Genomic DNA, 71,081 nt, shown 5'->3' on the forward strand with positions numbered 1-71,081 from the left:
TCCCCATTGCAAACATTAACCCCACATTTGTCATCTTGGCTTAATTAAAAGGCTAAACTTGCATAACCTCCCTCTGTCTTTAATGTCTTTATCGCCATTCTCCTGAATAATTTCATCATTTCCTTGAAAGGTCAGGGCTGACTTGACCCCCTCAAAGGGCTCTCAGTTAATAAAGTTAAACCCTGGTTCAACACTAGGCCTTTAGAAGCCTGGGGTTAGATTAGGTGACCACACCGCTCTGAGTGGCTCGCCTGCAGAAGCCTGATTGGTGGCTGAGCAGGACACAGAGGAGCACAAGGATTATCTTTTGTGAAAGTGACAAGTTTTGAGGCTGAGTAGGGGGTCAGGAGTCATTTTGAGCTCACATGGGAAAGTGGCAAGTTAGCCAATCCTTTCTTTAGTTACTATGACAACAATGTCTCTGTCACACACACACACACACACACACACACACACACACACACACACACACACACACACACACACACACACACACACATGCAAGTGTAAACATGCATCATGTTATAATCCACTCAACCCTGCTATGATTTTACCTCTCTGCACTGCCACCACTCTTCCCCCAGAGTTTCACATGCTTTCATGCAATCACTTTTGATTGACCTGCTCATCACTCGAGACAAAAGCAGACCTTTAGGCTATGACAGCCTCGCTACAGGGACCCCCCCTCCCGACCTCACCTTCCTCTATCCCCCCTCGAGGCAGAAACAAATAACCTCCCCTGGGATTTCTCAGCAGGAGGCTTTGGCGGTGTGGAGCTGCTGATCACGTTCCCGTGTCCAGCAGCTGAAGCGATGAGGGCCTTTTGTTGTTTCTCTGCCCAAAGTGTGACTTTACCTTACAGTAAACACTATGAGAACATATGGACAACATGTGGAGCGCACCTCACAGGAAGCCTGCTTCCTTCAACTCATCGCATCGCTTTCCCGTCCGAATGTGGGATTGATTATATGCCAAGCCAAATATCGCTCTCATGTTGTGATTGCAGTGGAAACCGTGTAAGCTCTTCTCTTTGATCTCCACACATGTAACTAATAGCAACAGGGTACACAGCGTATGAGGCTTCACACAATGGAACAAAGCTGCTCAGGTGGATCTGGGTGGAGATCTCAGGTGAAGTTTAACTGTCAAGGATGGAAAGTGAAATTAAAGTCTTAGGAAAGTCAGGTGGAGACAGCACCTTTCTTGGTGTGTGGATGAATGGATGTAGGAGGAGGCTTATTTGGGGTTTGTTTTCTTGTAGCCATGCTGAATCAGCTCCCTTCGTTCTTGAGTCAGAGCTGCCGATGGCTGCCGGCCAGGACAGGCAACCCCTGTGACCGAACTTCCTTTACCTGCTAGACACACACTGACGCACGCGCACACTCAACTTCCACTAGACATGCATACACACACCAAAGTCTTGGGTTAGTTATTGCATGTGTGTGTGTGTGTGTGTGTGTGTGTGTGTGTGTGTGTGTGTGTGTGTGTGTGTGTGTGTGTGTGTGTGTGTGTGTGTGTGTGTGTGTGTATCAGTGTGAAGCTCTTTCATTTCCTCTGTAATCTCTTAATCATAGAGCCCTCCTGGGGGCTGCAGCCTCTGTTTGCACAGCAATCACTTTCCATGATGTCACTTCCCCTCTTAGAATCCCCTCACACACACACACACACACACACACACACACACACACACACACACACACACACACACACACACACACCTCATACTTACTTCTCAAAGATGAAACCATAAGTATATGTTCTTGGAAAGCTCCACTCAAACTTCTTCCTTCCAAATTCAAACTTTCTTGATGTTTGAATTCACCTCATTAATAACACTGAATTGAAATGTGTGTTTTGTCGATGTGACTGAAGTTCAAGCCCACAACACAACACTGCACACGTGATGGAGGAGAGCTGCCAAGAGTCTCATATAACATCTCACTATTTTTAAGTGTTTGTTGTTGTGGGCTTCAGCAGAGAGGAGAATGTTAAGAGAAAATGAAGGAAGTTCACTCCGGGCTTCCACAAACTGTGTTTGTCTCAGAGGGTTTGGATCATGGGCATAAGAACTGAAGAAATATGGAAGGCCTAAAGAGCCATGCAAATGTTTGAAACCAGTTCATTAATTGATATTTAATGGGAAGAAAGTGTTGAAGGATGTGTGATGGGTGATCACATGAATTTGTCGGCCATGTCTGTCTGTGTGCACGCTGATGAATCTTTCAACAATAAATCACAGTTCACATTATTCACACAAAGTGCTACATAAATAATAATTAAATGACAAATAAAAAGAAACTTCATGCATTTTTTTTCTATATTATTTAAGTCAACCAAAATGAGTGATAGACGTATCAGTAGGAAACAACGCGGCGGTATTTTAGCACAGATTAATCTCAGAAACCAAACTACCGAACAGAATCCTTCCATTCAACTCTCATGTTGTTAAAATTATCATAAACTATATTATCATTCACTCTGGGACACCTGTTTTACTTTATTGGATTACAATAAGCTCTCTCTTAGTGTCAACAAGTTGGATGCTTTTATGGAAACATTGCGTCATCAACAAAAAAACAGGGCTATTAATGAACACGTTGCACATGTAGGGAAGAAGTGATGAAATACGATAAATGAATGGTTTCACTGGAGGCCTGTAAACAAACCTGCGGAACCGGGGGAATGGAGCTTCACTGCGATAAATGCCCCCTTTGTGTGCATGTTTGTGTATGTGTGTGTGTGTGTGTGTGTGTGTGTGTGTGTGTGTGTGTGTGTGTGTGTGTGTGTGTGTGTGTGTGTGTGAAACGAAACACAAATCTATCAACACATATGGATTGTGAATGACGGCAGGTGTTTTGCAATAATAAGTATGTTTATAGGTATATACTTTGTGTGTGTAGTTGAAAGAGTACGTGCACACACACACACACACACACACACACACACACACACACACACACACACACACACACACACACACAGGGACAGTATTCTGAGGTTTCATCAGCTGCTGGAGGGCAGAAAGTTGACTCGCATACAAATACAACACTGAGCCTAGATATTCATGGGAAACTTATCACATTTTTGCAGGTAAAACTTTGGCAAAAACCTGCCCGATGCTGCTTGTTTGTCAGCGTAACATTAATGTTGTGCCAGTGTTCTTATTTTTACTATATGCCAAAGAAAACAAGGCTGATATTCACTCTGGTTGTGGCTGCAGTGGGTTCACCTACTCCCAAGAAAAATATCTGTGAGCTTCTGTGCTGAGAATAGTTTTATGTGCTTAAATCAACATGCTTGAGGTCTGCAAGAACTCACTCAACTGTATCGACCAGAAAGCCAAAGCGATGATCCTGAAGGGGCTGCAGGCAACATAAAGCTGTGAAGGGTTTCATTTTCACTGAGATACAAAAACCCTTTGACTGTATGAAATTCATATATTCATATTCTTAATTGAGCTTGAAATACAAGTATTTGACGTTTTATTATTAATAAGTCTTCGGTAATATGTACAGTCTGTTGCAGCTGTATATAATGAGCCTCTGTTTGGATTAGCACTGGAATGCAAACATACAGTACTTGAAAGTCACAGCATAAATATGCACGAGGCAGGACACCATCTCAACACGTTCCCAATCTCAGTCACATTAGCGGTCGAATAAGAGTGAAAAACCCACACACTGTCTTGCTTACTGCTGGTTTGTTTATTTGCACCTTTTTTTCAGACATTTCACAGCATTAAAACTGTGAATATATGCCACACTTAATAAGACATTAATAGTTTTTCATACTTGCACACGTGGATTTGAGTGTTTTTACGTGTGCAGGATATATAAACCTTACATTCGTGCCTGCGGCTTGATTTGTGTTTTTTAGAAATATTTTAGAGGCGGCCTCATATCATCTCAGTTCGCTGTCTGAAGCTGTTATTATCACAGATTTCTCCAGTGCAGCCCAGGTACTGCCAGCCAGCCGGGCTCGTTATCCTCCACTGGACGGAATCAAGGCCATCATTTCTAAAATACACAGCAATTTGCCAGTGAAATAACCAGCTTCCACCAGTCATTCAAATAAATCACTTTAAGCTCCTCTGACACGGCACTGGCTAGACAGTCCCTAATAAATGCCTCAAGTTAACGCACACTCAGCAAGGGATCTAGGTTGCCACACACATAAACAGACATCAGACACATTTATACACATAAGCACATGAACGGAGACAAGTACACACACAGTCTTCCCCCATCATCCTGTACGGCGTCTCTGTTGATCCCCTCAGCCTAAGCCAGTCTGCTCTGCCTCCCTCTCAACCCAAACAAGCTCACGTTTGGAGAAGAAATTGGCCCAATAAATCAACTGTAACCAACACCAGCACCACGCCTGCGTTCCTCTGACCTCAGGAGCCCCATTAACTGGCTGTAGTGGGGTCCAGGGAGGAAACGGGGCAGCCTGAACTCCTTCCTCGCTTCCCCGCCTGGTTCCGCACAGCACACGGTGCAGCACGTTTCCCACACATTGTCGGGGTTCACCTCTGACTTCTGACCCTACAGAAGGGGGTTGGATTGGGCTAGGAGCGGGGGACCACCCAGTCAGGCTCTTAGGGGGCCCCCTGGGGATGGGACGGCTGAGGGGTGTGGGGCTAAGACTTCAGGGGCAGCTTTATAAGGGGGCAGGGAAGGGAAAGAAGATCAGAGACATGTATTTAGTGAGGATGGGAAAAAACAATGAAGGAGAGGTTAAAGGGGCTTTAAACGTTGTGAATGGGAGTCGGGGTCACTAAGTGCTTCACTAAATGACCAGAGGACAGACAGAGAAAGCTTAAACACTCACATCTGGGAAAATGCTCGTCCTGGTGCTGGTCTCTCTCTTACCACACCTGAGGATGGGGTCTTGCCTCGATTTGTGTAATTTTTCCACTCTGTATCTCACCGCCTGAAGTCAATCACGGCTGGTGCTAGAGGGTGAAGTGATAACATTAGAGCAGGAGTGAGCAGGACTGATGGAGTGAAGATAGACTGACTCTGTTCTTGGGTTGTAAATCTCTCGTTATCACCTACCAAATAATAGTCCCAGGGCATTCACTCAGGCAGGAAGGCGGCCCAATAAAGCTGCCAGATTGTGCAGACACATCATCAGGCTGTGACGCCTCACTGCTGTTACTGAATGGTTACTGTAGCCACAGTCATTCACACGTCACATTTACTTTTCTGCATCAAGGTAACATTATTGTATGGTGGCATTGTGAGAAAGTCCCACTTTATTTGAGGGGTGTGCATAAGACTGGCGTGAAATGACGTATTTCTGAACATGTACGGCTGTTGTCATTAAGTGCCATTTGGTCAATTATGTCAGTTTTAAAGGGGGTTAGGGTTGATTAAGTGACTGGCACTTAATGACATTCATAGATTCCCTCATGTTCATGGCAGGTGTCAGTGTCATAACGCTGACACATGACATCCAAGAGTTGAGAGACAGCAACAAGTTCATGCAAGAAACGTCAATATTCACCTATTCTGTGTAGTAATATCATTTTTTTTCTCACTTTATCCACAGGATTTATTTTCCCTTTGTGAATATCGACAGGGAGGAAAAAACAGCAACTTTAACAAAAAATACTTTGAACTTTTTGTAATTTTCTTAGAAACTTTCATTCATGCTCTACTGAAATAAATAAATTATTAAATAAAAGCCAATGGCTGTTTGGGATGTAGAAAATCAACCTTTTAGCATGTATGCTTGGAAATGTATTAACATAAATGTAAAGCAACACTTTCTGTAGTCAGTGGGCTAAAAGCACTACCTGCTTCTGGCATGTACTGTTGCACGCAGCCTCAAGCCTACTGGTTGCTACTGCAGCTGTAAATCTTTGAAATGGGTCACAAATATATAGTTTCTTTTTTTTAAGGCTCAGTAACTTCACTGTAACAGCTGGACGCCGTCGCTCTCAGCATATGTTTCTCAAACAGGATTAAAAAGTGCATTTGTTGGGGACTATTTTCAGATGTGGATTAATACACATTTAGTCCTTTAGTGAGTATTTAGATGAAGCAGATGTATGTGGGATTGACTCCAGTGATCATATTTATAGTAGTGAAAGAACATGTCACCCAGAGCAACAGTGTGACACATTTAAGACACAAGGAACTCTATGGCACAGACCAGTGAGCTACTTCAGGCTGTTGCTACACAGATGACGCTTGTTAGTAAAATCAGTCCACTCTTTCGGTCTTTTTATGAAACTTGAAAATATGTATATAAATGAAGAACACTGCTGCTTAAAATTACATATTGATTATAGCTACACATGAAAGAAGAAAGATGAAATGTGTGAGTTATAGGCTCTATAGCCCCAGGAGGAGACTTCTTTTCTTATCTGGCTTATGATGCAGCACAGTGATCCTATTTGATCAGAGGCTGCATCATGCTGTCCTGACTGTGTGTCATGTTGTGTTTGGCACAGTTTGACGGGTCAGCAATGGACAGAGCATCACAGATAACACACACACACACACACACGAGACGAGCAGGCAAACAGAGTAGTAAAGAAAGAGTGACAGTGGAAACAGAACAACAAAGAGTGTGAACACAAAGAGATCTGACAGGGCCACAGCAGGAATGTGCCGGCAGGTAGTGCAGGGGCCCAGGAAGCAGAGAGACATGGGAAAACATGGAGGGGGGAACAATAGCAGCGGTGTGTATGTGTGTGTGTGGGTTAGGAGGTGGGGTGTAGCTGAGCCCAGGGGTAGATCGGTTTACCCACCACCACTTACCTGCTCAGCACAGCACTCTGCTGGGAGCAGGTCTCAAAGGGAAATGCATCAATGGCTGCTATTCATATCTGCACATGACCGTGTGTGTGTGTACGTGTACACGCGTGTGCATGTGTGCATCAGACATGAGCTGTTGATTAATTGATGGAAAGATAAGGCAGGGAGGAAATCTTTCAGACTTTAGTCAGTTGCGTTCTAAAATAAACACAGATGTTTGAGTTACCTGTGCGCTTTCTATGAACTCTGGGTAAAAGTCTAGAAAAAATGTGATTTCAGCTGTCCTGCTGCTCTCGCTGCTCTTTAATTATACCAGATCACAGAGTTGATTAACACATTTTCTGGCACTGAAACACAGAGGCGAGAGGCTGTGCTGTGGAGTTCTCATTTAGAAATGCAGGTAGTGATGATCGTATACGACGCTAAATGGCTGACGTGAATCCCCTTGAGCGAAACATTCGGTTTCAGCAAAAGAAGTCAGGGGTTGTTTTAGGGAATCAACACAATGGGGATTTCATAGATAAACAGGGGGGATTTTAGTCTTACAGCGCAGAGATATTGTGTTTCCAATATTTTTCTCTGGAGTTGATTTAGATTTTTAGATCGTGTTCGAGGACGGCTTGTGCTATGTATACACTTTGTAAAATCCCCCTAAAGAAATGTTTGGCCCTTTGTGCTCCAGCGACCAAAATAGACACACAGAGAGCGAAGATTCAATCCTCACTTCCACACTGGGAGAGTAGCAAGGTCAAATACTGTACTTGAGGACAGTAACGTCAGTGCAAAGCGTGGTTTTCTCAGTTTGGTGTGAAAGAACTTCACTGACCTGCACAGAGGCCTGACCTTAACCTCATTCAAGATATCTGGCACGAATTGCAAGCCGGGCTTTATCGCCCAACATCAGTGGGTGACCTCGCTAATGCTTTTGTGGCTGAATGGGAGCAAATCCCTGCAGCCAGGCTCCACAAACTTGTGGAAAGACTTCCCAGAAAAGCAGAAAAGCAGCATATTAATGATGATGATTTTGCAATGAGATGTTCAATAATCACCTGAAGGTACAATATTTGGGTCTGTATTCTTCTGGCCATGTTTTCTTGAATACTCATAATTTGGCAAGTTTTGAATTCAGAACTTTGACGTGTAACAGAAAATCTATACTGCTACACATTTTCTACCACTGACTGGGACAAACTGACACTGTGTGTGTGTGCATTTGTGTGTGCGTGAGGCAGAAAAAGGGCAAGATGTGCGTCAAGTGTGGCAGATGTTGGAGCGTAACCTGAGATGAGCTCTAGTTTTCTCCCAAGCGACAGAAGACGTTGGGTCAGAGTGACAAAATCAAGTGACCCACAGCAGCTGGGGGAACGTGGTATGTGTGTGTGGGTTGTTTCGTATGTGTGCATATGTTATGCATGTTGCGTACATGTGTGACACATGATAGTGCACAGGGCAGATGCTTGAAACAGAGATAGCCAGTTGTCAGGGGTTTCCCACGCTAATTCTGTGAGGACGGCAGAGTTTAAGACTTCACTTTCCTTAAATCAGGTGCAAACTTAATGATTTTCTCTTCTCATGAGCACCAACCAAGTGTATGAAAGATGTACAGAGTGAGAATCATCTTGCAGGACACTGATAGTGCCGTAGGTGGTCTCCAGGCACACAATGCTAATTCATGCTGTCCTGAGCACACCGCTTGACTACAAACACGAATTACACTCCGGCGTCTGTCTCTTCCTGTGTCCTTGTTTGTCCGTGCACCCGTCAACACGTGCCTGTGTGTTTGTGCGTTTCCACGAATGCAAAGTCCCGGAAGAGGAGGTCACGTTGCAACCAGGAAAGTGCTGACGAAATCTCTCTTTTCCAAACAGTGTGCTGACTCAGCAAATAATTTGCCTGCTGAGATTATTTGTTTTTGAGAGGATATAATGGCGACAGAAGGACGGAGAACAGGAGAAAATAAATAGTCAAAATGTTTTGATAGCTAGAGTCCTGAAATCTCTCATCAGAGAATGAAATCGGTTTTGATGAACTTCCTCGCCTGATATTCAGTGAGCTCCATCCATATTTGAACAGAGTCACTGTTCTGGCTCTTTTCCGACACGTGTCAGTGTTTATGCCAAACGCCAGACTGAAGGCCATGTGGGATACCAGGGATATTATAGTGCTATTAAACACAAAATATCGTGACACATTTCTAGCTGTGTGCTCTTATCACTCTGGATCGAGACCATACGAAAACTGCCAAAGAACCAGACAATGTTGATATGACTTCACCCAGTTGTGACATTTAGACTTCAAAAAGATAAGAGCACAGGGCCAAAAACATTCAAAAATGTGCTCAGTGATATTTACGCCCTATATAGCCTTAAATCTGATATTTGGCATGCAGACTGATATGTGGTTTAAAGCCCTGAGCTATGGGATAAACCCCTGAGATTGGGCTTAAAGGGGCTCTGCTCTCCGCAGTGTGACATGCCCCTTATTTGCCCTCATTGGCCCTGCAGGGGTGTGTAATCTCCCTCCAGCCCTCCTTCCCCTGACTCCTCTGGGAGTCGGGGGACAAATGTGAAAGAGCGATGTCCCTCAACAGGGAATGTCCTGACTAAGATGGTTCAATTTGAACAGACGTCTTTTTCTCTAGGTCTCAGCCTCCCAGCAAAAAGCCTTTGAAAAGTCTTGATTGACTTTAAAAAGTCAGAAGTCTAACCATCACCTCTAACCCATTGAGTCAGCAGTATGAATGAACACAATATGCAGGTTTATTTGAGTCTGAATCAAGATCAGGACTAATCACAGCAGTCTCTCTTAGGCATTTTTGGCACCTTAGTATTTCAGTGGGGACTTGCTAGCCTTCAGATTTAGATGGTTAAAAGGTTCAATATGCTTCAAATGACTCAGATGTTCATGTTGTTAGATCACATCTAAAGGCAAAAGCATTTATACCTCCTTATGCCACTGTCATTTTCTGCTGCGGCAGACAGGTGTTTTCAGTGAACAAGCTCTAAAACCTCACTATATTCTACCTACTCAGCACCAAAAAGGAGGCGGGCACAGTTAGCGATTAGCAGGTAAACATTGGAGAGCAGCTAAGAAACCAGATAGTTCCCTCAGGAGTTGGATGAGACCAAAGAGTAAATATTAGACTTGCAGTCATCAGGTGTCTACAAACACAGGTCCAAATGAATGATAATGTTGGTCTATAACTGTTAACAGCTGTTAACAAGTTTGTCATATCAACTTAAAAGGTGGTGATTCGTCAATGTTGCACGATGCATTCATGAAACTTGGCAGGTGTATAATTGAGATCAAAATGTCAGTTTGAAGGTGAATGTGGACATGGACATGTCCAACCCGTAAGTACTCAGGAGTCATTAGTTGGAACGTCAACATGTCGATGGGCATTGCGGCTAGTTTTCTGCGATCAAAGTTAGTTGAGAGCACTGGTCAGATCAATTGCATCACCACACCTGAGCCTCCTCTGAGGTTGTTCAGGTGCGTTGTGTGTGTGTGTGTGTGTGTGTGTGTGTGTGTGTGTGTGTGTGTGTGTGTGTGTGTGTGTGTGTGTGTGTGTGTGTGTGTCGGTGGGCTTAAATAAACAAATGCACATCTAAAGGCATTCCAGGGCTGTTTTTATTACACGCTCCCATGATCACACTGACACACAGGCCTGTTTGGTCTTATCTACACTGCTGGAAGGGGCTCCCTCTGTTCTATAGGAGAACAAAGTCCACTAGTTTCACCTTAATAACCCTTCAAAGAGAGAGTGTGTGTGTGTGTTTGACTTCCAGTAAATGCCCTTACAGCTTTGCGCAGCAGCAGCTATGGTAAGCAGGTGTCCTTTGTTAGGCCTAATCCTCCCAAACCTCTTTCAAAACTGACCTGATATTTACTTTTCTCCCTCTTACTGAGAGACTCTGACGTCAGCGCTGCAGAGTAACTGTCAAGGCTGAAATGTGTATTTCACAGCAGTCCGCTCTGGGACAGTTTTTACTGCCTCTATCTGTTTCATGAACAGAAGATTTATGACAGTGTCTCTCCCCCACTCGCCTCCTTCTGCTTCTCAACTCCCCCCCCCCAACTTTCCACACTTTTTTTAAAAACTCTATCTTACCTCCCACCTACTTCTCTACCCTCTAGCCCGTCTTGTCTTCTTCCCTCCCCTCCTTTATCTCCTCTACTTCAACGCCCTTTTCTCCCCTGAGCTCTGGCTGTCTTGCCTGGAGTTGCACCATTGTGCCCATCATTTACTTTTTCTACATCCCCTTGTTATGTCATACCCTCTGTCTGCAGCCCTGAGGCGTCCGTCAATCAACAGGCAGTAAAAACAGCCCCGATCCAACCCTGCCCACTTTCCATCGGCCCATAGATACACACTAAGTGTCACTGTGCTGGTTTTCTGACCTCTTTTCTATATTTTCTTCAGTAGTAAGGAGTAAACTGCTGTAGCTGCATGTCTAATTTCAGCTTAAGCGATGAGACAGTATTTGCATTAGCCAGCATGTCTTAAATAGGCCATTGGCTTTATATAACACAGCAGCCTCATCCAGCAGCTTGTCAGGTCTGTTTATCTTTCTATATTTATGTTACTGGGTGTTTCTAGTGTCTGATTCACTCTCCAGTCTGTAGGGGTCTGTGGGGTCTGAAAGCAGCTGCGAGTGCTGTTATTGGATAGATGTCGGAGCAAAGTCTGTTTAATACATTTCGACTATAAACCACGTTTTAAATTATGTGCAAACGCTGCCTAAAATGCGTACAGTAAGTACAGCACGTCTTCGTTTCTCGGCAGAAGTTTGTGGGTTGCGTGTCCGTCTGTCGGTCTATTGTTCATTAGAGAGTCTCTGTGTGGATGAATAGCACATTGCAGTGAGGTTTGGGGTGGGTTATGTAATGGGGGATGGGGGGGTGGAAGAACAGAGTAATGCATAAGCGTCGACATACAGTACACTGTCTTTCCATGCTGTGACATGCCTGGATAAAAGAATGACACCTCTTGTTTATCTGCGTCTACGCTCCACAACTCATCAATACGGCTCTTTGACAGAGACACAGATACACTGTATGTCATTCATCAACCTGCTCCTCACTCCCACCAGCTGACCCCTAAACCCCCCTCCCACCTCCAATAAAGAAAACAAAACATCCATTCAAAGACCTGAACACAGAGTATAATACTTATTATAAATAGCATCCCACCCATGTTCCTCAAATAACATCTTCCGTTTTTCATTGGTTTCTGTTCCACACACTATTATGCTCATTGTCACATTTCAGATAAGAGATTATGAACCAGTTTGGCTCTATAAAAACACATTGTTATTCACACAGACCCAGGTGGTACAGCAGACAGACGCCCTGATGACAACACTGTTTAAACAGATGTCAGGTGTCACTTGGACTCAGGTTTTCCAGCAAAGCGCCAGCTCAACTTTAACTCACTCACTGGCAACGTGATACTAATGACAACAATCAGGTTACTGATGCATTTGATATAATGCAATGAAAAATGGATTTTATGCATCACTTTGAGCAGTAGAGTTATAAAATATCAAGTGTCAGGCCATGTAGGCAGGCACTGCTGCATGTTTTCGGGTAGTGTGATATGTGTTGCAACCTTAAATCCATTTGGATTTTGCTGTCTGATTGTGCTACATTTACACTGTGTGTGTGTGTGTGTGTGTGTGTGTGTGTGTGTGTGTGTGTGTGTGTGTGTGTGTGTGTGTGTGTGTGTGTGCAGTTGAGCTGATTTCAGCAGGGAGATTGGCCTGCAAGTCTAGAGTGATTCTATCTATAGGTCCACTGAGACATCTGCAGCAGCTGGCCAACGCAGTCACCGGGCTCATTTTAGGCAACAGACGGCCACACAGAACGGCCAAATGAGAGAGAAGGAAAATACAGAATAAGTGCGTTCTTCTCAGTGAATGACAGGGGAGATATGAGATATGCAGAGACGGATAACCTACTGTTAAAGAAAACTGGGAAATGAGTATTTAATGAGACAGAGAATGAGCTGAATTATAATTAAGCCAACACAAAGGCTTTCCACAATGACAGGAGGTCTGTTAACCTGTTTGTTAAAAAAATACAGTGCAATAAATAACGGGTATTTAAATTAAAGAGAGCTGAGGCAGCACAGCGAGCAGACATGACACACTGCTGAAGCAACCCTTGAAATTAAATTTAAGTACTAGACTACTAATTTGCAACATTTGGAGAGAAAGGTATTGCCGTATGAATCATGTTTTTTTTTTTGTCAAGATAATTTCAGTGAAGATCTCATTTCTGGTTTATTTAACAGCTTAACCCATTGTTCCTGGTGGTGGCAGACAATGGGGTTTCATACTACAGGAAACACTCGTTGAGCATCTACTTTCCCAGAAATACAACAGAACAATGCGTATTAATACTGCTTATTCAGTGTCAGTAGATTTCCACCCAGTAAAGTAAAGGGAGTTCATCACCTTGCTGAGGAGTTGGAGGTGTGTAGTCTGTAATGCTTTAACCAATTGGATCACTGTGGCTCCATTGTCTTGTTCCACAACTCGATTTAATTATGTCATTCAGAGTTGTCGCTTCATTATCGAGAAATAAGTGTAGAATATAGAAAGTAGTGGCATATAGCCTAAATGGAAAATTCCAAGACTTGGGGTTGGTGGCTGCATGGGAGATCTGCTCTGAGAAATCTCTCACATAAGCTGCAAGAATACAATTTCAATACAGCAGAAATCATCACTTCAGCTTTACCGCAACTACGGCCAAGGATGGATAATGGTAGGCTGGCAGAGCACACAGAAAAAGTTGGATAGAGAAAGAAAAAGAAGACTGACAAGATGGATGGACTTCGTGATCGAGAAGAATGTTGTGAATGATTGCTCATGCTGGGTTGAAAAGGCAGAGCTGTGCATGAGCCGCGACATTAACTGGCCTGAGGGGCTTTTCCCCGCTCTTCGCTCAAGCAGATGACAGGCATCCACTGTGTGTGACAGCAGAGAAAATCACAGCGAAACTGCACCATGCACGCTGCTCCTCTATGAGCTGCTATAGTGAAAATGCAAGTGAGGAGGATTGTGCATCTGTTTAATTCCCTTACAGATTACAGGTCCAAACATTGAGTGATGGACACAAACTGTTGCTGGCTGTCTAATCCAGAGCTCATCACCTCAGTATTCATATTCAGCAGCAAAACATAGAGTCTGTATCAGTGCGCCCGATTTACATTAGATGAATGACCACTAACTCCCACACATGCCCCCAGTCTGCCCAGAGCACACGGACGCACCCATGAGCACACACATTATGCTCATTCACATTAATCCACACACACGCACACACACAGAGGCATGCACTGGTTGACAGAGAAAGTGGTTGTTCCTCCAAGTCCTCCCTCGGCCGGCAGCTCTGAGACGCCATGGGTCTATATTTCAAAGGCCAAGGTCAGAGCGGCCTGCATTCACCAGGAAGTTACACAGTAATGAGACCAATTAGGAGGCTGCCGCAAGGAGGTATTCGATCTCTTTCTCTGTCTCCATCTCACCAGGAATAAAAGCCTCACTTTGTCCTCGGAAATGATCCACATTTTTACGAAAACCTTAAAAACAATAAATACGGCTTCTCCTTGAATTTGGCTGCCGGCTGCAGATGTCATGTGACTCTTTTCCCACAGACGGGCAAAATGGCACCGCTTTCGATTCACCCCCTCATTTGTACTTGTATCACACTCCCTCTGCTCTGCATCGTCTCTCCCAGACCTCCTATATCTCACTCTGTGCTCTTTGCCTCCCTTCTTGTCTCTCTGTGGTTCACTCCCACCAGCCGAGTGTCCCATATGAGAGATCACACACACATACACACACACACACACACACACACGGTTTGACTCCCAGCATGTGTCCATTAACAACCATGTGTGCTGTTCAACCTTGACTGAGACAATGACTCTTTGTATGCTCACTTCACCAACCAGTGGTACTAGTACAATATATACTGAAGGCAAAAAACTTAAAAATAAAAGTATTCATTACGCAGCAGAATAGCTCATGTCAGCGCTGTAATATTATTTATTACAATATTTTGTTGTTATTACTGCTGCTGCATTACTATCTAAATGGTCACTTCATTGACTTCATTGACATTAACCTTGATGATGTTGTTAAGATTATCTCAGCGAGGGCTCGAGACATTTTAACAAAAAGTCTGCATTACAAACTGGAGGGGTGGTATTTGATAGATGTAGCTGTTTAGGACGCAGTGAAGGTCATGAAACATCAGTTTCAAAAGCCTCTATTTCAGAGAGCGGGACACAGCAAGCTTTAAAGGAAGCATCTTCGGGAAAATCCCCACCAAAGATGCTTTTAATATTGAATTCTGTAAATGACTGTGCACCTATTTTTTTAAAGTATATACTGACATAGCAAATTTATGTATCCATGCATTTTGCTAAAATCTCATAATGCCAAAATCCTGGAAAGATCTCTTAGAAAAGAACAGCTGCCTCTTGGTATTCTCAATAGTAATTGTAAGATTTATGCAAGCATTTTGGCTTTAAGGTTTTCTAAAGTTGCTCCTTCTCTGATCCATCAAGACGGGATACGTTCAGGAACATTTATCATCGAGCAACGAAATAAAACTCACCCACATTATGTACAAAGCCAGCTCTCTCTGTGGCCCAGCTGCTGTGTTACTGGGTGCAGGGAAAGCATGGAACATGCCATACGGAGCAACCAAAGAAGACATTAAGCAAAACAGTCACCAAACCTATGCAGTCTATTCCATCATAAATGTGAGGCCATAACTCTTAACTGTAATACTTTTTTCTGATTTGGGTATTGGACCGTTCACATGGAAATCCAGTGGAGTTAAATAGTTGGGTACTATAATCATAGCCCCCAGTTCCAAACTCTATGACCTGAATTTACCAGTAACAGATGACACAGAGAGACGGCCTTTTTTACAGATATCTCTGTGAGGGAGGGCTGAGGTGCTCAAGATAACTACTCACCTAAACGTTTTCATTCATCATGTCAGCCTTACCCACGCAGTTTCCACCAAGCTGGTTCGATCTAAAATCTTTGTTCTTAAAAGTCTAAACAACAACGTATTTCGGCATTTTTCTGGTTTTATCCAGATCATTCCACCGAACTCAATAATGCAAGTTTTCGTTTGCAGTATTCAATCACAATTATGGGATAGTGTTAGGTCCCATCTTGCCCTGTTCATGCAGAACACTTTATTTTCAGCAGGAGACAAACCCTTAGTCAGTGCCAGGTGGCAGAAGTCTAACAGCAGGTGTCTGAGAGATATAATCAGTGACAGGAAAATGGTTTCCTATAATAATCTGAAGGAACAGTATGACCTAATAGATGCCTCCTTCTTGCTTTACACACAAATATACTCCATGATTAAATACATAACAGGGTGTCTGTGGCGACAGAGATGGGTTTAGACGATAAGTTATGTGATGCTGTTACCAGGAAGGGATTGGTCATGGAGAAAATGGAGATGGAGAAAAACACAGCAGAGAGAAGTTTTCAGTTTCAACAATGTGCTTTATTAGCAGCAACAGGCTGAGCATTGACGCAACGGACCCTTCTTTGCATTTACATCAGGGAGAACATCACTGTTTCATCAAACAAAGCTTCTGCATTCATGTTAACTTGTGCATTTTCTGATTGAATTAGCTATAACTCTACAAGTACTAAGTGCAAGTACTTCAGACAGTACTTGAGTAAGAGTAACTTTCCACCACTGTTCTCAGCTCATCTGGAGGTTCAGCTGCCCAACATTAAACAGCATACACGAACCACAGAACTATACTGAACTTTGAGGAAGCTTCATAATGAGAACTGAACTGAAGCACTGAACCCATAATTCTTCATTTACCAGAACAACACATCATATTATTAAACTGTAGGTACTTAGACTTAGTGAAATCCTGCAGCCAGTCTTTGTTCTCATTCTTCTGGTGGTGAAAGCAGCTTTGCTGCTGACACACACCAGACGTCATGACCCCGTTCCCAACGCGTCCAAACCCTCTCCCTGTTCTTAACAACTCAGCTCTTCCTGATGTTTTGTTGGCTGACGCTCTGCAGACCAACAAAGGAAAGAACCAACAGTCCAAGCTGAAAAGGAGTCGGACAAAAACACCTCCATCAAAAGCATCAAAGCCATTTTCTGAATTGAATAGTGAAGCTTAGATGGTAGTTTGACTACCTTTCAGTGGTGCCCTGAGGATAAAAGCCTTAGCAAAATACAGAGACAAAAGCAAATTAATGATGTGGACTCAGATTACCCAGTGGCATCACAAAGTGAGTTTGCTCTTATGAACTTTACCGGCAGTTCACTGGATACACTAAAAATGTCAAGTTAGGAGGGCAGGAAAGGGCAAAATAAATAGAATAAATGGGTTGAAGCAGACACTGAAAAAATGGAAAACAATAATTTAAGGGTGCGAGTTAATGCTACAATAAAAGTAAGTAAATATACATAATTAAAATCCTTTTTCCCACATTCCACAGTGTTTTAAATGAATGCAGGGCAGCCATTAGCTTCCATTCATTTCAACATGTCATGAAAATCAACTTGCAGTCACTTGAAACCTGCTTGGGATCAGTAATCCATCACAGTTAACATCATGTCTGTCTGTTGTCAAAGATACGTTATCATTGCCTGGTAGTACAGTGCAGAGATCCATCACGCTCAGCTGCTGAACTATGTAACGATAACATAACTTTAAAATGAAAGGACATGTGATGTGCTTTGTGATTGGTTGCCTAACTTACCTAACTCAAGTAACATATGGAAATGAATGGAAACTGAATGGAATGCCTGAAGGGTGGAGAGACGGTTCAGAAAGCTGTAACGCTTCAAAAATGATGTGTTGCAAATGATCAGCGTGATTTGAAGTAATTCTAATTGATAGTAAATAAACTACAACAGGATCTAAACACAAATTGTTTGTTTAACACTTATCTGAACCTCTTGCATCTTGTTGTCAGGTCCTGCCTTCACCCTGCCAGTCTCAGACCAGGTTGGTCCAGACATTTAGTCTGGACAGTGTCTGGGGTCAAGGCCCTCCTACAGAGCTCCTCTCATAGGTCACATCCTGTCCGAAGGGGGAGAGAGAGGGGGCTCCTCTTACCGTGGGAGGTGAGAGACTGCAGGTCAGAGGTCAGGGCTGCTTTCTCAGGTTTCAAAGCTTGCTAGGGCCTGAGGTTGCAGGGTCACGGCGGGTAGTTAAGGCCGCTGTGTCTTTGTGGATCCCAGTAATGGCTTCCGCAATTAAACACTAAAAATGGAAGCATTTCTGTCCTCTGGTGAAAGAGGGGGACAGTGATGATTGTCAGGGTACCTGCTGTTTGGGCCAACTGAGTGATCCGTCTGTGGGTGCTCGTTACCTGCTGGGCGGTGGAGCACACGCTGCAACTGTGTTTTTGGCGTGTGTTAGTGTGGGATAACTGAGCAATCAATCACAGAGGGCAGCTCTGCTTTTGACTTCAGTGGACAAACACAGCCTCAGTGTGAGCTCACTGTCGGGAATGAAAGACTGCTAGGTCAGGCAGATTCAGGAGTGTGTGCACGTGTGTGTGTGTGTGTGTGTGTGTGTGTGTGTGTGTGTGTGTGTGTGTGTGTGTGTGTGTGTGTGTGTGTGTGTGTGTGTGTGTGAGGGGTTTTGGAGGATGGATTGGTAAATACCCTTGTAGTTTAAAGAAGAGTGGGATTAAGTTTGGGACAACAGAGAGGGACTATGTACTAAAAGTACTAAAATATATGAATATCTTTTGTGAGTACACCCTGAAACTTTAAGAAACTTGGTGGAGAGTAAAAAATAAAATCTAAAAGAAAGGGACTGAGAGGGCGGAGAGAGGAGAAGGTAAAGGTCATTCTGCTGGCCAGAGCCCGAAGAATAAATCATTGTTTTTTGTATTTAATCTGGAAAGTGAATGCAGATATTCAGAAGTGGGATAAAGGGCAACTCCAGAAAGAGAGCAGAGTGGGGGGTGGAAATGGGAGTGAGTGTGGGTGTGGAAGAAACAAAAGAAGACAAGAGAAAGACTGCCAAAGAGTGAGGACGATAAAGAGGGTGAGAGAGAGAGTGCAGGAGAGCAAAAATCAAAGACCCTACAACAAAATGTACTCGAAGAGAAGCAGGGAAGAACTAAATGTGCTTCAGAAGTACAAGCTGAACCCAGATGGAAGTGGAGCACTTCTGCAGGTGTTATCTCAGTCACTGATAAAGAGCTTTACGCACAGCGTGATGAGGCGAGGAGCTGGGCTTCATAGGGAGAGAGAGAGACCCACTTACATAACTGGCCCCGTATCTGCCAACAGCTGGCTTGGTCTGGGCCTGCAGCGCTAAAGCCTCTGTGGGTTCAGATCCAGATTTCGTATGTCTGTCAGTGATTGCGCAGAGCAGAGAGGAGAAGAGAACAGAGAGTCTTCTAGCCATGAGAGCTTCTGCTTTCTCTAAAGATGCATCTTCGCTGTCTGAGCAGGAGAGCGTGTGTTGATTCAAGGGCCAGGAACTGAGAAAGAGACCACAGTCGCTTCAATGCGCTCATCCACTTATTCATTTCAAACTGTTTGAAATAAATGATGAAGCAATGCAGCACCTCCCAGCTTCAGGCGCTGACTGTGTTTCTCCACCAGATATACAGTTTCTACTATAAACATTTCCCAAAAGTCCTCCAAATTAAAACAACAATATGTGACTTACACTTGTGTTCCAGAACCAGTAAGACTTTTCCAATGTTTTCTACTGCTGATCATTTTCCTTCGAAAAGGGTCACATTAAAAGTGTCTTCTGAGATCTGGTTAGGTTTAGTAGTCGGGGGATCACCAAGGTCATTGCGCGTCATCTTTAGGGGGAAATGAATGCCTGCACCCACTTTTGTGGCGATCCATCAAACAGTTGTTGAGATATTTAACTCGAAAACACAAATGTCAACCTCATGGTGGCACCAGAGGAAAATGATCGTCAAAGTTATTGGGCTTTATCCTCTGGGGACCATGAATGTCTGTACAGGCTGTCATGACAATCCATCAGACAGCTGTTGAGATATATCAGCCTGGACAAAAGACAGAGAGACTGACCAGCAGACCAATATCGTCCACTCACTCACTCAGCTTAGAGCTGCCGGCAAGGCTAAGAATACCCAAGGTGAAGGTAAAGGAACAATAGTGGTCACAGTTAAAAAAACAAAACAATGCTGATTGTTCTCTGATGGTCTTCCATGTCAAATACGGCTGTTGAGTCCATTGACCTGACCTCCTCCCTCTGTGGACTTTGTGGCTTCATATTAAGGTCATACTATTATCTCCTTTGCAACCGATGGACAAAAGTTTGATTCCCACAGCTGCTAGATGGCACTATAATCTTCCACGTGTGGAACTAAATTATCTAAGTTTACTGTCACAGCAAGGAACACTTTGGTCCGTCGGCGCTGCTGAGCTGGTCATACCACCAGTGAGTCATGCGGTGGGTAAATAATCAGCTTCCACCTCTGACATTACCAGTGGCCACTAAACCTGTGGACTGACTTCATTGGCATTTGTTTGCTCGAGGAATAAAATTAGATTGTTGTTGATTATATCAAGTCCGTATTAATACAAAAACCAGTGAGTCACTTCTATGTTATCTGAGGTGTCACTGTGCCGTATTAATCAGTCAAACTGAAGGCTATTGGATTTGTAGTCCAAACAGTAGAACAACATCAAGGCTTGGGAAAACCGGGCAGAAATGTGTGTGCATGCATATGGATCCATACACACACACATGCGTGCACATGCCCTGTGCCCTTATCTGCCATACCAAGAGATCAAAGCACCACGGGCTGTCAGTAATCAAACAGAGAATGAGGGAACGCCAACAAAATAAACTGATAAAGAGAGAGCAAGTGATGGAGGCAACAAAAAGAAAGGGGAAGTACAGAGGAGAGAAGGGATATAAACGAGAGAGAGAGAGAGAGAGAGAGAGAGAGAGAGAGAGAGAGAGAGAGAGAGAGAGAGAGAAGAAAGGGTAAGAAAATATTCATATAGGTCTCAGAGTAAATGAGGTCACTACACCCGTGAGCCATCTCTACACAGAGAACAATGTGTGTCTCTGGAGGCCAATCAGATAACATCAGGCTGTAGCTGTGAGCCAATCACAACGTCTGTTAGTGACATCAGACGTACAGTTGGATTCAAACCAGGGAATATGATCTACTGAGGATAGAAAAAGAAAAGGACTCTTAAAGGCGGTTCCTCTTGGAAATCAAAACCTTATTGAATTAGACCCTAAAGTCTCGACTCATGTGCTCCAGTTTCCTCAGAAATATCCCTTCTAGAGTCAGGGAAGTTCTACTTTTCATGCCCCAGATACAATTTGGCACTAAACACAGAAACCAAGTACAGTGCAGGCAACCTGAGACGCTGCGCAAACAGCAGATGCTCTCCTTATCAAGAAGCACACAGCATCTGGTTAGTGTCTGAACTCCAGAGAATATCAATCCAAAATGTTTTACAGCTCAGCCTTAGAGACAGTATGTAAAATTCTGACATAACTTAAGTCAATTATTAACTACAATCCTCAATGGAGAGCAGTTTCTATTGTGTAGCAGGGCTGCAGATAAGGAACAGATATGGAGCCACCTCTGTCATCTCATTGTATCTGAAACAGGTTAATTATCTCTTCAGCTGAGTGCTCAACAATAAACAGAGTGAAATCACACAACCTTCTTCTCTGCTCACCTCTTTACAAAACAATATAACAATATAGGGCAAAGACATGCGACTGAAGCAACAAACTGCATGAGCTGGTGGCAACTGCAAGTTTGTTTAATGCTCTACTTTCTTGCTCAAAACTTAAATCCATTGAAAACAATACTTTATTTTTATGTTTCATCTAAGCACAATTGTTTTGAATGCAAATTATTGGGAGAAGTTTGGAGAAAGAAGGGGATTGAAGCTCAGTTTGTCATTGTTTTACTCATGAACTTAGCATATAAGTATAGTAGAACATAAGTGTGAGACAGGATGAGAAGATCTGATCAGACTTTTGGTAGTTGGAGCAGTTTGTTGTTCATGGCAAGTTAACTCCACCATCAACTCCACCCTCCTACCATTAAAAAGCAGTATCTGAATCCCTACTCAAGCACACCCAAACTACAATATGACCAGAACTCAAAGAGATTTCAGAAGTTTAATTAAGTAGAGGTGAGAGACAAAGAAGAAAGACAGTCAGGCCATAATCTAACCTCAAACCCAGGCAGAGATAAAACACAACAAAACAACAACAGGCTTAAGAAAGTTTGGACTGCTACTCTGCCAGTAGAACAAAGACAACCTGGCAAACAGGTGGTGGTGGATAGTTCAGGCTATAAGTACTGGGAGGACTGATTGGATAATTGAGAACAGGTGATGATAAAACTGGTGGGACACTGAACAATATAACGAAGTAAAACATACTGGAATGCAGAAAGGAAAGTTACTACAAAATAAAACAGGAAATGCAGTAGAGTCCAAGCACGTCGACACACAGCCAGGCTAACATTTCCCCCTCTTCCTGGTATTTATACAATACTGCTAACTGGCTGTTGCTTCTTATTTACTCTACAGACATGGCAGTGGTATTGATTGAAGACAATGCTAAGATGTTTATGTCTAACAGGTCTAATTGCTACTATGTTCTCCAGCTCAGTTTAGCATGATACCATACTAATATTTGCCAGGTGGCATTAAACACAATATGGCTGATGGGAATGTTTTTCCCACCTATTTGGTCATCAACCAAAGATTTTGTCCAGATAAGAGCTCTGCATGAAAAGTCACAGGATCATCAGCGTTATCATCCTGAGGGGAACATGAATGTCTGTAGAAAGTTTTGTGCCAGCCAGTCTCAAATATGTAGAATAATTTAACTTTATGAGTGAAAACTTCAATAAACTGGTGGCGCTATGTGAAAATGTCAGGGGATCACCAACATCAGTAGGATTCATCGTAGATGAAAATGCAATCCATCCAAAACTTGTCGAGACATTTCACTGCATACAAAAAAAACCCATCAGCCTTATGGTGCCACGAGAGAAAAAAAAAATCATCTGACCCAGAATGATTCATCCTCAGAGAGCACAAATATCAAATTCAACGGCAAACCAACCCAGGAGTTGTTGAGCTATTTCAGTGTGGATTGCCATACCGCTAGCTTGGCTAAAAATAAAAAGGAGAGTTAAATATGAAAGCATACAGACAGACCAAAGAAAAAAAGAGAAAACTAAGAGGAGTCGGAGAACGGAGTGAAACAAGGACACAGAACTGTCTGGCTGACAAACGGCTGGATTGTTTTACAAAGAATCTGCCTGAGCAGCAGGGTATCACAGTTTACTGTCACTTTTATAGCTGAAAAAGGCTACAGCTGAAGCACCTACACGTACAGTAAACACACTGTAAATGTGCAAGTGCAAAGATACAAAAATGTGCACGTCCAAACAGTTTGCCCGAGGAAAAGACACATGTTCCACAAACCACAGGACAGATGTTCTGGAGGCAGAGATGGGCCTCTTCATAGCAAAACACTGAGCTGTTCAAAGAGGCCCTGATGACCCCGGGACAGAGCGACTCAATTAGCTTCCCATAATGAGACCACACTGTGGGGGGTGTTTATATAAGCTTATTAAAACATAATCCTGCTCGCAAAGCCATACTGTAGCATGCCAGACAGGCCACTCCTGCAGCCTCATTGCTCGCTCACATGCAGGTTGGTGGCTGTCATCTGAGAGAGCTCACACAAAATCTATTTATTCACAAATACATAAACTTGAGTTTCAGCTTATTCTGCCTTTTATGGTATAAAAACCAAACTTCATCTCACTCTCCAGTAATCTCTGTTCACTTAACAGATAAGAGATACTGTTGACTTTATATTAATGACTGCTTGACTGTCTCACAGTTGGTGCAGTGCAATACAGGTGGTGAGGACAGTGCAGCAGCATGACACTACAGTAGATACTTACACAAGACCACCAATGACCCATATTCAGATATATGTAAGAGTGAAAAAAAAACTTTATGTCATATGACTGCAGTTTCTCTTCTTTTCTAACCTAAACCCACTTTGAGCTTGTACACATAAGTTCAGCATCTGCAGTTTAGTTTTATTTTCAGTTCTCTTTGCTTTTTGTAGCTCAGTGTCTCTTTCAAAGGAAAACTTGTGACTTGCTGTTTCAGCCCCGAGCCAAAATGATTCTCCAGAAAATATCCAAACTCCAAGAGGAAGGGCAGCTAGATATGATCGATGTCCAAAGAAGTTCAACTTTCTGTCATATCATCTATCATCTATCCAACTGTGTACCTGTAACATTAACATTGATTTCGAGACGTGTTTTTGCCACCTGATGACTGCAAGTTCAATATTCACCCTCCCTTTAACTCATAATGTAAAACTAATTATGGAAAACTTCGATAAGAGCAACTTTAACATGTTGTAGATAAAGATTGTAGACGCTACAGATAGTGGACAGAGCTTCTGGGTCGTAAAAGTGAACCAAATGCAGAAATGCCTTAAATCTGCATTCTTTCTAATGGCCAGCAGGGGGAGAAAATTACCATATTTCTCACTTCATTTATTAGCTTAGTAAAAAGTTTCCTAATGAATTTATGGGTTCAGTCGTTAGCTTCCAGTCTTCTTCAATGCAGCATGATGGCCATTTTGTAAGTTATAGTCCCATTTAGAGTAAAATAGAGAATAAACGTGGGTTTGTTTTTTGTGGGGGGCCACTGACATGTTCTCAATCGGATCCAAGATGGCGATGGCCACAATGCCAAACTTAAGGCTTAAAAATGGTGAGATCACAGTGGCTCCGTCCACTATTTATTATACAGTCTATGACCTAAACACAGGTTAAAAATAAAAGGAAAAATCCACTAATGTCTTAAATGTTTTAAACACCTGTGAATAACTACAGCATCAGTACTGCTGGTAAATGAGTGGTGGTCCTCCAGGGGACAAGGCCCCTGTGGAGCAGGATGTAGGCCATCTGACAAATTCGAGGATACACGAAGGAAAAGGGAACAAAGCACCAACTCTGAAGCTTTCCACCACCACCTAGGCCTCCAAATCCACCCCACTGAACGGGTTATTGTCTGCCTCTGATTTGCCAGTGTTTCAAAATTTACACAGTCAGTCACACATCGCTCCTGCTATTATTCTTCGTCTATCATTTATTGTTGGGGATAATCATGCTCTAATCTTTGGAACTACAGTCCCCATAATTTGGGGTTTTAGGGTAATGTTGCCATGGAATCCGTGAGTTTTGGTTAGCTGTGTGTGCCTTTGTGTATATTTTGGAATCTATTGGAAACACTATTAGTATTTTGGGGTTCCATATATTTGAAGAACCCTTAACACCAGTCTCACCTCTCATTTAACCTGTGTGTATTCACATAGAGACTCAGCACGTCACACCTACAGTCCTGTCAACATGAGAATGAGTCACTGAAGTAACTTACAAGAGAAAGACTGAGGTTGAAAGCAGGTTTCTGTTAAGAATAAGGAAATGTACTCAGTCGTTGGGTAAGTCTACTGTATGCGTGGTTGTCTTTTAATTAGGGCCCCAGACATATTGCATCGCATTACAAGAGCTTGGGCAACAGCTAATCCCAAAGACAATGTACAAAGTGGACCACAGTCTAGCGGTTGGATGCCTTCCCACCCTACAGACCTGATCGACATTGTTAACGTCCCCGGTAATCCCGCCCGGTGGGCTGAGCTCCAGTCATTACGCTGGCAATTATCTGAAGGGTGCCGGAGAAATCCCTCGCCAACTTTAAGACATCAAAACTGATTACAGTGCTGCTCTTTCATGTGGAGTCAGAGTTCAGTTGTTACCTAAATGATTCTCAGAAGTTATGTAAGGAAGTGGGTTTAAAGGAGTGAAAGGTTCAGTGACCATCAGAGTTTTTACAGCAGACGCAGGCCATAGCTGACTGGGCCACCCATTTCACACCATTATCTCATCCAAGAGTTTCCATCCCCGGAGAGTAGACACAGAACCAGTAACACTTTCAGGGAATTAGAGGGATTTGATGATATAAAGAAGAGCTTACAATTCATGATTAGGCACATATACGGTATGCTGATTTTATTTTAAGCTGGTTCTAATACTTTTCAGAAAAGGATTTGTTTAACATTTTAGGAAATATGTTTATTTACTTTCTTGTCAATGTCGATGAGAAGATCATTATCTGTTCATGCAGTATGAAGCTGGAAACAGCAGCCTGTTAGCTTGGATTAGCATAAAGACTAGAAACAGGGGGAAACAGCCAGGCCAGCTGTCCCTGACGGTAACAAAATCTGCCTACGAGTGCCTCTGAAGCTCATTAATTAACACGTTATATCTTGTTTGTTTAATCCATACAAAAATCTAAGTGTGAAAATGACAATTTGTGGTTTTACTGTGATTATGTGATGGATGGAGTCAAGCGAGCTCTTCCCCCTAGTTTCCAGTCTTTATGCTAAGCTAAGCTAACTGGCACAAGCTTCGTGTTGAATTGACACATATAAAAGTGGAATCGATCTTCTCATCAAATTCTTGGCAAGAGAGCGAATGAGTGTGTTTCTGGTTTTTAAATGCAAAGAAAATGGTACAGAGTTTGGTTGGTAGCTTGTCAAAAACTTTTTTTCATGGGATGGCTTGTTCTTCTGGTTTTTGGACTCATGACCTCAGTATTTCCACAATCCTGGCTATGTCCCTGTTCCCATTAGCGGCAGTAGTTATCCTCTTCAAACTAACAACAGATAATAGAGCTCCACGTAGACAGAAACTGGACAGAAAACAATGGAAGCCATCTGACAGAGCCACAAAGGCCATTTAAATGTTGTTTTGCCCAAATGGCCTTTTCTTAGGCTGTGTGACTCCTCAATTCATCCTCTGGACTCCACCATAAAGAATAGCTTATTTTTATGGCTTATCATTTATTCATCCATTTATATAATTTTTGCTTTGTGAGAGGCATAAAGGGACTGCAACTATTACGTTATACAATCCTGTGTTGCAGAATGGTAAATAAATGAACCGTGTACTTTGTACCTTGCAATAGAGTGAGATCACCACTGAATGATAATATTTTGAGTTCCATAGTCCTGATGTTGGCTCATTGACGTGTTTTATATTTACATATGCATACACAGATGCCCCACATCTGTTTGCTTAACACTGAGCACTCCTGTTTTATAAAATAGAGTATTTATTCACTCTTCTACCTCAGGGGCAGTTTTGGTATTTGGATTCAGCAGAGCAGTCTAAATCAGAGGCGAGACATAAACAGTCAAACAATCTCACCGTGAAATCTGAGAAACCTCAGCCTTGGTATCCGTCCTGTCTGTTTGTTCATGATTGACAGCTCAAGATTCATACCACAGACAGTTACCTTTACCAGCTGGCAGGTAGGTATTAGAGTCAAAAACGCAAGCCGCAATGCCAAATCGTAACACGTTTCAGAAGACGCCTGCTTTGCGAGCAGAACAATGGAGTTTCCTGCTAAAATACTGGTGGAAAGTGGAGCCATCCGGACTATCATAATTGGCCCACTTGGCACCACGCTTACCTTAGTTTCACCCACTTTGAGGCTGGACAACATACTCATCTGCAGTCTGCCAGACGACACAAACTCTCTTTTAGCTGCCTACCCTATCATTAGCGCTTCTAAACAAGTACAAGATACCTAGCTAACTGTCACTCTCTGCCCATTGTTGTATACTGTGGTGCAGACATGCAGCTATGAATAGAAGGAAAAGCCTATTTCAGGCAATTATAATCATCTGATCCTGCATAGTTAGAAGTCTTGGTGCCGACAAAACCTCTGAGGCTAAATCTTTGAAGTCACATTTAACTCTTTCCCAACTTTGTAAAAAATGTTTTACTTAATTTTAGAGACTGTCTGTGCCTGAAGTTGCTTTTCTTATTCACTATTCACTACTCACAATATAGAACTATGTAGAACACTATAAAAAGTACTCATTTCATCCAGCAGTTGACATGTATGTTTTACTTTTGCTTCAGTGTTAGCAATGCATGATGGTAGCCAGCTCATCGGTTGTACACCACTTTCTGTGTTGCATTATGGGATCTTTTGAGTCAACTATACGGGGTATATTTTGTAAGACAGGGAGACTATAAAAAGCATGATATATAGTGGACTGTATAATGAATATTTTATCTTTAACAAGGACCAGAATGAAAATAAATCTCATAATGTCAAATAAACTAATCTATAATGTGAATGATTTAGGACACGACCAATGTTGGTTTTATATGCATTAAAGTAAGTTTTCAGGCCTTTGGATTAAACATCATAGTCAGTCTAATAATAGTGCCTTTTCACATAGTTCAATGTGTTTTTTCACTTGAGTCAGGTTAATGTTTTGTAGGGCTGGAAATACACTTTTAGCAATAGCCTTCTGACCTAGATTTTGGTTGGAAACCTGGTCCCTCTTGGCAAAATTCTTACTGAAGTACACGCAAAACACATGAGATCTCTCAAAGCGCCTGTTCACACTCTAATGACGTTGGAGGTCAGAATGCAGAACACTGCTCCACTCTTATCATCACATGATTTTCTCTACAGCGTGACGGTCCAGATAGCATATCTCCATGGAAGAGTCAACAGTGAAAACTGGTTAAATATTTCACATTTATTTTGTTCCGCTCATACAGCTCAACAAACTGCTCTGAAACACTCACACTGTTAAGTACCATTTAGAGTTGGACAGCACAGCCAATGACTTGAGTCACTTCTATATGCACGCACAGATTTATCCTGATGACATTACAAACATCATAAATGATTACTATGTAACATACATAATGACATACAATATTTCACACATCTGCTCTGTATTGCTGTTGATCGGTCATTGGCGCAGAAGGAACAGATAAATAGACAGAGCTGAATGGCAGGCTTCTGAAAAATGAGAAGCAAACATAGAATCAGTCTCTTTGATGATTTCACCTCATTTACTGTTATCATTTCAAAAGAGGAGAGAGCTCCAATAAACTGACTGACAAAGACGGATAATTATCTGTTTAAGGCCCTGACTACAATGACAAAGAAAGACCCTGTGATCATCCAAACCAGTGGGTAGTGCAGGGAACACGCAGACCGGCCACTTCGGTTTCAGAGACTCTGAGTAAACCTACATCTGCATGTACCTGCTCTAGCTCTAACTCACACCACTGGTCCAAAGGCCATTGCATGGCAAGACTTCAGTGATGTGTTTAGACTGTGTTTGATAAGTGCAATGTACAGTGGCACCACCCAACTTATTGCTGCAACCTTGTAACAGTAGAGTTCAACTGGCTTTTTTAACACTCAACACAACTGAAACTTCTAAAACCTACAGCAGACATGTGTTATCCAGTACGGGTGGGGTGATCAGCATCAACAGGCATTTGGTGTACTCTGTTAATGTTTTGTGGCATCAATCTGATGTAGTAGGTGTGCTGGTGAGGAGCTTACAGACCTCTGACAGTGTGACAGCTGTATCAACACTTCAAAATGTGGCACAGACACATGCTGGTGTACGCGAGCTTGCAGCTATACAGAACTGGATGGCTGGGCTACAACATGTTCAAACCACAGATTCACAACGCCCCAAAACTCATGGATTTAAACAGAATTTATACTCATTTACACCTGATTGTAATCCAAAAGAGAATGAGTTTACAAAGGTCTGATTTAGGAAACAAGGTGCACCTCATGTTCTGAGTTCAGTGAAATGAAAAGGATATATCAGATGTGTTGGGGGCTAAATTACAGTGTAGAACACATCAAATAATACACTTTGTTAAAGAAGGGTATCAAATCAGAGACACAGAAGGAGTATACTTTTAGTAGATATCATCGCCGCCCGAGCACCTCGCCTCCAAGTCAGCTCACATTTCCTTTGGACACGTCCAGTATGATATGCAGTCCATGTGCCATAAAATTTTATTAGCTCCATCATTTTTGGTTGAATGCTGGTTACAGTCATATTTAACAGTTCAGACTGGCTCTGAGGAGCAGACAGTGGTTACAGCCTTATGCTCTCTGTCTTTTCAGGCATCAACAACGGGTCAAACTCTGGTCAAACTGAAAATATCCCAGACCTGGAACAACCCTACAGCCCAGGCAGACATACTAAGCCCCTGCTGAGCTATTGCTCCATTGAATTAAAGTCATTCTGGCTGCCACATCTGGGGTCGTCCAGGTGAATGTAAATGCAGTCCTTACATTCAGCTCAGTCCCTGCCAATAAGTCAGCAGCTCCAGTTTTAGCATCAGTCACAGGAAGATTGCCTCCTCCCTCTCTACTGGACGCACACATACTTCTTCCACCAGGACTTGGAGAGCATCTTCATCTTATCGGCTGTGCTTCGGACCTTCCTCTCCCGCCTCGCTCTCCTATCAGAGTGCCGCAGCCCCACAGCGATGGCCGCATCAAACACCTCCTTCAGATTCTTTTGCGTCAGCGCCGAGCACTCGATGTACGTCACGGCCCCGATTTTTTCCGACAGCGCCCTGGCGTCTTCCTCCAGCACGGGCCTCTCCCTCCGCCTCGCCAGCTCGATCAGCACTTTGACGTCCTGCCGCAGGTCGCACTGTGTGCCCACGAGGAGGATGGGCGTGAGAGGGCAGCGGCGGCGGATTTCGGGAACCCACTTCTCCCAGACGTTCTGAAAGGAGGCGGGGCTGACCACGCTGAAGCAGAGCAGCAAGGCGTCAGTCCGGCTGTAGCAGAAGTGGCGGAGTTTGTCAAACTCATCCTGATGAGACAGAAACACAAATGTGGTGATTTATAAATATAAAGCAAAATCTAAATGGTGTTTATGTTCTTCTAATATACAGTATACACAAGCCCTGCCCCTTCATTTATATCATCCACAGTAAATCTCTTAAATTAACACTTTGGAGTCACACAGCTTTGACTAACAAGGGCCTCCCACACCCTTGAGTACACAGATTAAGGTTGGCAGAAACCTGACACAAACCTCTCCTTCTTTCTCTTAACCCTCCGCTTCCCAGCACAGATTTCCTAAACAAGGCTCCACTTCATCTCCTTCTGATTTTAAAACTCTCCAGAGGCAATCTGTCATTTATGCATGTGGATTTGAAGCTGAACAAACACAACAGACACTTATCAACTCGTGAGTTTCTCCACGCAGGCTTTGGCTGTGCTTTGCGATCTGATGACGTAGGTCCATCTGCAGAATATACAGACATCAATATCTCTGAGTAAGGAGCAACTGTGTTTATCGGCTTTGGCGGCAGCTGTTATCGTTTTTCTCCAGACCGTTTCTTTCTTTCTGCCTCAACTCTCTCTATCTCACGCACTCTCTACCTCCCTCTCTCTGTCATCTATTTTTTTTTGGCACACCCCAGCCTGTTTCTGGCACAGGCTCCCCTCTTATGAAATTGCATTAGCACAGTAAGTGTGTGCCGACTTTTATCTACCCGTATTCGCCCGAGCTTGTCTGCGTGTTGTGTGTGTGCGGTTTTAACACTGTGTGCCGCTCACAACATGCTGTGAGGTTTTACACGTATTAGGGGCTTGTTCAAATGCCTCGTTCCACTTTACAGCCAAGTTGTCTTTGATTCTGTGTAGAACTGGCAGCGCCCTCGCAGCGTTTGTGAATGTCAAATATGCTGCTCCCAGGGCAGGGTTTTATTGAGCAGGATTATGAAACAGGCACACATGCTCCGGGGAAAATAAAAACACTCTTTCACAACCTGTTCCTTCCACCATTGCCCTACAGCACCCTCATAATAATGAGTCAATAACTTTTGCGCGCTCCCTGTGCCACCCATGTCCTTGACAGCAGCGAGACAGGGTGGAATATTTTTCAGGATTTTTACATCATTACCTCCAGTCTAACCTGCAGACTTCTCCCTCTCTTTCAGCACCCTGTCACTGCATCCTATGCTATGGAGCAATGTTATTATCATTGCAGATGAAGACTGACAGCAGAGCCCAGGAATTTTGCCAATTCTATACAGATGAGCTACCTGAAATAGCAGGCAAGAGGCCTACATGAAGAATGAACAGCAGACAGTGAAGGCAACATGGGTGGACCACAAAGAACAGCAAGTCTCTATCTCATGAATGAGTTCAGTTCACTTAATTGATTGTTTAATATGTTACACGCCCAAAAATAGTGCAAATGACCCTCAAAAAGTCCCAGAGGTCAATTTGCCGTGCTTTTAAAGTACTGCAGTTAAAGAAGTTTGATTTACAATGATACAAAAACAGCAAATCCTCACATGTGAGTCGCTGGAAGGGGCAAATGTTTGGCATTATACTTAATAAATGGCTTAAAAGGTCATTTTACAAGAAACAGCCACGCCAGCCACTCTGTGAGGCTGTACTCAGGCACAACCGTGCTTTGAGCTAATGTCAGCATGCTAACATGCTCACAATGCTAAACAGATATGTTTACCAAAGTCACCATCATATTTTAGCATCTTGGCATGCTAACATTAGCTTCTACATGAGTCAGGAGGTCACAAAAGTCACCGGGCTTCATCCTCTGGGAGCCATGAATGTCAACCGACCAAGCACCCGACACTGCCATCCCCTGATCCCCTGCGGCTAAAATGCAGGGTATACACTGTGATCTGTGTATCCATCCATGGTGCCAAATGGTAGAGCAGTATGTGCTTGCGTGTGAACAAAACTCACCTGTCCTGCGGTGTCGCACAACTGCAGTCTAACCGGGTTTCCATCCACCTGAACCACGGCTGTGGACACAGAAACAGAGTAAATAAGTCACAGCTGTCAACATTGCTTTAAGCCTGTGTGCGCTGTAAAGCCCCCACCTGACACTTCAGAACACACACACACACACACATATACACACACACACAAGCACCCAGCAGAATATTCTGTGGCATAAACAAAAGCCTGGCAGTTGAAAACACAAAGACCCCCTGCTCAGCTCTTCCAGCTCAGAGACGGCCTGCGTCGTCTCGCCCACCCACCCTGCCAGTTACTGTTAGGACCATAACACTTTACTGTCGCTCGGACTTCTCTGCGAGCTTTGTTCTCTATTGTGTTTTGACAGAGGCCGTTCCAAGGTTGTCGAGTCGGGGGGGGGGGGGGTTAAAAACAGAGCAGATTTTGTTTGTTCAGTGACTCTCTTTCAGATTGGGAAAGTGGATGAGTCATCTTGCAGCGAGTTCCATTATAGGGTCATTTATTCTTTTCAGGAGAGTGAGCACAATGCAGAGCAGCAGGCACATGGAAACATTTACAATGCGTCTGGAGTGTGTGGTCGGTCATACCACCTGATCAAAGAGTTTGCTGCAGCTATTCAAGTAGTAGGACAGGCATCGCAGCGGCCTGCTTTAACAAAAGCAAGGAGAAAGAGCGGGAGGAGAGAATGCGCTGCCATTGTGGAATCATTTCCTAATCCCTGACATATGATACTCCTTTGATTTTCGGGACCAAAACTCCCTCTTATCGTCCCCTCTCCCAGCCTCCTGCTCCCCTGGGTCTCCGACACCTGTGGCATTGCGTAACGACTCAGAAGTCAGCTTTCAAGAGGACGCTCTTGATTCCAGGCACCGAGAAGTGACATCACCATTAAGGGCCCCAACTGCACAATCACTCTCTGTCAGGCCGAGGCGAAAGACAATCTCTGCCTCTGAGCCACTGCAACAGATGTGCCCATTCCAGTATAGAGGAGAGGGCTCGAGGGTCAAGGCTGACAACAATAGGCAGAGTTGTGCAATCCAAAACCCCTTAACCAGAGACGCTCTGTTCTGTGTGGGAGGCTCGATCCAGTCTGACGGTGGTGGGTTTTTTGTTTTACGGGCCTTGAGTCGGCCAAGTTGTTAGTTTTACTGCTCATCAATGTAATGTCAGAAATTAAATCCTCAATTCTAAATAAGCAGTCACGACAATAGCTGATAGTGTAAGGTTTTCAGTTTCTTAAGAAAAGCAAAGGAGGGACTGAGGATGTGATCATGAAGCAAAGGTGATCAACAGGTCACAGGTGTATTTTTACATGCCAACACTGATCAGTTTAAAACAAGTTCCCCCCCCCCGGAGGATTTTGTTCTCTCTGCATATTTAGCTGTAAACAAAGCTTGCTGGGACTAGTGAGACAGTTTGGAAAGTGGAACCGTGCCAAATGGAAACCGGGCCACATCAGGGAGGACAACTCGTGTGCATTAACACAGATGGAAAACAGATAATCGGAAACACAAACACATCTATCACAACCATGAGATAACAGCTCAGAACAGGCCAAGTTGAAGAGGAGTTCGGTGTAAAATAGTGAGATAAAGTCATTAAAGTTTCATTCACCAGCGTTTATCCCAATTTGATGATGGGCTCCAATCTCAACAAACTAATTTGCACTTGACTTAAAATTATAAATCATCTTTGTAAATCCAGAAGGGTTTATGAGAACGCCTGATCTAGAAAAATGAGGGTTGATATTCTCTCTATAAATATTTCCTTCTTTTAGATTGTGAATGCATTAAACAAACTGTATAGATCTAAATAATCTCAAATAGTAATATGCTTCTTTTGCTAACCTGAGAAGTCATCAAACGCAGTAGGGACGTATTTAGTTGGGTAGCCATTCGTCGTATAGCTGACCACCAGGCTGGTTTTGCCCACCGCTCCGTCTCCGAGCAGGATGCACTTCAGCAGCCGCTCCTGCGCCTGCCCTTGCCGGGCGGATACGGGATTGTGTGGGGGCACCGGAGGAGCCATGGTCCGTCCGTAATCCATGGTGACTGGAGGTGACATTCAACAGGCCAGCACTTCACCGCGCTCTCCCTGACGTGCAGATGAAGGATCCACCATGAGAACGAGCCTCTTCTCTCTACTACAAGTTTTCCAAATGCTTATAATCGCGAGCGGGACTCGTGCGTTAAGCGTCTCCTCCTGTCCTGCGCGGTGCCAAATCCAGTGTGGCAGATCACCAGCAGGTCTGCGGGATTCAGCTCTGCAGTTTACAATGCGAGGGCGGGTCTGAGGCGTTATACCCTCACATTGATTTGACTAATCCCACCCACTTCACCGCCCGACAGCGGAGACCTGAACAGACCCAGGTAGGCGAAGTCTGAACCATAACATTTTATTATTTCGGAGAACATGAAGCATCAAGAGGTTTAAACTCTCTGGACTCTTTGGGGGAAATTGGAACAGAACAGAAAAGACCCCACAATAAATTATTTGTATACATCTACAATTAGTAGTTGACACAATGTAACCAGCTGCGTCTTTTTCAATGGTCAGATAACTGTGGAGTTGCCCTGAGCTCACTGTCTTTGACCCTGTCCAGGCAAGTCCAGACTTGTCCTCACCAGTGAGAGGACAACCTTGATGTCCATTTTTGAACATGACACGTAAAGAACTGAAATTTCAAACCCACACAGACCCCATGACCTGCTTTGGTTTGTGGCCTGGAAGTGGCCAGTGGCCACAGGCTGAACAGTAACTTTCCACCTGACAGTTCGACATGTCCAGAGGCTGAGGTGGTCTCGTGTCCTCATCCAAACCTGTCAGACGCTCTTAGATAATATGATGGAAGTAATGTCTTGTCTTTTGTCGCCGCCTTGTGGTTCAGTGAAGGAGCAAAGAGGAGCTGACACACCTGAATACCCACAGGACAAGTGGAGCTTACAAGGAGGCCCGAATCACATCTAAATGCAAATAGTGGAGGAAGGATTCAGATCCTTTACTTAAGTTAATGTATTACTAACACACTGAGAGAGAAAAAAAAAAAAAAAAAAAGGCCTGCTCTACAAGTCCTGCAGTGAAAACGTTACCTGAGTAAAAGTATTTAAGTATAATCAGGAAAATGCACTAAACATCCCCTGTGACTGTTATTATTTATTATGTCATTAGATTATTATTACTCACGCATTAAGGTAAAAGCAGAATTTTACTGCTGTAGTTGATCTGAGGAAGGTGAGGTGGAGCTCGTCTTAAACTACTTTAAATAGAACAGCAACTGATTATTTCCATATGAATTATATGATTTATATTATTCTCTCAAGTCATCGATTTGTGTCAGTTTGTAAAATTTCAGTACAAGTACAGTGCAAGTACCTCAGATTTGTACTTGAGTAAATGTACTTGCAGGTAGGGTAGAAATGAATACACCCTGGGAAAAAGACAAAAAGTGTGGAGTTTCTGCTCTGACAATAATCTATATGAGCCCATACAGGAATCTCTGGGGGTCTGAGCTGAAAATCCAGTGTAGGGGCCCACGTAAAGTACAGTTTGTGTAAATGCAGGTCACATGTTACAATCTCTACCCATGCAAAGGTCCATTTTCCATTAAAGTTGTGAATCTCATACTGAAAAAGTCACACTATACACTTGTTTTATCTTTTCAGTGTGTTTATTTCTCCAAGATTAAAACTCTAGTCATTTTCAAGAATACAAAATTATCAGTGTCCTACTGTAATGCATGTAATGAACTAAATGTAACTGGAAGTTCCTCTCCTGTTTGGATTTCATTTATCTTTCATCCACACAGCGAATATAAAAACTCAAGCACGAGGTGGTCTAGTACTACGAAAATGACGAGTGTGAGTAGGTTAACAGCAGTTTTTGTTTAAATATAGTTCGACAAGACAGATCTCAGTGAATGAACCCTTTTGCAATAGCCAAGCTGCGTGGATAGGGAAGGAAATTAGGGCCTTTAATTTCACTGCCATCGCCATTCTCTTTGTTGAAGTCCGTTTTGGAAGAAATCCAAGACGAAACAAAACATTGCAGCAGAACAGAAAACTGCTACAGGAGGCCGGTGTGTGTACAACTACTGTAGGTCCAATACTAAGCAGCACATGACGTCTAAGGCTAAAGTGCCATCATGTCTGGGTTCATGGATCATTTCTGTCCACATAACATTGCTTTCACTGCAGCACACAGGTAAACTATGCAATAATAAGGCAGAGGAACAGACACATTTTGGTGAGAGCTTTAAAAGCAAGCACTAAAGGGAAATGTGGGTATCCTGAATAATTTTAATATTCCTAAAATGGATCTACTTACAATTCTGTATAAGATACCTTGATCATGGCACACATGTACTATCACACAAGTATCGTCCACGTACAAAACACCATTCTCAGGAAGGCAATGGTCGGGCAATGAGACGTGATTTGCTGTGGGAGAAGTTGCTGTAAGCTCTTGTCAGCAGTTGTAAGCACTGTGAGTCAGATCATGCACTGTAACCTGCAGTTAGAAAGGCACCTGCTGTATGTCGCTCCCACGCTCCCTCACATCACATTAAGAGCTCAGAGAGGATATCTGTCTGAAAGCTTCTTCTTCTATCATCAATCCATCCGATCCTAAACCCAACACTGACGCCTTAAGATCCTCAGATGCCCCGTCAAATGGGGAACTTCCTGTTAAGTGATTGCCTTCCATTCATTACCATGTCTGTCTCTCTGAATATTATGTTTCCATTTCAATCAGTGAATGAGGAAAAGCAGCATCCAGTGACGAATGCAATGTATAACCCTGATTCCAAAAAGGCTGGGACGCCGTGTGAAACATAAATAAAACAGAATGTGATAATTTCCTAATAGTACTCGATTGAAAACAGTGCAAAGACAATATATTTAATAAATTACCTAATCAATTGATTGGTAACATTCCAAACAGGCTCATTGGTAACAGGTGATAGTCTCATGATTGGGTATGAAAGGGGCATCCTGGAAAGGCTCAGCTGCTCACAGGCAAGGATGGAGCCAGGTTCATCACTTTGTGAACACATGAGGGATATTAGTACATGGGCTTGGGAAGACTTTATAAAACTGTTGTCGGTAAACAGTTTGATTGCAAATGATGGCATTCTGATTTTATTTACACAGCGTCCCAACTTTTTTGGAGTCTGGTTTGAAGTAACAAAGAAGATACGAGCAGAAAAAAAAGCATGATCTGTGTGAATGACAGTGGATACCTGTGTGGATGACAAGAAAGCGAAAGTTTTGCAAAATAAAGAAGACATGTGACTTTAATTGCTTTTAGGTTTCATTTCAGCAAGCTGCATGTCAGGAATTACACACACACACATGAACACACTCTCACTTGCATACACACAAATAAACTGTCATGAGAATGAATATGCATGTGCTGACACATGCATCCTTAATTGCCAGTGTTATGCTGCCATGAATGATTATCACCCCTCACTGATTTCCCTTCTCTCAGGTGAGCAGCTGTCGGTGTGGGAACTTCTCATTCCTGGTCTCAGTGCCTCATGTGGACAACAACTCTCAACCATCTAAGACACTTCTTAAGTCATTTTAACATATTGAAAACAGTGAATATTTCCAAGGATGGTCACATACAACAAGCTGAGTCGTTGAATCTTTCCACCTCCGACGTCAGCAGCAAGAGTCTCATCCAGGGTTCATACACCTTGACTTCACCTTGATTAAGTGTTAACCCAAACCCCGACCTCTAACCCCAAAACTTAGATACACTTAGAGTATAAAGTACCATGCGTGCTCCTCATCATTGTCCGTTTAAGTAACCTCCCTTCCCTTCCCGAGTCTCTGGAGCTCCGTCTCTCTGGAGCTCTGAACGCAGACTGCTGGGTAAGACATCTGAGTGACAGCCTGTAACTCTGGGAGCTTTTCTTTAAGTTCTTGTCCGTCATTGTTTACTGGTTTTTGGGTTTGGCGCCACCAGGAGTTGGGTCAGGAGGAGGGCCACCACCCTGGGCAAGTCTCTGAAAGCTGTGACAGAGAATGAGAGTTAGTTAGTGCTTCTGTAGATCGACAGATTTAGAGACTGGCCCAGTACCAACATTGTGGTTTTAAGCCAAACATCCTTTTAACAGCAATATTGAGAAATATTTTCATTTCCTAAAAATGTTATCAGACAATCCCGCATAATCACATCAGTACACCTACAGTATGTTCTTTCAGACAGCTCACTTTAATTGCTTAATCAATCCTATTACCGCTCCCAGCCTCTGAACGTGTGCTTGTTTTCCATCGTCATTTCATTTCACTTGTAGTGCAGCATTGTTGATCCTTCTTAATTCATTATGTGGAAATTACATAAACCCAGCACAGCATCTGAGCTCTACTGAGCCATGTTTTTACATGAGTGACAGGATGTCTTCATTAAGCGAGCGTGTCCCCGAGAGCTCTGATAAAGGCACTAGTCACAAATACCAAGTGTGGGTACCCTTCACGTCAGCTGATGGTGAGAGTTCTTATGGTGAGAGCTCACTGCACTGCAACTTCAGAAATCACACGAAAATGGACAAGACACGAGCAAATGTCCCAGACGTGCTCATTAGTTTTTTGTGTCCTCTGCATGTTTTGTCAGACTTGTGTTTGCATGTGTCTTTTGAAGTTGCAGTGCAGTGAGCTCTCAGGGCCACCGTCCTCACTGCCTCAGACAGAAAATCAGAAATCAGTCGACCTGTTTTGATGGCAACATTGTGCCAGAAGATGGCGCCATACTCACATGTCCTTGACATTGTCAACTTGGGCCTGGATTTTTGCGACAACGCTGTCCACCTGCTCCTGTGAAATAACAGAAATACGGACAAATAGATGATTATGGGTATGAAAATAAAAGACCAGTGAAAAGGTTTAAGCGAGAGAGTTATTACCTGGCGTTGTCTGTAGAAAAGTGGCAGAGAAAAGACAGCGATCACACCTGGAGAAGAAAGAAGAAAAGCAGAGCAGTTAATGTGATAGTCTAACAGTATGTGAATAAATTCCATATTTCCAGCAGGGGGTGGCTGTCTCTTACTGATGATGAGCAGAGTAAGGCCATTGCACAGGTCTCCAAGGTACGTCACTAGGTACATCAGAACCAGGAGCTAAAGAGGACCAGCAGCAGAGAGTCAGTTTAACTCCCATCAACGGTGAGTCCAGATGTCAAGCAAACCCTGCAGCACTGCTCCATGTTAATTTCATTCTGTTAGAAAGCAGTAAATCATGCTGCAGTGCTTCGTATTTCCCTGCATTGTATTATATTATGGTTATCTATCACCTGTCTCAATAAAATGATCGATACCAGCATAATTTTCTCTAACCAAGTACGGGATTCCCAGTATGGGTTTCAGTGTTTCTCCTTATATCTGACAGTGTCACAGCACTTTGTGTGGTATCCAGTGTTGCCCTGATATGGGACACCCCAGTCTCAGATGGAAAGAGAATCCATCTTACCCGAGGGCGTCCGTGTTCCTCTTCCAGTGTGCTATGTCACATACCAGCCAGGTCAGGGTTGAAACTGTCAGATCTTGGTGGTTTAGGGGCTCATTTAGCTCATACCGACTCACCATTTACTGTTAATGCATTAAGTCCGTTTGCTCACAAACTGCTGCTGTTAATTACTGAAATGCCGCAATTACATTAAAGATGAACTGACTGATTTTTTGCTGACATTTGATGTGCATTCATTTAAACTGATATCCGATCATGATACACCAGTGAAGTTTAGTGCTGCTTTTATCCTCCTTCTGTCCAGTTTGGGGTTAAATTTGTCTCATTGAAGCACTATTTAAGTAAAAAGCAAAGAATATAGACTGCGTTTGCACCCATGTGATGCTGACAGATACATTTAGGCTTGATAAAGTTAACATGATGCTTTGGCTCGCTAACAAGCGAGGCGCACCCAGAGGCAGGATAAAAGCACAGATGAAAAAAGCAAGGCAGACTGCCTCCTTTTTGTGCTGCGAGCACCAATTCAAATTCATTCAAAGCGATTTTTTCCAAAGGGACTGATTGATTTTCACATGATTACCAAATATTTGTCATTGGGGCTGACAGTTGCCGTCAGTGATATTGCCTTAATTTAAGAGCAGGGTCTTCAGCTCTGAGTTAGCATAATGAGAGAGACGGTTGGCATGGCGATGCTGTCATCTCCAATGATGAAGGGGGGAAGATGACAGATGATGGAGCAAATGAAAGAATGTAGAGACGGACTGATGTCTGGGTTAATGAGGGGAAGAGGTTCTGGATGGGATGAAGTAAATCTCTGGGAACAGGTCATTAAGAGTGAGGGAGAACAGCATGCACGCACACACACTCGCACACACACACACGCACGCTGGCTTAACTCACCTTCAGCGACTCAAAGAGGTTTTGAACAAAAAAGAGTCCCTTCAGAGTGTCTGCAGCAGACAGAGCCATGACGATCACTTTCTGCATATAGAGGTCGGCCTCCTCTCCACTGAAACTGATGTCCAGGTCCAAGTATGTCCTGAGAGGAAAGGAGACAACCAAAAGAGGACATGAGAGGCAGAAAAAAGGACTGAGAAGGACTGAAGTATTGACGAGAAACAGGAACGTTCACTCTTATTCCTCTCTGTGTCGTCATCTGTTGTCTAAATAATGAAGTTTAACGACACAATGATTCACGTTCTTTGGCTGCAATCCTTCAAGCCCAAATATAAATCTCCTCCTGTCCCTGTGTCAGTGTCCAGAGGTCACAAGGTCCTAGCTTGTCAATTTGCTGGCTGCCCACCAAGCTGTCTATAATCAATTCAGCTGTCATACACAAGAAGGGGCATCGCTGAGAATAATTAACAGTTGGCTGTTTATTAAGGAAAACTCAGAAAAAAATAATAAAAACACATATTTACAGTACAAGCACACACACACCAACACACCACAAGCTTATTTTTGCAATTATTCTAACTGCCTGAACCTCAACATAAGCCCAACTATGCTAACAGGAACACACCACCGATTAATAACCTCAATTGGAGCCACTAAATACTTTATTATTGGAAATAAGTACAGCAAATCTGCTTCAAGGAAAGAAAATAGGAACTAGACTGGAAATGGACTGTTTTGGAGAACATGACTGAATCCAATGAATCCACCCGTGTGTGTGGTGTCATTTTGACTTGACCACACTCCTCGTTCTTACTTGAAGGGGTGCTCTCCATCGCCCCAGCTGAGGATGTAGAGGAGTTGGTAGTAGATGCGCACAGAGATGGTGAAGCACATGACAGCGAGGGAGACTGTGGAGACCACAGTGATGATGCTGAGCTGGAACAGGGACAGCAGACCGACCACTAACCCTGTTAGCACCATGCCTGTTCGCTCTGTGTCCTTCCAGTAGATTAGGTCCATCACTGGAAGACGGTGAGAGTGCAGGGATGCGAAGGAAAGGTTAAGACAGGTGAAACAATAACAGGTCGAGGGTGATAAACAGGCATTAGATACTGTTGGAACTGTACCAGTCACAAAACTTAATAGTCAGATGTGTGTAAAAATCATACACAAGCTGGTTCATTATTGTTTGAGCTGCACACAGCTGGCAGCATTATGAGTTGCTGCATCCTTCCTGGTTTTCACAGAGCAGCTGCAGCAACATCACTCAGCCTCCAGTCCTTCCAAAAGGTCTTTCAGTTTTCGAGGGGGAACCAGGAAGAGTGGCAGGAAGATGCAGCAGTTCCGACATAGTTATGTAGGAAGCGAGGCCGGAGTGGAAGGGGGAGACGTGAGGCAGAGAGGGATTTCCAGCCTCCAGCACGAGAGAACTCACACACACACACACACACACACACACACACACACACACACACACACACACACACACACACACACAGCAGCCACGAGGACATGTCAGCTCAAGCTCCAGCTAAATTTAGGCCTCAGATGAAAGAGGGAGGCAAGCGTTGGAGCAGAGTTTAAACACAGCCTTTCACAGCACCTGCCGACAGACGTCAGGCCGTCAGCAGTCACTTTTCCACACCCTGGTGGAGTCTCTCTCTCTGTCACTCAGCAACAGCTGGCATGGAGACTGAGGCGTCCATAGAGTCATCCTTTGCAAGTGTGGACAATGTCAATATATATAGTAGATATGATCTCATCATTTCTCTATGAATGCTAACATGTTGCACTATAAGACTTGGAAAACTGTAAATCTAGAAGCTATAGCGCGCAGCCCACAGTGTTGTGTAATTACAGGGTATGTTGTGTGGTGCCGCACTGTCAGACAGGGATAGCTCTTTGTGCTCGTCATTCAGTGAAATGCTAAGCCTCAGCATTAGAATAAAGGGAAGCCTCTTTGAATAGAGTGCACTGACAGCAGGTGGGTTATTTATAAGCGTCACTGCACACAATTAATACCCATGATGCCCCTGGAACACACCTGTCGAACGTGTTTGTTCTGCTGTCATTCTGGGACACTCAGCAATTGGTATCAGAGTAGGCGACCATTTTAATAAGAACAATATAAGGAAACCAACACTTAGAGAACTGAAAGCATCTAATCTTGGAAGAATGTCTACAGTAAACAAAGGACAGATCAAAGATACAAGTTTGATCCCCGGCTTCCAGTCTTTATGCTAAGCTAAGCTAACTGGCTGCTTGCTCCAGCTTCACCTTTTCTTGTCAAACTCTCGGCAAGAAAGCAAAACAGAGTATTGCCCAAAATGTCAAACTGTTCCTTTAAACCCAACACAAGCCGTCACATAAGCATCATAAACGAGCATTATCTACAACTTGTGGGAGAAAACATGGATTTTTACAACTAACCTCAACTAAATCTATTGTACCAACATACATCAGGTCATGTCAATATATCATTATATTAGAAGTAATTAACTAATTTCCTTTTGTCTCACTTCAGCTGCTGGAAAAAAATGTTAGGACACTGTCTGTAGCAAAAAACACAATCCAACCAGCAGAATTTCATTTAGTGCACTAACAGTTTGAGTTACTTATTATAGAAATGAGTATTGAGGGAGTGACTAAAGATCAATGATCCAATCAAGCAATAAATTTAGCAACTGGCCAAGTGACGAATCAGAACATAAATCACATGGCTCATTTTATGTCAACCCAACCTGACATCATCTTATTTCAACATCAACATGCATCTCGTTTGGTCCGGGTCATGTCAGCTTAATCACATGTGTCCAGGAAACCTCATAGTACTACAGTGTGAGATGTCTCTGCTCGTGCCAGCTCTTCAGTCCAAACAGGAAACACTAAAATGTGAGTGAACCCAGCCAGCAAAGTTATCACCCATTGCAACAACTCTCTTGCAAAAAGCATGCGACAACAGGACAGTTTCGACTCATTTGAATGGCTGTTGCTGATTCAAATTAAGGCCAGCGATATGGAGATATGGAGACTGCCCTGCTGTATCTGAACAGCTCATCAATGAAAAGCCAAACACACCTCGAGCTGACAGGAACTGCCGTCTGTGGACATTCTGCTTGCAAAATTATCAAAGAGAAGCGAGAAATCTGCTCAATTCCCACCTTCAGTCCCCTGATAGTCCGGCTTTCTCACCGCTACACCACAGTCCCAAAGCTCAACAGTCCGCCACAGAAGACGCGCTTTCCACCCCTTCACACTTCAATCTATAGCTTTCCTCTCTCCTCTCACTGAAATCAGCTCTTTGCAGTCAGTTCACGACTGTAAGTGAACACCTAAACATCGTCTGCATGGTTAGACCATCTCAAATTCTCCTCTTTTTGCTTTAAGCACAAGGTCTTACCTTTGCTGGCCATTTTGCTTGCGGCTCCAGAGTTTCCCCTCACACCCTCTGTCCCTCTCTCTTTCCCGCTGTGCTCCTGTTGCCCCCCTGAGCTGTTTTTGGCCACCCCCTGCTCGCTCAGCAGTCCAAAGGCCTGACAGCCCAAAATAATCTTGTTCGCAGCACCGCCCACCACTCTTCAAGACTCCAAGAGCTTCACACATGAAAAAATTATCCACAATCACGCAATAAAGTTACTATATGTTTTTCCTGGATGCCAAAGTTCAATCTGAAGAGGCAGAATTTGTTTTTTCTTTGAACTCAGATAGATCAGATATAGAGCTGTGATGGCATTCATGTGCCATCCAACACCTGAAACAGGAGAATCAGGGCTTATTTTCTGTTATGTCACCAAGCCAAACCTTTCTGTGCAACCATGACTGATAACAAACAGATGAGTAATGCTGCTTGAAATGAAGCATTTTTCACTGAAAAAACTTTATGGTGGAAATTTGCTATTTGGTTCCACTTTATTATTCATCTGTTTCTGAATTTCTGGAAAATGGAGATGCTGTTGGTGATTCAGAGGTCTGCAACCAGGTTGAGAACAACAGCACAACCAGCTGAACAACAACTTGAACTATGATTCAGAAATGGTTTGATCAGAGACTAAAGTGTTGAATCAGACCGTGCAATCAATGCTGGAATTTGATAATTGCCAGTTTTCAACACATTTCAGTCGCTAAAAACCCCCAGTGAGGTTTAGAAATGTGATGCTCCAACAGATGCATGTGTGCTATTTATTCAGGACACCCTAAACTCTGTCATCAGCCTGACCACCCATTAATCAGCAGTCTGACTCTTTACTCCCCCCGCACCCGAACATCCACTAAAATAAGACGGAGCTCTACTCTGACTGAAGGTCCACTTAAAATGCCATCAAGCTGGAAGACCGCTGCTATCTCTCTCGTGCTCTCTCTCTCCCCCTTTCTCTGTGTTTCACTCGCTCCTAGTGCCAACCAGCTCCCACAAACCTGCATATGAAGAAATTGCAGACACACACACACACACACGCACACCTGTCTGTCATTCTGTGTGTGTGTTTGTGTCAAACAGTGATGCACTCTGACATCAGCGGTGATGTGCCAGGAATGCTTTCCCCACAATTAGCCAATAATTCCTGAAATCCCAAGAGGGGGTTACTACGTCTATGCTGAAATCTGATCTTTTCTTTATTCAAAGTATTGATCAACTGGCTCAAAGAAAAAGATCTCGCTCAGCACAAGGACAGAGGCAGAGATGGAGGGAGGTGGACGAATGAGACAGGCACAGATGTGACTCTTGTACCTGCTATGTGGGTGCACACTGTCGTGTCCTCTGACAGGTTAAGTGCTGAGAACCAGTGATCGCTGACCAGCTGTTCCTGAGAGTTTCGACCAATGGCAGCCGCCGACGAGGACGCCGGGCCTCTGGGTCGCACAGATGTCAGCAGCTTGACTGAAATGGTTTCCCTGGCGATGGGAGACTCTGGCTCGGGGGTCGGCGAGGCTGCCGCTGCCGGGAAACAGAGACAGAAGATGATGTCACTATCATGATGACATCACCGCTGACTTGCCGGGCATGCTCAGCTCTGCTGAAGCAACTGACGACGATATTAAATCACATTTTGAAAACCACATGATTTGGACTGCCTTGTGTTGTGGTTCCAGATTTAGGTCAAGACATTTCCTCCTTTACCCATAAAGACTCCTCAGGAAACAGCATTCAGGGAAATAATATCTGTTGCATGAGTCTGATAATGTGAAATGTTTCACTATTTTCATGACCTAGATATTGCTGTGGAGTAATTTAGAGCTACAGACCATGGGATATTACGAGTCTGATGATGATGGTGATGGTATGTCAGCATTTTTGGCTACTTATTTTGCATATTCTGATATGGCTGATAATAAATCGGTTGGGCTCCTTTCATCATTCTCATGATACAGCTGACAGCACCTTGCATCAGTCAACGCATCATGTCACATCTAAATTAATAAATACAGACTGAGGAAAAAGGTGAGCTGCTTAAACATGTGAACATTTCCAAAAATCCTACGTCATACGTGTGATCAGTTATAGTTTTACTGTCTGTTTTCCAGGTTGGACAGAGGCTAGTTCAAGAACTGTAAAATAAGAACATTCTGATGATAAAACACTAAATATTTACTACACTCCCACACAGGAAGATCATAAAATGCCTCCGATGACTTTTGACCGCTATTGACTCGTAGTCAAGTCTTGTCAAGTCCGCCTCCAGAAAAGACATTTGAGTTCATCGTAAGTCAGACTACATCCAGCTTCTGGCATAGAACGGTTTGACAATCATGACCGCAGACAGGGAGGTGGCATCAGGAAGAATGAGCAGCACCAAAAAGACGGGAGAGACTTCACATTATTTTGTGAAGCAAAAACCAGATGCTACAACCTTCAGTACAGGATTTAAGCCTGAGAAGCGTCCTCTGAATTAACGAAGCCCAATCAGAAACCTGTTGGACCAATAGGTGAGCTAGTGGAAGTTTGGAAGATATTGGACAAGATGTTTTACTTTACTTGAGCAAATGGCCTCTATTTGTTGAGAAGCTATCACTAAGTCTTTGTTCACTAAGAACCTCCTCACACGTTCCTCCTGCTCCTCACCCTGAAGTATCTGTGAAGGGCTCTGATGCTGGGAAGACAGGGACAGAGTGGGAGGCTGGATGGTCAGACCGCTGGGAGTCTCCTCTCTTTGGATTCCTGCGTCTCCCCCCTGAGTGTCTGGGTCCACATTTTGGGGAGAGGGCTGGATTGTGATAGTTTGTCTGTGCTGCTCCCTCCTCATCGCTGGACTCGCCGTACTCGCCTCCTGCTGCTCCCTCCTCTCTGACGCTTCCTCCTCTTCCTCTCGACCGAGGAAGGCTTGAGGGTCCCATTCTACGTCGGGGGAGTCCAGCAGTGTTTCCAGCGTGTCGGTGCGGATCAAAGGAGTGCGACTGCCCCGAGAGCCGCCCCTGCGACGGAGGTGTCGCGCTGCTCCCACCGCTTCGGCCTCGGCGATGGCGATGTAAGAGAAAGTAAGCTCGAAGGAGTTCTGACGTGGCGTGCCCCAGATGGATGGGGATGAAGCCAGTCCCTCATCATCATCTGGATCCCCATCTCCCCCCTCGTCGTCGTCAGACCATTCCCTGGCTGTTTGCAGCTCGCACATCTCGGACTCCTCGTTTCCGCCTGAATGGAGACAGAACAAAGAAATGTGGTCGCCCCAATGCAACGAGAGACAGAAAACAGAGAAAGAAAATAATGCAGATAAACATTCTGAGCAGAGGAGCAATTTACTACACTTGGCACTTTATTCAGTTATATAGACTGCTGCTAACAGTGTGGATATTAGTTCAGCACAATACAAAGACTGTGATTTCACTTTTAATAAATAGATATGTCAGATGAAAGCAGCAGGTGTGTCATTTGATGTCAGGGAGAAAAAGGTGTGACATCTACAGTGAATGAAACCCTCTTTGATAAATGCATAAACTCTCTCTCCTTCCAAAACATGGCTGTGATCAAAATGTGCTGCTGTGTTTACCCATAGCTCTTCGGTGCTCGTTTTTCAGAGGAGAGAGAGGTGCTCAGATGCATTCCTCAGATGTTAAGTTCAAAAGAAAAGGCTTTCAGGAAGCAGGAATCTCTTCTTTTTATCAAGCATTCTGCGACAGAATTTCTTGGTGGATGGACAGTGTCTGCTTCCTTACCATCGGTGCATGGAGGCGTAGAGTCTGGAGTGGACGCCACAGAGCCATATTCCTCTGGAAGAAAACAGCATTTTACATAAATCTACCACCATCTTCCACCACATGTGCCTCTCAAAATAGTCAACATAGATGTCCTAATATGAAATTATTATTAGCATAAAAGCTCCAACAAAACGTGCGGAACCTGGTACCTAAAAGATATAAGAGTGAGCTTTATATGATTTAAGAGTTCAGCTAATCAACAAATAATAACCTCTGCAGAAAATAACATTACGATCCCCTAAAAGGATGGGACAAGTTCAGTTGCATACTGTAGGTCAGTGAATATAGATTCCTGTACTCCCAGAGCTAAAGTGGCAGCAGTAAAGGCCTTCACTACATTAGATAGCCAAGCATGACATTAGCTAATAAATCAACTCCAGGCAGAGCAAAGAATGCAGCATAATCTCTCCTGCACATGTATGAACGCGTGCAAATCATCAAAAAACGCTTTAATCTAACTGCAGGGGATATCAGCCGAAAACAAAAAGACAAAAAGATGAAATTAAACCCAGATATGAAAGCACAACAGAAGCTTTCAGGGAGAAACAACTTGCATCCTCGCCTGCAAAGCCCTCTCTCACACAACACACACAAACATCTGCAAATCAACGGGAGGCAGCAACAACAGAGCAGCTCTCCCTCTGCACTGCATCCATGCATTCGGCCATGTGTTTATTAAAGGTGGGAGCAGGAAAGAGAATGGAAAGGAGGCAGGGAGGGGAGGGGAGTGGGGGGGCTAATACAAACGATGCTTACAGCAGTTAGCAAGGAAAGATGCTGAGCTGGAACATGTGACGATGGTGTGGCTAGACAAACAAATGCAGACCTCCCACACGGCAACACAGATGGAAACAGCAGAACAAAAGCAGACTCACGGCAGTGGGAGAATCCTAAAACCTGGCCCATACTCCATCAAGGCATCGCTGGGCCCATCCAGTCTGGAAGCCCCCCCCTCCTCTGCTGCCGGCTCTCACTGTGGATGTACTCCCTCTCCTCCTCCTCCTCTCTCTGTTTCTCGGTCGTGTGATGAGCAGCTTCCTCGCTCTCCTGCCTCCCGCTCTGTCACTCAGCAGCCCCGCCCTGCCTGCCTCCCTCTACCGTCCTCCCTCCTCCCTCCATCTCCTCTTGCATCATTATGACTGCAGCGGTAGTAAGGTACACTACAGCAAAGGGAGAGAAGCATGAATGTGTGTCCCTGTGTCTGCCTGTTGTCGTCTCCCATTCATAGCTGATCTGTCTCTCTCTCTTTCCCTCTCTCTCTCTCTCTCTCTCTCTCTCTCCGTCGTCATGTGATTTCATCTCAGGATCTTATAGGGGCAGGCTGCAGGCGAAGGAGTAATAAGCCATTAATAATGAATAACACAAGCGTTTACAAAACATACACAGAGACAGATACATTTAAAGATGGACAGAACAGGCTGAAGCTCCAGTTCAGGTCCATAAGTTAGCAGCATGTCAGGTTTGTCAGCTTTGGTACGCTTTAGTGGCATGTATCATATCTCTGTGTCCCATATAAGAAACATTACTGTTTCATCTCATCTGTGTAAACAATCCACACTAAAATGCATCTTAAAAGCTGGAGTATAAATAATGTACACACTCAACCAAAAGCTTTTTTTTTTGCAATGCAATACGAGGCCTGTGCAACAGTGAAAAGCAGGGGGCAGCATCGTGTAGCTGTAACTGCTGCAGCTACAAACTGGATCATGATTCATTGCTGAGGGTTAAAGAAGCAAATGAAGGAGCTGTGTGCGAGGCATTATTAACAATAGAGTATAAGACATTTAAAGCAAGACAATGTAACTTTTGATGGAGGGCAAAAAAGAAATATTTATTTTACAAAGCAAAAGTTGTTTTCATGAGGCATTAAAGAACCACTGCTCAACTCGATGCACTCAGGGGTTTTCTGCTCAACTCCTGCATGTCTGATATGAGCAGTAGCATTTTAAGGTTAATATAAGCTAATGTTTGTATATTTTAGATTGATAACCCAAACCCTATCTCCCACAGAATGAGTATTCAGCTACTCAACACTGCCCCCGCCCAGCCACAGTTCGTTGCATCAAACTCTGAAGAACTCTGTACCCAAAGCATTACTCAAGCAGGCGTCTGATAGTCAAGTCTTAAAGATTATAAAAGATTATAAATACATCTCTGCAAACAGGCATCTTCCCAGATGGCTTCAAAACAGCTGTTATAAATCCTTTACTGAAGAAACCCAGACAAGATGGTGAAGCACTCAGTAACTCCAAACTGGTCGATATCCAACCTTCCATTCATCAGTAACATACTGGAAAAGACAGTTTCAGTGCAAATGGCAAAAGTCATTTCTTAAAGAAAACAATATCCTGGAGGATTTTCAGTCAGGCTTTAGACCAGAACACAGCACTGAAACTGCTCTGAATAAAATGATCAGCAGCCTCAGACTTAATTCTAATGAAAATAAAGTCTCACTTCTTGTCCTGTTAGACCTAAGTGCAGCATTTTAGGGAAGCAATTCATTGTTGTTGTTGTTGTTGTTGTTGTTGTTGTTGTTGTTGTTGTTGTTGTTGTTGTTGTTGTTGTTGTTGTTATCAGATGCCAAGTTGAGAGGAATGACTGTGTTTGACTGGCTCTGATTTTTTAGGAAACGGACGGACTGCTTTATGGTCTAAAACTTAAATCTCATGTTACCTTCCTTCGTTATCCTGGTTGCTGTGTGCATGCTCAGTCTTCACTGGATAAATAAAGGTAAACAAACATGCTTCACCTAGAACACCAAGCAGAAACCAACATCAGCTGGTAAAAGGTTTAGTCCTACTTATAGCTAGATTGTCACACATATAGTCTTTAACACGATTAACCCTCAACAGTTCATACATGTAAACTCAGTCAGGTGCTCCAAATACACAGCAGTTAATGGGATTAAGACACACACACATCGAGTGACAACATGGAATCAGTAAGTCACATCCAGGACAGGGTGGACTGTACAAAGTTTGTCATTTAATTTGGCTATGTAGCAGCTGTTCTGGGGTGGTAGAGTTTCTTATTCTGTTCTCATATGTATTTCACCTCTCTGAACATCACTCTTTCCTAAATTTCATCACTGTTTCACCTCATGTGATATCAGACATTGTTCATCACTAAGCCAGACTAATTGAACTTGCTTTGTGGGACTGTGCAGGCTCCTAGGCAGACTCCACCTCCTGATAAACACCATGTGACCTGATCAAAGTAGCTACAGGCTGAGATGTGTTTGTTTCTTCAACTGCTGTTCCCAAGGTGTGCAGTATTAGTGTATTGTGATTGTCCCTCACTGATACAAATTAGCTAAATGCTGAATGAATCTGGATTAAAAATTTCTTGTTTCAGACAATAATCCTCATAAGGAGACTGATTGGGGACCCCTCTGTGTTTGTGTAAAATGTTATGCTCATAATCCATGCATGTGTGCAGACACAGGCAAGGTGATAATCCAGCAGTGTTACACAGACAGAGCAGAGAGGCAGCAGGTGGGGGCAGAGCAGAAGGATAAACCAACAGAAATAGAGCTGGGCTGATACAGGACGGGTAAGCAGGAGGAGGGAGACGTAGAAACAGAGAGAAAGAGAGAGGAAGCAAGGACAGGAATGATCCTGATATTTTTTAACAGAAAACCACTGCAGTTTTCCTTTTGACAGGACAATACTTATTTAAAGTGCCTCTTTGTTTACCTGCTTGGGGAGCCACAGCTTAGCTGCTGCGCTGGACCTGTTGCGGAAAACACAGGGCCGGAGGAGGGGCACCAGGAGGAGACGGGCTGCTGCCAGGTCGAGCAGGAAGCTTGAGCACAGGCTACGCGGGGTGATGAGGACGGCCAGGAGGGCCAGCAATGTGGAGGTGCCCTCCTTCCTCCGCCAGCTGGTCAAAGAGACGGAGAAGATGGTCACGTTCTTCTTCAAAGGGGGGACCCGGGAACCGGGGACTGGGGAGGAGGACAATTCGGATGAGGACGACTCCATGCCGAGCCCGTACCTGGAGCGTCCCATCTTGGAGAAGCAGGTGTCAGAGGGGGGCTCTGAGTCGGGGTTAAACTATGCCGTGGCGAGCATGCAGGGCTGGAGGGCTCAGATGGAGGATGCCCACACCTGCATGCCTCGGCTGAGAGGAGAGCTGACAGAGTGGGGATACTTTGCTGTTTTTGATGGACATGCAGGCACCACTGTGGCACAGTACTGCTCCAGAAACCTGCTGGATCACATCCTGGTGACAGGTACAGAACAATTAGTGACTAATGAGATGAATCTAATCAGTCAAGATGGTAAAACTCAATCTGTGGCACTGTTTGGAAGGGATGTACTTATGACATCTAGCTCTTTGCTCTTGCAGTAAGTCACAGCCAAAGCATCTATCAAATGAATGGATGTACTATCATGTAAAGAAGAGACAGAGCGTCAATGTCAGTTAAAAAGAAACCCTTCGATGGAATGGTTATACACATGGAAACAGACTTAGTCCATGAAAGAAACTAAAAACAGACTAAATAAAAGCCAAAACAATCCAGGTGATTAGATTGGAAATCTAACATACCACAGTGTATACAGAGTACTGAAAGTTGATAAAAACACATACAATATAATGTGCGTGTCATCTTTCAAAAGAAGAGTTCTGGATATTTGGGTATTTTTCTTTGCAGCAGTGAATAGAAAAAAAAAGAATCGCCAAGTGCTTGCTCATGGGGGAATTGTTGGTTTCTTTGTAGATAAAAGAGCTTGGTCTGTACCAGCTCTATATGGAAAGTGTCCTGAGACAACTTCTGTTGTGATTTGGTGCTATACAAATAAATAAAATAAATTGAAAAATAAATTGAATAAAGTAATGACGAAGCTTCAGGGGTCGAACAAGCCTGCAAATAATTTTGGGGATCAAGACTAAATGCAGATGCTGAGATTAAGACTAGAAATCATAACATGAAAATCTGTGATCTTTAATCTGTAACTCTCATCTATCAAGGCCAGGTTACTCTTGAAAATGACATTTCTCGGCTTTCTTGGTTAAATAAATGTGAAAAATGTGTGTGTATCTAACACTAAACATCCGGCGCCTTTGTGTCGGCCATGTTGGTGCACCCACAGATGATGTCTGTTCTCTGCAGTGGATGTTTTAGTTCTCTGACCTTCCAGCATGCTGTTCAATATTGCGTTTCATAAATCAAACACAAGACAGACCCCCAGTTTAAACCGTACCTGGGTCCATGTGTGTCAGCCTCTAAACAAACACGGCAGTGCCAGAAACCCTAACCCTAACCCCTAACCCTAACCCTAACCCTCCAGTATGGTGTGAATCTATCTTAAAACCAAATGTTTCTCCCTCATTTCCCACAGGTGGGATTAAAGCCAACGAGGACCCCGAGCAGGTGAAGGAGGGCATCCGTGAAGGCTTCCTGGACATCGATCGCCACATGCACAAACTGGCTCGCCAGGACAATTGGGACCGCAGTGGCTCCACTGCAGCAGCTGTCATGATTTCACCGCGCTACATTTACTTTATCAACTGTGGGGACTCCCGCACCCTGCTCTGCCATAACGGCCAGGTGGTCTTCTACACGGAGGACCACAAGCCCTTCAACCCCAGAGAAAAGGAGCGCATCCAGAACGCCGGAGGCTCTGTGACCCTGCAGAGAGTCAACGGCTCGCTGGCCGTTTCTAGAGCACTGGGAGACTTTGACTTCAAGGAGGTGGACTGGAGGCCACAGACAGAACAGCTAGTGTCACCGGAGCCAGAGGTGTATGAGCTGGAGAGGACGCCCCAAGATGAGTTCCTCATTCTAGCATGTGACGGCGTGTGGGACGCCATTGGCAATGAGGAACTGTGCGCCTTCGTGCGCAGCCGTCTGCGGGTGTGCGATGACCTGAGAGAGATTTGCACCCAAGTCATTGACCTCTGTCTCTATAAGGTGAGAGGTCAACACCACAATGGTGGTGGATGAAACAATTAAAGATTCAGTTTGTCCCACGTACATTTTGTGTGGATGGTTTCCACAAAGCGTCTTATTTACTGTTTGTCAGAGCAGCGTATGGGTCACCCTGTAGCTCAGAGGAACTCCTCCCTGTTTCTCCAAACTCAGCTCACGGGATTTCCCTGAAACACACAGAATTACAGCAGGTGGATTTATGAATGGGAAGCTTTACCTTAAGCAGAGCGTGTTGTATACAGGTGTACGCTGCGGGCAGGGTCGCTGTGAGGAGGAATTACACTGATGTTGTTATGCAAGTTTCTCCTGCAGGTCTCCTTAATGCTTGTTAGCAGCTGCCCGGCTGAACACTGACGAGTCCGCCCTATAAATAGCTGTATTAAGGCATCCTGGGGACATGCGACAGGCGGGATACACATGGCTCGGATTAGGGTTGAATGTGAGTCTGTTGACGGGAGCTCAGCGTTACCGCTCCATACACAGCGGCTCAGAGGCTTTATCCTGGCCGGGATGGGATGTTTCGTATTTCACCTAAAAAAAGGCTTGCTGTGCTGTACTACTGATATATCGCATGTTCCAGGACACACACCTCCATCACTGACAGGCTGATCGGTGTAAAACTGCAAAGACTTCACAGGAATACAGGATCTTTGAGGCTGATACTGATACTGAGTCCAACAAAAGATAGATTAGCTGATAAATATCGTTGTACCAGATCAGTTTCTGAATGACCTCAAACCTCCAGTAGTTTGGTATTTCTGCTCTGCGATTTCTTGAAACTTATCGGCCAGCAGAATCCAATCTATCTGCAATTACCTAACATCGGGTAATATAGTTAGCAACATGTCTATATATCAGGACTATCATCATCTTCCATAAGTACTTCAATGTGGCATCATTAAGATCAACTGTCCAAACTAAAACATATCTGCAATCCCACCTGACACAGACATCAGACATCAGTTCCCTCACATCTTCCCTTTTAGTTGGGTCTATTTCAAGAGGTGGAAGAAATATTAAGATCCTTTAAGTAAAGGTCCAGTGTGAAAATACACTACTACTACAATACTGCATTCAAAAGTATTGTTAGTGAATTTATGTAAAGTATCAAGCAAAATTAGTCATTATTCAGGCTGAACAAGGGCCCAGGCTAAAGTTGCATATCATAGATTTTTAGATTATAATTAATGAATTAACACATAAGCAGGGTTTTAATTTAACACCTGGTTGAGGTGGAGCTAAAGAAGCATTTAAATGTACAGTATAACCAGCCATAATGTGTTATTTATATGTTCATTTAATCTTAATCTGCAGATTACTAGCAGCTATCAGTAACCAGCTGTCAAATAAATCAATAAACGGTCTAAAATGTCCCTCTGAAAGTACAAGAAGCATAAAATAGATACACTCACAGTAGAAGAATCCCTAAATGTAAATGCACTTAATTATCCTCCACCACAGTCTATCTCATTTTAACTTGGATTAAAACTCCAGTCTCCTCTGATAACTCTGTGCTCTCTCTCTGCAGGGTAGCTTGGACAACATCAGCATCATCATTATTTGCTTCCCTGGCGCCCCCCAGGTGTCGCAGGAGGCACTGCAGCAGGAGGCAGAGCTGGAGCAACAGATCGACGCCAAAGTGGAAGGTGACTTGATGCAAAGTCCCACAATAGAACTCTCTACACGTCAGACTGCTGATAGCTCATGGCTTTATGACTGTTTTGATTCCACAGAAATCATCCAGATGATGAGGTCCAGAGATGAGGACCCCGACCTTCTGTATGTCATCAAATTCCTGGCTGCAGAAGAGATGCCCGGGCTGCCACCAGGAGGAGGCATCACCAGCAAGTGAGCCTGAGCAATAACCCCTCTCCCCCCCATTAAAACACATGAGTATTTCTTAGGAGTCTAAACCAATAATACCACTATTTCTCCCTTTACAGGCGAGACTGTATCATCTCTGCATATCAGAAACATATCATGACTCTCAGATCTCAGGAGCCAATGGTAAGACATATGAGTCACATGGCATCTCATAATACTATGTATTCTGAGGCTGCGCCAAAGGATTATTTTCATTGATTCATTCGTCGATTCGTTTTTCAGTTCATTGATTGCCCATTTTGTCTATAAAATGCCAGAAAACAGTAAAAAAAAAAAAACTCCTATACAATATCCTTAAGCAGGGAGATGTCATTAAATGTCTTGTTTTACCTGACTAACAAAGACATGAACTGCTTTTTTTTGTCATCGATGAACCAAGTCATTGCAAAAATACATGATTAATCGATAATAATTGTCACTTGAGGCTGTGGGAATGATGGAAATAACAAAATTGTCAAAAAGTACACAAAAGTACAATTGTTTTTGAAATAAACGAACCGCCAGTCAAGACCTTTGATTTTGACCTTTGACATCAAAGTACTCTCTGCTCTCAGCATGTGTTACATTTACAACGTATTCACTGTTCAGCGTTATTATTGTCTGATGGTGTTTCAGGACATTGAGGGATCGGAGGAGGACTCAAACTAAAGCCGTTACCATGGAAACTGAGTCATCGCCAGCCTCACCATCTCCATGGAGACCATCTTAACGGAGAAACTTTAGATGAGCACTAGGCTAAAGAGGGATCCTCTGTTTAATATATTATATTTTAGCATTTATTTCCAGTTAATTAAAGTGAAATTTGAATCAAAGACCTGCTGTGTTTTCTGTCTATAATACTGGCACGATATTTTCAATAATGATTTGTTATTGAAATAGAGAATTTAATACTATTCAGTTCCCGATAGAGGCATTATTAGGCTTATAATTTTACATTACTGTGTGACTGATACTGTACACAAGCTGAACACGTGGAAAACAAGTAATCTGACACCAAAAACCCCAAAAGACCACTGCACTGTTCAAGAAAGGCATCTCAGATTTACGTGCCTGCACGAGGGCTGCATGCGAATCAGAGAGTCTCGTGAGGAAACGCAGCACCTCTCAGTAAATAATTACTTTGCACGATGCTGTCAGGTAGCAAAGGTGACACGGATCGCGATGACTTGTTACAACAAGAACATAAACACATGTTATGAGAGAAGAAAGCCAGAGACACAAAAAGGACAAAGAAGGCACGAGAGAGCTGGAGAAAGAGGTGGAGGTGGGGGGGGGGGTTAGAACACCGTACTGGGGAAAGAGGATGGGATGCTCCCAGGAATTAGCACACATACCTCATTAAATGTGGACCCCTCTGGCACTTTAGAGTGGACGTGTCATGTGTTACGTCACCGTGTCATTTAACAGCCGTTTTTCTTTTTCAGGAAACAACCTGAGCGCGCTCACTGACCGAATAGTTCGTTCCATTCTTATACATTTAAAATCATCCATAGATATTCTGAAATGATAAGCGTATTTGTTATTCTGTGATATGAAACATTGTTCATTTTATAAAATGATATTTGTGACATCTATACCTACTTTACAGTAGTTTAGGCCTCCGACTAATTCATTATCGAATCAGTGAAAACGTGAACAATTCTTCAAAGCTCAATTTGACTTCTTGTCAAATTACAACGATGTTCAGTTAGTAGTCCATAGAAAAAAAACACCAAATTCCCAATTTTAAGGAATGGTTTTGCTTGAAAAAGATTAATTAATTATCAAAATAATTCCCAAATTACTTTTATATTATTCAGTTTATTTCTTGTTTCCTGACGCAAAAAGCAAAAACATTCAGGTGGTGGAGTTTGGCCTAAAATCTAATTAAATTAATTACATTTCATTCAAACCCAAAAGTGTGCAGGACATTCAGCCTACAGACAACTATACTATACAACTACACAGGAGACAGAAAAAAAAAGTCATAACGTGAGTCATAACGTGAGGGACCTCCTTGGCTGTCATGGGTTCTTCAGAATGTGTGGCGTGGGTGTGGTGAGGCTCAGCACCTCTGTCTTAATTGTCCGAGCAGAGCCTTTATTGGACAGAGCGTTCTTCTCACCTCCTCACTCCTGACAAGTCCGATCACTGAAACATTCTGCTCAGGACCGCGCCGCTCGGCCAGGAACGCTCGTTCAAAGATAAAGAGGAGAGAAGAGGTGGGAAAGGAGAAAAGGAACCTGAGAGGGGAGCAAAGAAACCTCAGACTGATAATGTGAGTAATGACTGTGTTTGTGTGCATTTAGGTTAGAAAAACAGGGACAACGTGGTTAGTGTTATCTCACAGCAGGACGACGCTGGGTTTGAACTGGACGTGTCCCACTGCAGTCTTTCTAGTCCATAGCCTAATGGCCACCAGACGGCCCCTAAACCAGCTGCTGCCAGGGAAACGCCTATCTGCAAAATGTCAGCATATTATAGGAACTAAAAGAAATGTCAATGCATGTTTGTCATTATTATCTAAAGGCATTTGAGGAGGTTTTGTAAGACTAATGGATTATCAGTGGTCTCTAACAGTACTGGAGCAGAAAGCTCCTTTTACAGGAGTGTCCTTGCTAAGATAGCTGCAGCCTTCAAACACAGAGAGTTACAGTAAAACAGATCAAATAAGAGGAGAATAATCAACAAAGCAGATGTGATCAAAGGGGAAATGTCAGACTGATCTAATAAGAGCAGTCAATGCGCACATACAAGAAATGTGAAAGTAGATGTGCATTAAATATATAAACATCCACAAAGATGCATGCAATCTGACCAATCATTTGTATGCAGGAGGAACTGGACATACAAGGTTTTCAGCCACCGGCGACAAAATGTGAAATTCTGTGAAAGCATTTTTGTGCATTCTAAAGTTCGGCAAGCTTAGAAAATAAGAAAATCAAGGGGGTGTCTTGCAGAGATGGAGTCTGACTGGTATGAACATCCCTCTTTGCTTTTATGGGGGGAAACTCTCATTAATCTAAAACGCACAGCCAACAGCTAAGAGCCTGTGATGCATAGTAGGAAAGGGGACAGGATTGACCAATCAGACGCCAGAGAGGGCCTGCGCGTCACCTGGCCTCTATAACCTGCCCATGCAGTTAATTGAATGATTTAAAACACCTGGAAAGCTGGGAGGGGGTCATGGCGGAGCTGCGTGCGGAGCGTTGAATCCTGCAGCTGCTGTGTTACCCTCCGCAGTGCGCGTGAGCGTCTTATGGAACAAAGTGTCAAAGAGGCCGCTGAGGACACAAACACGGTATGAAAACAGACCAAACAAACAGGTCCAGACAAACATGCCGCAGTTGATCAGCATGTTTATCCAATCTGAAATGAAACCCCTCAGTCTAACTGTATGTCACCTACCTGCAGCCGGGCAGGATGCCTCTGAACGCAGGTGACACCGGCTACGGCGCCGTGCCAGGCCTCGGGTTGTCCGGCAGTGCGGGAGCCTCGGAGTCGGCCCAGTTGCTCATGCCGGAGCCTGAACCAGCCCAGAACTGGAGGCCCCTGAAAATGGATGAGCTGGAGGCCGTTGCGGGGGGTCCCGGGTGGAGGAGGGTGCGGTGTTACCTGGTGCTGCTGTTCTGGCTCAGCTGGGTGGCCATGCTCGCCACCTCCATCACCATCGTAGCGACGAGCCCCCGGCCGGTGGTGACACCGCTCAGGTGGTGGCAGAAGTCGATCTTCTACCAGCTGCAGCCCGACCTGTTGATGGAGCAGCAGAATGAGGGGTCAGGCGGCATCAACGGTGAGGAAATACCGCTGTCATTTTTTTTTTTTTTTTTTAATAAAGTAGATGTTGCCTCCTGGTGGACACTTGGAGGCATGACAATGTCTCCACATTGATCAGTCTCATTCATTCATATGGTGTTTTGGAGCCGGCCCCTGAGTCCTGGGGCCCCAGGGAAATTGCTTGCTTTATTACCTGGTTAATGTTGCTTTGCTCAGGTTGTTCTTTGCAGTTTTTGAGAATTATTATTATTATTATTATTCAGTGTGACTGCAGCCTTTGACGCTCTCTTTGATGACTGAGAATACTTATCTGAGGCCGTACTTCACATCTAAGAGTGGCGCATGGCTCTTTCATCAGAGTGGAAAACCACTTCAGTTATCTCATCACACTCACTGTGTGTAGGCAACACATGATTAATGTTGACATAAGTGCAATAAACTTAAGAGTGCACTGGTGCTGAATTTACTTTGAAATATAAGAAACTGTTTTTGTTTTTTTTCATTGAAATTGAACTACAATAAAAGAGGAATAAGAACATTTATGAAGTATAAGTCGCTCTAAAAAATAGAATATTACATTTGTAGTGAACATCTGCTGCAACATGAAACAAACAAACAAATGGTAACTACAAAGTGTGTTCAGACAAAAATAAAATATTTGATTTCTCTCAAGCTCTGTGTGAGCAGCTTCCCTACCTCAGGTCTCTGGGTATAGGCACCCTCATCCTGAAGGGTCTGTTTGATAAAGAGGCATCTCTGTTAAACGTCACTGCGGCCAGTGAAAAGTTCGGGACTTTGGCCCACATCCAGCATCTGCTTGCAGAGAGCAACAAAGCAGGTGAGTGAAGGACTGCACAGACTGAGACCCTTCTCTGCGCGATTAGACGATTTAATGAGCTTTTCGTTGCTCTGCAGGTCTCAAATTGGTGCTGGACTTCTGTGACCTGGATGCAGCAGGAAGCGCAGACGAGCCGGCAAACATCTCAGCCTCAGTACATGTGAAAACTTACTCTGTGTTCATGCTGCTGAATATCTTAAGTTCTCAGGGATGCAGGGTTTCTTAAACTTGTGGATACTTTTTCCACAGCATGCACTCCGGTTCTGGTTGGAGCAGGGAGTGGCAGGATTTGCAATCTGCGACACAGATGCAGCATATTCAGAAAAGGTAAAATGATGCTCAGTGATGTTTTGCATTCTAACAAGAAGAGCTTCAACAGACTCAACTTCTGATGAAATATTCCCATTTCAGACTCTGCTGGAGTGGAGAGGCGTCTTCAAGGAGTTCAGCAGACAGGAGGAGGAACGGTATCATCACACATGCGGATGTGAACAAAAGTTTGCTCGTTATAAAAATGAAGCTCCGAGGTGGTTGCAAAACACGTCTGTGTGTATCTCTCCAGGATTCTGGTGGTGAAACAGACACAAGACGTTCTTTCTCCCCTTAACAACATTACGCTGGTGGATGTGGTCATGAGGTCAATTCTGCCTCCTTCACATCACCTCCTGTCTGCAGAGGAGGTCGCTGAAGCCATAGAGACTCATCTGCAAACACGAGAAGATGACATTTGGCCCAGCTGGACAGTAAGACAAATCATTTTGGTATATGCATCTAAAATATGCAACTAAAGTCATGTCAGTACTTTTAGTTATATTTTTTAGTAAGAGTTTACAATTATATCAGTGCACGGTGATGTAAAATCACATTGGAGAAACATTTTTGCTTGAAAAGCTGCTGAAACAATTAATCAATTATCAAAATAGGTCCAGTTTAATAAGCTTTTAATAGAGGTTGGGTGTTATTATGAAACTGCAGTGTGTTTCTGCAGGTTGGAGGTAAAGCGTCTCATGACTTGAGGAAGTTACTCCTGGTGCTGATGATGACACTGCCAGGATCACCTGCAGTCCAGTATGACCAGGACATCGGTCAAACAAAGGTACGTCCTGCCTGAGTCTGTTAAATTTCCTTTGTGACAGTCGATGCTGGAACAATAAAACCTTTCTTCCATACAGAACTCATCTCTGAAGGCCGGCTCGTCACATCACAACGAATCAGATGATCGTACAGTGAGTAATAAAGCCAGTTGTCCTTTTTTAGGGTCCTTGGTGTTTACCTGTCTGACACTTGTCTCCCCCTCAGGAGAAGAAGAACAGTTCAGCTGTAGCTCTCTTTACCTCCCTCAGTCGCTCCAGAGCCAGAGAAGAAGCTCTCCTCTATGGCAGCTTCACTTTCCTCCCCTTCAACTCCTCCTCCAACTCCACTCAGGACTCTGCTTCTTCTCCCCCCATCCTGGCCTTCTTGCGCTCCTGGGGTTGCGTCCAGTTCCTCATCCTGCTCAACGTCGGGCCTGAGCCTCATGCCCTGGATCCCGCCTGGGCCCCGAGCCTGCCTAAAGCTGGAGTGTTTGTGACCAGCACGGGAATGGACCGTTTGGGCTCGATGACTCTGGGCACGCTGGAGCTGCGGCCCCACGAAGCCATCGTCATCAAACTCTTTAAGCCAGGAAGCTACTCGTAGAGCTTCTCTGCCGTCGGCTGTGTGGAGATCAGAGTTTTCCTCTCATTGGATGACAAATGTCTGACAGTAACTTTTTTTTAAGTTTTGATATGTGTTCAGAAGTCACAGAAAATAAAAATAATGGTTCTGCGTGGCATCATCTGTTGTATCGGCTTTATACTTTATTCAATTGACATAAGACAAATTGAGCTGAGAGCAAAATAATAGTGTGTGTGTGTGTGTATCTGTGTATGATAGTGTGGAACAAGGGAAGTTTGAAAAGTGTTAAACAAAGCTGTAGAAAGTTTGGACTCTAACGGTCGCAGAAGTGTTTCGTCTGTGATATAAATCAAAGTTTTCTTTTTTTATATCTCAGAGAAGATATTTGAAATTCTATGGTTAATTTCCAGTAAATGTTTCATGCATGTGGCCTTTGTTATGAGCACCGTGAAGCCTTTCTGCGGTGCTGCTGCAATTAATCAGTCAGTTGTCTGAGCTGCTGATAATACAAACCACATCGTGAACCACTTCCTGATTACTTTGTCTGTGTGAAATCTCATTCGCTCAAACCCTGGGGGTGATCTTTTGTTGAGCAACTCGATTCTGGGAAGCAAATGAAAGTTTACAACTGCATTGATTTACAGCATATCAGCTTAATCCTTTTTGTCACTACGCTGTCAGTGAAGAGCAGCTGCCTGAGGCCAAAGTGTGATGGCTTTGGAGGTGTACACCAGTTCACCACATGGTGGTGCTGCAGTACCATCACTGCTCTGCTGCTCCAGCTCTAGGTTGCATGTGACTTGTAAAGAGTCTCTGAAGGTGGCAAACCAACATTAATACGTAACAATTTGACTATTTACGCAATAAGCATCAGTTCATGCAAAATATTCTCCATGATGGTGAGCATGTTAAGGTTGATGTTATGGTTGTAACAAGACTTGTCAGGACAGACAAGAGCTGAGACAGATTGTGACTTTTAATATGTATGACTGCAAAACATCACAGAATCTGCATTTTGGCAACATACACCGACAGACGATGTGAGACTTTTATTAATACTTTATTTCACATGAACAAAATGTGTACCATATAATGAACACTATTTTTCTTTCTAAAAATGTATTCTTTCATTCATTTTAATGGATGTACACACAGTTACTTATACCCTCAAAGGCCAAATGTGCAAGTGGTAACGTGACTTACCTCGGGTCATGCATGACTGAGCTTTTAAAGACTGTAGAGTGAAAAGTCAAAGTGCAACAACTGAACTCAAATCACTGTTTCTGCTACCCCTCTATCTCTGCACTCCACAGCATGGACCAAACGAACACAACAAGCACACGCAACATTAAAGCACAGAGTAAAAGGCATAAATACAGTATATTTAAATGCAGTTACAGCATTAAAGTCACAACAACAAAAGAATATTTCTCACAGTGCATGTTGCAGCAGCAGAGTTTATCAAACACAAAGAGGCTCTTAAAAGAACATTCACAGACCATCATCATCATCATCATCACAGGTAGCTTAGAAATGAATGAGAATGAGAAGAAGGGGAGGGATCAAATGTTCATGCAATACAGTGAGATTACTGTCCAGACAGGTAAAGGAATTAGGTTAGTTTGAGACTAAAGTGGCCTTTTAAACCTGATTGACTGGTTTGGAATAGTCCAAAATGTGGTCTTGATTAACTGATCTGGCTTCTTGAAGGAAGAGCTAAACTTGCAAAAAGGCAGGTTTAACTGCAGATTAACCCTCAAAAATTTCCACTTTTAATTTGTTGATCTTGAGTGCTTACATCATTTTAACAACAGGTTAATCCTTTTTGAACTGATCAAACCACCTGAAACAATGTAAATACATGAAGCCAGACGTGCACTTAATCAAGAAATAACTAATGCAATTTCAAGATCTGTGTTTTGAAAAAGCCACTCTTTCAGCCACGCTAGCAGCGTTGTTCTGGAGAGGGCAGATGTCGGTCTGTCGGTCCACCACTTTGGTTCAGACAGAAACATCTGAACAAGCACTGGATGCATTTCCATATTTGGCGCAGATGGTGCCAAGAGGGTGAACAGTAGTAACTTTGGTGAGCCCTTAAGTTTTCTTTGATCGCCATGACAAGATCAAACTTCTCATTGGTCCAGTACTTTGGTTCATAACCAAATACCTGCAAAACTGATCATATTTCCATCAGCCTCAGCTGTACTTTTCTTCTAATTAATCTAATCTAATTAATTTTATCTAATTAGCAAATGTTTGCAAGGAAACACGCTTAAGTAAGATGTGAACATGGTAAGCGTTGAACCTGCTTAACATCAGCACGTTAGCATTGTCACTGTGAGCATGTTAGCGTGCTGACATTAGCATTCAGCTCATAGAGCCGCTGTGTAAAGCGGACAGCCAGCGTGGCTCGACATTTTTAGTCATGTTAAGACATGACTGACTATTCTACTTTAAGTCCGGGTTTGTATTTAGAATTATACTGCACATTATCTGGGAAAACTACTTCTACTACTTTAACTAAGTGACAACTTCTCCTTCACTTTGGATCTATCACTCACGGACTGATGATGGATATGTTATAATTCTCCACAGGTGAAATGGATTAACTTGTCATCAACTGTAGTGAGTGTCATAGATACTGTAGATGTGGGCAATCCATTAATGAAGAGTGAATGGCAGTGTGTTAAAGAAAAAGCTGAGAGAAAAGACAGTACACATTCATGCATATTGTTTACTCGTATAGCTTTACCCGAGTGCATATATTCTGATTTGACAGTATATTACACATAAGCATGACACGGTTTGATGTGTTCCTTAGTGCTACGTTACAGTGCTGTCTGTTTTATGGCACAACTCCTCTGGCAACTTTGAAACAGTTTCCATCAGTTCACGGACGTTTAAGACTTAGTGCAATCACTTTTTCCACAGTTAGTTCACAGGGAACCTGTTACAGCCACATCGAGAAGACTTCCGCTGAGTCAGACACGTCTTTGTTAAAGTCTTTGTGCCTTAAAGTGGTGACTGGAGGAATCGTGTATGCAAATGTTCAGGGTTCTTTACACAGTTTTCCTCCATTGCTTTAACAGACATGAAAGTCTCCTACACAGCTGAGGGTCTCTGTTGGGTCACAGAGGTAAATTGGAGTACATGTTGGTCTGTGGAACTGTCACGTCTGGAGGGTTGCGCTGTATGTGATTGTCGAGGGGTAAAGACAGCGCGCAGTGTGCCGTCGTCTTCACAGCTCCTCGGCTGAAGCGGCAGCTAAGCAGAGAGCAAAGGTGGCGAAACACAGACTTGCGGCAGATGATGAAGACCCAGGGATCCACGATGGGGTTGAGGGCGTAGAAGCGGAAGGCTGTCAGGTTCTCTGTGTCACCGCAAAATGGGTGAATGGAGTTGATAAAACCTGCAATCTGAAGAAAGAGGGGGTGAAGGTTAGACACAGTCTTACGCATGTAAAGCCTGCAAAACACAAGAGAGCTGTGTCTGTGAGCAGGTTTGGCAGCATAAATGCTTTTTGTTTCAGCAGACTTCACATTCGCGCCCTCAAAGCTTCTCAGCATGCAGAATCTCATCATTCCTGCTCTCTCCTCACCACCTGTCCTCTGGCATGAGGCACCAAACCAGACTAAAGTCGAGCAATCACGATCCATCTGTTTTCATTCTCTTCTTATCTTACATTTTAGTGTTTCCATGGTAAATGATCATCAAATTAATACTGTCCACTATTTGATACTAGTGGTTTTGGCGATTGAGTACCAGAATTAGGATTTATTTTAGAAATCTTACATATAAAGTACTCTATGATGGTAATTGAATACTATGGAACAGACAACAGCTTGGGGAGATGAGTATTACATCTTAGTGCCGTCACACTTACAGCATGTTTTCTTTGGGTGTTTTTGGTTTATGCTGCCCAACTGCAAGCAAACAATCAACTCAGTCAGTGATGCAATTGAAAAAAAATGTATATATAACAATTTTGATAGTCAGTTAATGGCGTTCAGTCATGAATCTGCCAAAATATGAGTCATTTGCTGATTACAGTGGACTCTTGGGAGTATTGATTCGACAAAATGAACAAAGTGACGACACAGCATTGGGCTCTGGCAGATGGTGAATTTGTCATTATTTTCTCATTTTGTCACAGACAAAATAAATGACTGATCAAATAATTTATATATGAATTAAAATATTCAAGAGGTCTTGACAGAGTTTTGGCAACCTGCTGTGTCACAAGATTAAACCTTTTATCTGCTGGATGGAGCCAACTGATTCAAGCCTCTGTAACTGCACCACATGATGGAGTTGAAGGCAGATGAAAGCGTATGTTCGCTGTCAGCGTCAGTTTAAACTGCGGTTCATATTGTTATACTGGGCTTGAACAAATGTCAACATCCGTCTCTTTGTACCAATAAAACACGCTGTGTGGGCACACACCTTTAATTTTCAGAAGTGTCCTGAATACAGATGCAGACAATGCTACATGACAAAAGCACAACTTCTACCTGCATTGACCTTTGAGGTGTGACAGGCTGCAGACAGGCAGCCTAGACGGCAGCAGCTGGCTGCTTATTCATCCCGGGCACAGAGAGAGACAGCAGCTGGCCCAGGAAGCTCCTCTGTCACCTCGCTCCTCTTCTCTATCAACAATTCTCCATTTCCTCCATGAAATATCCACCAAACATCGGACTAATTAATGGCTTGTGCTGATTGAATGCTTTTGTGCATTGGTGTAAATGTTTCTGTTGCTAGGGCCTGTCCTGAAAACTAATCAGCTACAGACAGAGTGAGAGGGGCCCGAGGGAGCAAGTCCAGAGCCAGGCCAAACCAGACTACCAGAGGGACCAGAGACAGGGCTGACTATGTCCTCTCCATGATCATTAACAAGCTACGCTCGCACGGATGTGGTCACCCACATACTGATCTACAGATACACACACGAGACAGCCAGAGAGAGGCAGGCGAAGAGGCTGACTGTATGCAAACCCAAAACAACAGCAATTATCTTGTGATTCTTCAAAGAAGATGTTGAGCAGCGTCGTCATCTCAGATGTGTCAGAAGTGGAGACGGTCCAAAGTGGAACAAAACAACGCCCAAATGTTCTTGGCTTTTTAGGAAGTAATCATGTTATTTGAGGTTGTGTGAAATTTCTTGAATTGCGCAAACGATGCTGTCAGAATTACTGCTGGATTCTACTGCTCTGATTTCCCAGGCTTAATACATTAAGTATTTCTCACTTTTTAAAAAAAAATTATAATTGTACTCACACACACACACACACACACACACACACACACACACACACACACACACACACACACACACACACAATCAGAACTGGCGTGTGCACAGATTGAGACAGTGTGGCCTCAGTTTCCCTTCAAAAGATAACACATTTCCTTTTAATGCTGCTGACTGTGACAAGAAACCGATTTCAGAGTTTGACCGGATGCCATTTCTTGGTCAAGCAGTCAGTCAATTTCCCCCCATAGATTACAGTATTCATCTCATCATGTATAACGATCATGTTTTGTAATGATTATGTCCAGGGCGGGGTTGAACCATCTCTTCATAAACAGTTCCTAAGTTTGTGTTCTTAGTTGAAAACTGGGCTAAAACTAGCGGACAGCAGCACAACGCAGGAGGCATGCAGATGATCATATACATGTTTTAAAGCGCTCAGTAACAAAGAGAAAAATATCCTTTCTTGACAGTAACCTGTTTCACGTCAACACTATTACCGGTCTTGGCTCATGACCAAGAAAGAGGCCTTATGCTCGCAACAATTTGTTATTTAAATTAATACTTAAACATGAAACTTAGGCTCACTGACATAAAACACACTAACAAACACCATGACAAACGTGCTCAAGGCGCAGTTAACATCCACCTCATTCATCACGCAGTGTTGCTAGAAACATTTCAAACAGACATGCATCCTCATCACCCTCACCCTTGCTGTCTCATTCCACATTACCGCCCTCACCCCTGCTCCTGCTTCCCCATTCCTTCCTGCCTCTTATGGTCCTCTCGGCAGACCTCGGGCCCCGCACATAGGGACACTAATCACAAACTGTCTTCTCTAAGCACCGCAGGCTGTGGGGCCAAAAGTGATGAGATGTCAGGCTCTTCTTAAACAGGAGCATATTAATCATCTGTGGATGAAGAGCAGGCCAGAAAAGTTATACAGCCAACGAGGATCAGGATGATTATTTAGGAGAACAGAGAATCGCGGTGAAGCGGAAAGCTTTGAAAGAACATACCATGAGTATCCTTACAGACGTATCGATGCACAAAAAGTTAATCTGTTCACATGTGTGCATATTGTACATACACACATTCAGTGCATATTGTACGTGTAAACACATTCATCTATCGTCACCCACTGCTCTGCAAACTTTATCTTGAGTCATATCTAAAGCTACATGTCAAACAGGGCTTATCCTTTGGTACATTTGGCTGTGGCCAGTCAAACCACGCGGTGCTGATCCGTGTTTCCATAACCTGAGGTGCACCGAGTGGCTCCTGAGACGGACCATCTGTTAAAAGCACTGCCTGATGTCTGGAGTCAAACCGGGTCGCGCCGAGCACATGTGCATGAGAAAGGACTAAAAAAACCTGCCATTTTATTCATGAAGGTTTCATCACCCCCCAAAACATCTCCAAAAGAAAACAGAAATCATTTCAGGGCTGCAACTAACAACTATTTTCATTTTCATTTTGCCCATAAAATAGTGAAATATACTCATTTTGTTATCACACAAGAGAAAGAAAAGCAGCAGATCATCACATTTGAGAGGGTGGAACTAGGAAATGTTTTGGTATTTTTGACTTAAAAGATGAATTGATTATAAAAACAGCTGCAGATTCTTTTTATTTTGATCAACGAATCGAACAATCAACCAATAATTTCAGGTCTAAATCATCTGACTGAGCGCATCCAGACATCCTGATGACAGTGTACTGAGACTCCTGGTGTACCTGGACCCAGCTGGTGTAAATGGGTACATCCTGGCAGAGACACATGAGATGCTATTTGGGGCTGATGACTGTTGTGTCTTTCAGGAAACAGACCTCGTAATGGATGTCTACACTCTACGAGCCATTACTTTCCATCTTGTTGGTCCTGGAGGACTCTTCCCAACTGCTACTTCCTGATCCTGTTTCACTGCAGGATCATTACACGCGGATGAGAGGAGGCAATGCAGAGATTACAGGCATTTCACACAGGACAGCAGTGACCAAGTGCGGAGACAGAAATGCACTGTGTTGCACAAGTCTTGAAGGAGCAGTTAAGCATTTTGGGGATTATGCTTAACTGCTGTCCTTCCAAGAGTAACTTGAGAAGATCGATATCCACCTCGATGTGATTGTGAAGCCTGCCGGGTGGTGATCCAGTGTGGGTTAGTCACTACAAACATTTACTTTGATGTATTGTTCATAGAAAAATGTTGGCGATCACAGCTTTAAATAAAGAGCTGCAAACAGGAGCTGTTTGCTGTTGCATGTGCTCCACGGACAACATCCTGCATCCTTCCATTACACACAATATTCCTGTGCAGTGTCACTGGCTACAGCTTGGGTTGCCAGGTACTGTTGCTGAGAACAGACATGATGGCAATTTCACTATGATGCAAAGCTGTAGTTTCATTCATGACTCATTCACTGACACTTTCTCTTATCCACTGTAGTCACACAGTTCAGCTAATAAAACTGTTTATTTGCTTACCTTTAGCATTACAGACTATGCTCAGCAATTAAGCTTTACTACTAACAGTGAGTCATGTTACGATCCCTGTCGCCCTGCGTGTCACCTCAGGTAACATTGTACTGCGTTCTCGGTTGGGGACTGTGTGCAACCTTAAAGGAAAACCTGCAGACACCAAAAAGAGCTAAAAAGAAAACCCCCCGACCCCCTTTGTATTTTTAGGAAAAGGATAATTTCATTTGTTTTTATTATTTACAGGTAATTCTCACAATAAAAAAAACTAGAAAGAGAGGACAGTGTCTTACAGAAAATAAAATTATTTTTATACACCATTTATCATAGAAAAGCCTCATGCATTGATAATAATGCTGGACTTGACATTGTCTTTCTTTCTGACTTCATTGTGTAACCCTGAGAACTAGTGTGTGTGCGAGGACAACAAGGCTCAAGCAGCTGCATGCATTCAGTGCAGCCAGCTGGATGAAACTGGAGGAAGTTACAGCATGTAACTTGTCCTAAGACCACAAACCACGTCTGTTTTATGTACAGGGTAAACAAGCAAAAAACATGTTAATTACTGAGTATGGTAGGTGTTCTAGGTCACTAAGTTAGCTGCTTCCCCCTCACTTAATGTCTTCATGATGAGCTTAACACTCCCTGTACTTAATGAAAAGACTTCAGACTGATCTCAATATTCTTGTCACACAAAGCAAATGAGCAGGGCCCGTATTCACCAAACTTCTTAGAGTCCTCTAAGAGAGCTCCCAACTTAGCCTTAAAATTCCTAGCAAGGAATCTTAGCTTAAGTGTGATTCAGGAAGTGTCTGAGAGCAACTCTGAGCAAGGAGGGTACAGAAACTTTAATCTTAGTGAGGAGGTGTGGTTGACCGGATCAGACCAAAGAATGACACAGCCTGTCAAAGGTATGTGAAACTGATGTTCCAGGTTTGAACCTTTTCCATTGTTTCTGCCTCATTTCACTTCACACCTGATTAAAATCTGCTCAGCTTTTCCACTGTGCCTCTGCCCGATCTTAATCTAAAACCATTTTCCATTCCTCATTTCTTGTAACTATGCCTGAAGGTACACTTCAGAGAAAGTTCGTCACAATTCAGAAGTTTTCACACAGACTTCACTGCTGTCTTAGGCCTGCTTGACACTATGACAAGGAGCTGCTCAACAAACAGCATTGATCCAAAATTCAGTAGAGCTGATTGGATTTCTACCCGCTGCCATCATTTCTCACAAACTCTTTCTCCCTGGAGTTTCTTCAGCCAG

The 71,081-nt window shown here is 43.5% G+C and overlaps 5 protein-coding genes across 6 annotated transcripts in view; 2 read left to right on the top strand and 3 right to left on the bottom strand.

Moving 5' to 3' along the window:
• Positions 1-28,413: 28,413 nt before the first annotated feature.
• rhoub (ras homolog family member Ub) lies at positions 28,414-34,740 on the bottom strand. Its single transcript, XM_070970419.1, has 3 exons — positions 34,316-34,740; positions 32,454-32,512; positions 28,414-30,540 (listed from the first exon to the last, which is right to left on the bottom strand). The coding sequence occupies exons 1-3, from the start codon at positions 34,530-34,532 to the stop codon at positions 30,085-30,087; spliced, it is 732 nt and encodes a 243-aa protein (XP_070826520.1). The 5' UTR covers positions 34,533-34,740; the 3' UTR covers positions 28,414-30,084.
• A 1,387-nt stretch (positions 34,741-36,127) lies between these two features.
• rtn2a (reticulon 2a) lies at positions 36,128-49,303 on the bottom strand. 2 transcript variants are annotated; one of them, XM_070971157.1, is made up of 10 exons: positions 48,895-49,303; positions 47,978-48,031; positions 46,890-47,456; positions 45,558-45,764; positions 41,646-41,853; positions 40,835-40,973; positions 39,519-39,588; positions 39,376-39,422; positions 39,228-39,286; positions 36,128-38,485 (listed from the first exon to the last, which is right to left on the bottom strand). In XM_070971157.1, exons 1-10 carry the CDS (start codon positions 48,923-48,925, stop codon positions 38,410-38,412), a joined length of 1,458 nt encoding a protein of 485 aa, XP_070827258.1. In that variant the 5' UTR covers positions 48,926-49,303; the 3' UTR covers positions 36,128-38,409. The 2 variants fall into 2 exon arrangements, with proteins under 2 accessions (XP_070827258.1, XP_070827259.1); XM_070971158.1 differs by lacking the exons at positions 45,558-45,764; positions 46,890-47,456; positions 47,978-48,031; positions 48,895-49,303 and adding an exon at positions 44,232-44,273.
• Positions 49,304-50,126: 823 nt separating this feature from the next.
• On the top strand, positions 50,127-56,650 carry ppm1na (protein phosphatase, Mg2+/Mn2+ dependent, 1Na (putative)). The gene is made up of 7 exons (XM_070971271.1): positions 50,127-50,139; positions 51,616-52,253; positions 53,365-53,936; positions 55,483-55,600; positions 55,688-55,802; positions 55,898-55,961; positions 56,454-56,650. The coding sequence occupies exons 2-7, from the start codon at positions 51,848-51,850 to the stop codon at positions 56,484-56,486; spliced, it is 1,308 nt and encodes a 435-aa protein (XP_070827372.1). The 5' UTR covers positions 50,127-50,139; positions 51,616-51,847; the 3' UTR covers positions 56,487-56,650.
• Positions 56,651-59,076: 2,426 nt separating this feature from the next.
• LOC139335875 (amino acid transporter heavy chain SLC3A2) lies at positions 59,077-62,109 on the top strand. The gene is made up of 10 exons (XM_070969662.1): positions 59,077-59,118; positions 59,232-59,610; positions 60,268-60,432; positions 60,510-60,586; positions 60,682-60,759; positions 60,844-60,899; positions 60,995-61,175; positions 61,421-61,528; positions 61,605-61,658; positions 61,732-62,109. The coding sequence occupies exons 1-10, from the start codon at positions 59,077-59,079 to the stop codon at positions 62,107-62,109; spliced, it is 1,518 nt and encodes a 505-aa protein (XP_070825763.1).
• Positions 62,110-63,122: 1,013 nt separating this feature from the next.
• ptgir (prostaglandin I2 receptor) overlaps positions 63,123-71,081 on the bottom strand; it is a 23,341-nt gene continuing 15,382 nt past the window's right edge. The window contains exon 3 of the mRNA XM_070969607.1: positions 63,123-65,504. Within this exon, the coding sequence (XP_070825708.1) occupies positions 65,217-65,504 (288 nt within the window). The 3' untranslated portion in view covers positions 63,123-65,216. The remainder of the gene's footprint in view (positions 65,505-71,081) is intronic.

This window comes from Chaetodon trifascialis, chromosome 9 (genome assembly GCF_039877785.1).
Source record: "Chaetodon trifascialis isolate fChaTrf1 chromosome 9, fChaTrf1.hap1, whole genome shotgun sequence".
Taxonomy (NCBI): Eukaryota; Metazoa; Chordata; class Actinopteri; order Chaetodontiformes; family Chaetodontidae; genus Chaetodon; species Chaetodon trifascialis.

What these genes read in the sequence shown, in the direction of transcription:
- rhoub (XM_070970419.1), bottom strand. Translation starts at nt 34,532, where the DNA reads ATGTCACCTCCAGTCACCATGGATTACGGACGGACCATGGCTCCTCCG. An exon ending in TGCGTTTGATGACTTCTCAG is followed by an intron (nt 32,513 to 34,315) that starts GTTAGCAAAAGA and finishes CTGTGTCCACAG; the next exon opens with CCGTGGTTCAGGTGGATGGA. An exon ending in TGTGCGACACCGCAGGACAG is followed by an intron (nt 30,541 to 32,453) that starts GTGAGTTTTGTT and finishes CTGTCTCATCAG; the next exon opens with GATGAGTTTGACAAACTCCG.
- LOC139335875 (XM_070969662.1), top strand. Translation starts at nt 59,077, where the DNA reads ATGGAACAAAGTGTCAAAGAGGCCGCTGAGGACACAAACACG. An exon ending in GGGGTCAGGCGGCATCAACG is followed by an intron (nt 59,611 to 60,267) that starts GTGAGGAAATAC and finishes ATTTCTCTCAAG; the next exon opens with CTCTGTGTGAGCAGCTTCCC. An exon ending in TGCAGAGAGCAACAAAGCAG is followed by an intron (nt 60,433 to 60,509) that starts GTGAGTGAAGGA and finishes GTTGCTCTGCAG; the next exon opens with GTCTCAAATTGGTGCTGGAC.
- rtn2a (XM_070971157.1), bottom strand. Translation starts at nt 48,925, where the DNA reads ATGGGCCAGGTTTTAGGATTCTCCCACTGCC. An exon ending in CCCTTCACAGATACTTCAGG is followed by an intron (nt 45,765 to 46,889) that starts GTGAGGAGCAGG and finishes GTTTCCCGGCAG; the next exon opens with CGGCAGCCTCGCCGACCCCC. An exon ending in TTTTCTACAGACAACGCCAG is followed by an intron (nt 39,287 to 39,375) that starts GTAATAACTCTC and finishes GTTATTTCACAG; the next exon opens with GAGCAGGTGGACAGCGTTGT.
- ppm1na (XM_070971271.1), top strand. Translation starts at nt 51,848, where the DNA reads ATGAGGACGGCCAGGAGGGCCAGCAATGTGGAGGTGCCCTCCTTCCTC. An exon ending in GGATCACATCCTGGTGACAG is followed by an intron (nt 52,254 to 53,364) that starts GTACAGAACAAT and finishes CATTTCCCACAG; the next exon opens with GTGGGATTAAAGCCAACGAG. An exon ending in GATCGACGCCAAAGTGGAAG is followed by an intron (nt 55,601 to 55,687) that starts GTGACTTGATGC and finishes TTGATTCCACAG; the next exon opens with AAATCATCCAGATGATGAGG.